This window comes from Microtus pennsylvanicus, chromosome 1 (genome assembly GCF_037038515.1).
Source record: "Microtus pennsylvanicus isolate mMicPen1 chromosome 1, mMicPen1.hap1, whole genome shotgun sequence".
In the NCBI taxonomy this organism is placed as follows: Eukaryota; Metazoa; Chordata; class Mammalia; order Rodentia; family Cricetidae; genus Microtus; species Microtus pennsylvanicus.
This window is the reverse complement of record NC_134579.1, coordinates 134,677,407-134,744,059: the sequence shown is the minus strand read 5'-3', so window position 1 is coordinate 134,744,059 and position 66,653 is coordinate 134,677,407. Positions and strand designations below refer to the sequence as shown.

Here is a 66,653-nt window from a genome sequence, read left to right as displayed (position 1 = left end):
TGTCAGCTCACCAGCGATGGCGCGCGCTCACACACACACACACACACACACACACACACACACACACACACACACACATGGATTAGCCTGTCCGCTGTCAGCTCACCACTTCACAATCATGAGTCTTTTCTTTTTATTCAGTTTTTAAATTTTTTGTTTGCTTTTTGAGAAGGGTTTTGTTCTCTGTGTGGCACTGGCTGTTCTGGAACTTACTCTGTAAACCAGGCTGGCCTCAAACTCACAGAGATCCACCTGCCTCTGTCTCCCGAATACTGGGGATGCACCACCACTGTCTGGTTAAAATTTTTATTTTTTTATTTTTTGACATTAAAAAATATCTGTGTGGGAGCTGAAGAGATGGCTCAGCAGTTAAGAGCACTGACTGCTCTTGCAGAGGACCAGGGTTCAGTTCCCAGCACCCACAGGGCAGCACGCAACTGTCCAGTTCCAGGGGACACCTTCACACAAATGCACATATAAATTATTCTTTTAAAATCTATGTGTTGTGCTGTATTTATGTCTGTGTACCACATGCATTGGCTTCCAGGTGTGTTCGACTAAGCCTGTGGCTGCTGGAAATTAAACCTGGGTCCTCCGGAAGAGCAGTCGGTGCTCTTAACCACTGAGCCATCTCTCCAGCCCTAACTGGGAGACTTTTGAAGCACTCCCGGAAATATTGTGCTGGAGCTTGGTAGATTTGTGTGTGGTAACTGTGGCTCTTACTGGGAGTGTACCGGCGGAGAGCACAAGCTCCTCCTCCCCCTCTAAGCCCCATCGCATGGAGTACATATGAGCTCGGGTCCTTGGTGCTCGAGGGTGAGCTCTCTTGCTGGACTCAGGCTGGCAGGTGTTATTTGGATCCTAAGTGTCCCCCAAAGACCCTTAGGCTGAAGATTGGTCACCAGCCAGTGTCACTATTGATTGTGGAACCTTTAAGTGGGGACTAGTTGAAGGAAGGGAAGACATGATGGTGCACACTTGCAGGGGCATCCTGGCCGCTCTCGGCTCTGCTTCCCCTGCTACTGAGAGATGAGCAGCGTTGCCACGGGCTCCTTGCTGTGACGCTGTCTTACCCCACGCAGAGATAATAACGAGGGTCAAGTAGTCACAGATGGAAATCTCTGCAGCCCTGCTTTTCATCGTCTTCCCTGTTTGGAAAGCTAGGAGTCGGATCCGGGACCTCGTGCATGCTTGGCCAGTGCCGGATCACTGAGCTATGGCCAGGCTCCTTCCTGTGTACATTATGTATTTGCAAGTCTGAGGACTGGAGTTTGCATGCCCCTGTAAATGTTAGTTGGGCATGGTGGGCCTGCTTGTCATTCTAGCCTTGGGGGGGGAAACGGGGTGGGGTTGGGGTCTCCAGAGCAAGACTAGCCACTATCAGTGAGCTCTGGGTTTGAATGAGAGACATGCTTTGAAGTATGAGGGGGAAGAGCAACAGAGGATTATTCCCAACATTAACCTCAGACCTCCATATGCATGCCCATATACACAGACGCACACATACCCACATGTATACTTACACACGTGCGTGCACACAGAGAAAAAACTCTCATCCAAATTTGTCACAGTCACAGCAAGCTGCCCAACAAGCTGGTCGGGAAGTTGGGCATACCTCTTGCTTGCTGACTTGGGGTGTGTGTCGGGGGGCAGCATAATCTATGGATCTATTTCTTGTGATGTCTGATGGCACTCGGTATGTGTGGTTGGTATGTGGCTTTTGCAAATCTGTAGGCAGTTTGTGCAAACCATGTCTTGTGTCTGTTTGGGGTTGGCCCTCTGGATTGAGTCTATCAGAGTAAGCCTACAAGCTCTGTGGTAGGGGTAGGTGCCACCTGCTGTGTGCCCATGCTCTGTGTGTGTGTGTGTGGGGGGGTAGGTGCCACCTGCTGTGTGCCCAAGCTCTGTGTGTGTGTGGGGGTGGGTGACACGGGCTGTGTGCCCATGCTGTGTGTGTGTGGGGGGGTAGGTGACACGGGCTGTGTGCCCATGCTCTGTGTGTGTGTGGGGGTGGGTGACACGGGCTGTGTGCCCAAGAACACCACAGCCCTCGGGTACATTTGTTTCCTCCCTACTGTATCTCCCCCCATTACGGCTAGCTCCTCCTTCAGGAGTTATAATTAAGCAATTAAACAATTAAGCCATCTTCCAAAAAGTTGTTCTACCCAGAATCCCTTGAAAGAGCTAATGAGGGTTAATATTTTACATGCAGGCCCAAGCCTAGTGACTCACCCTCCAGAATGCAGGGCTGCACACACATCATTAGCCTGAGGGCAGTGGTCTCTGCCAGGCTGCACAATGCTGCAGGGAATGGCTTCCTGCTACTTGCCTACTTCCAGTGCTTTCTTCCCTCTCTCTCTCCCTCCCTCCCTCCCTCCCTCCCTCCCTCCCTCCCTCCCTCCCTTCCTTCCTCTCTCCCTCCCTCCCTCCTTCCCTTCTCCTTCCTTCCTTCCTTCCTTCCCTCCCTCCCTTCCTCTCTCTCTTTTCTCTACTTGAGATGGGAACATATGCCAGCCAAATACTCTGCCCCTGAGCAATATTCCCAGCCCTCTTTTTATTTTAATTTTTAAAAAAATTGTGTTTATGAGTTTTTTGTGTGTTGGGGGGCATGTATGTATATGTGGCACATGTCTGCAGTGCCATCTGAGGCCAGAAGATGGCGTCTGATCCCCTGGAGTTGTAGATGGCTGTGAGCCACCAGGTGGGTGCTGGAATTGAAGCCGAAGCTTGCTAATTGTTCCTTTTCTTTTCTGATTTTTGGTTTTTTGAGACAGTGTTTCTCTGTGTAACCCTGGCTGTCCTGGAACTCACTCTGTAGACCAGGCTGGCCACCTGCTTCTGCCTCCTGGGTTCTGGGATTGAAGGCAGCCGTGCGCCACCACCGCCTAGTTTTCTTTGTGGGTTTTGAGGCCAGGTCTCACCGTTCCTTCAGGCAGGGCCTTCAGCTCACTGAGTAGCCCAGACCTGTCTGAGGAGGGAGGATGGCAGGCCTGTACCACAAACCTGGCCTGGCTTACTTCCTTAAAACACCAACCAGGGCTGGAGAAATGGCTAGGCAGTTCAGAGCCCCGGCTGCTCTCCCAGAGGACCTGGGTTCAATTCCCAGCACCTGCCTGGTGGCCCCCAATAGTAACTCCACTTCTAGGGAGCCTGATACCCTTTTCTGCCTTCGTGGGCAAAACATAAGAACAAGTCTTAGAATGCAAAGGTCCCTCGGGTGCGGGTCTGCAGCCCATCTCACCAGCACCCTCCCTCCTCCAGGGCTCTAGCACGGCTCCTTTCACAGCTGGCTGAGCTAACAGCCTGACTCCCAGGTTCTCCTAGTTTTACCAGGGGGTCACATGACAACACCCTGGCCAATGAGTTACGAGTAAGTTTTTTTTTAAGATTTATTTATTTATTAATCATACAATGTACTGCTGGCAAGGAAGGCACCAGGTATCATGACAGATGGTTGTGAGCCACCATGTGGTTGCTGGGAATTGAACTCAGGACCTCTGGAAGAGCAGCCAGTGCTCTTACCCTCTGAGCCATCTCTCCAGCCACGAGTAAGTTTTGAACTGTGCCTCTTCCAGGTTTGTACTCCAGCACAGGCAGGTTTGGAATTCCTCATAACCCGGACTGTCCTCCAAATCACCAAGGCTAACCTCCTGCCTCCGCCTCCTGAATGCTAGGACTTCAGTGACCTACCATGCCCGGCTCTGGTGCTCTTCCTTAAAGGCTGCTCCTGGATGTGAGGTAGGAGAGGATGGGCATACACCAAGGTGTACAGAGACAGCTGCTGACACGGAGATCGTCATACTGGGGAATATGTGAGCCCCTAAAGAAAGTGAGTCAAGCTGCAGGGAAGGCGTGGTCACACACGCCTTTATTCCTAGCACCTGGGAGAAAGGGCGTGGTTACGCTTGCCTTTATTCCTAGCACCTAGGAGAAAGCGGTTAAGAAGGATCTGAGTTTGAGGCCAGCCTGGCCTACACAGTAAGTCCAGGCCAGACTACGTCTCAAAAACAACAACAAAGGGCTGGAGAGATGGCTCAGAGGTTAAGAGCACTGGCTGCTCTTCCAGAGGTCCTGAGTTCAATTCCCAGCAACCACATGGTGGCTCACAACCATCTGTACTGAGATCTGGCGCCCTGCTCTGGCGTGCGGGCATACATCGAGGCAGAATGTTGTATACATAATAAATAAACAAACAAACAAACAAACAACAACAAAGCCGGGCCTGAGCTTTCATCTTCAGAAGCCCCGCTGTCTTGGCTGTTACAGCGGCAGAGTAATTAAGAGGAGTCTGTATGTAGACTGTGTTTGCAGGACGTTGACAGGAGCCTTCATGAGCTGCATGCTGGGATGGACGCTGGTCCTCTGCTACAGCGCAAGCACTTGTTTTTATTGGTATTTATTGGGCTCTACAGTTTTCTCTGCTCCCCTCCCTGTCTCTCCCCTCCCTTCTTCAACCCTCCCCCAAGGTCCCCATGCTCCCAATTTACTCAGGAGATCTTGTCTTTTTCTACTTTCTACTTCCCATGTAGATTAGATCTATGTGAGTCTCTCTTAGTGTCTTCATTGTTGTCTGAGTTCTCTGGGGTTGTGGTTTGTAGGCTGGCTTTCTTTGCTTTATGTTTAAAAACCACCTATGTGATAATTGTCTTTCTGTGTCTGGGTTACCTCACTCAAAATAATGTTTTCTAGCTCCATCCATTTTCCTGCATAATTCAAGATGTCGTTATTTTTTTCTGCTGTGTAGTACTCCATTGTGTAAATTACCATATTTTCCTTATCTATTCTTCGGTCGAGGGGCATTTAGGTTGTTTCCAGGTTCTAGCTATGACAAACAAAGCTGCTATAGTTGAGCACATGTCCTTGGGGCACGATTGAGCATCCTTTGGATATATACCCAAAAGTGGTATTACTGGGTCTTAAGGAAGACTGTTTCCTAATTTTCTGAGAAATCACCACACTGACATCCAAAGGGGTTGTACCAGCTTGCATTCCCACCAGCAATGAAGAAGTGTTCCCTTTTCTCCACAACCTCTCCAGCGTAAGTTGTCATCCGAGTTTTTGATCTTGGCCATTCTTTCAGGTGTAAAATGGAATCTCAGAGTTGTTTTGATTTGCATTTCTCTGATGACTAAGGATGTTGAACATTTCCTTAAGTGTCTTTCAGCCATTTTAGATTCCTCTGTTGAGGGTTCTCTGTTTAGGTCTGTACTCCATTTTATTAATGGATTATGTGTTCTTTTTGGTGTCCAATTTCTTGAGTTCTTTGTATATTTTTGAGATCAGACTTCTGTCTGATGTGGGGTTAGTGAAGATCTTTTCCCATTCTGTAGGCTGTGGTTTTGTCTTGTTGACCGTGTCCTTTGCTTTACAGAAGCTTTTCAGTTTCAGAAGGTCCCATTTATTAATTGTTTTTCTCAGTGTCTGTGCTGCTGGGGTTATATTTAGGAAGTGGTTCCTTGTGCCAACGCGTTCAAAGTGTGCTTCCCACTTTCTCTTCTATAAGGTTTGCACTTTTTTTTAAAGTTTATTTGCATGCATTGGTTTTTTGCCTGCATGGATGTCTGTGTGAGGGGGTCAGATTTTGGAATTATAGATAGTTGTGAGCTGCCATATGGGTGCTGGGAATTGAGCCCAGGTCCTCAGGAAGAACAGCAAGTGCTCTTAACCGCTGAGCTGTCTCCCCAGCCCCACAGCAAGCACTCTTAGCCAGGAGACGCCTCTCCAGCGCTCAGGATATTATGGTAAGTAAAAAGGTGTAAAGCCACTGGGTGGTGGCGGCACACGCCTTTAATCCCAGCACTCGGTCTATGGTCTACAAGAGATAGTTCCAGGATAGGCTCTAAACCTACAGAGAGACCCTGTCTCGAAAAACAAGCAAAACAAAACAAAAGGTGTAAAGCCATCTCTTGGGAGTCTAGGTGCCATCCCTTCATCCAGATTTTTTTTTTTTTGGAAGGGGTCTTTTTATGTACTTCTTGCTATTCTTGGAACCCATTCTGTAGATCATGCTGGCCTTGAACTCAGAGCTCTACCTGCCTCTGCTCCTAAGTGCTGGGATCAAAGGTGTGCCCACCACCACGGCCCACCATGAATCACTACCATGATCTTCCCGAATCAAGAGACTCACACATCTTCCTGGGTTCTGATTAATTTAATGCACAAATGTCAAAAGTCAACAGCAGACAGAAGTGAATATTAAACGGGGAGGAAAGGGCCACAGGCGGACAGACAGAGGGGCCCTGTCAGGGCCGCAGCAGGGGACCACATCCTTCCTTCAGTGTCACATCTCATCCAACCCGTAGTCTTCCTCGGGGAAGTCTCCCACGGTGACAAGAGCCGGCTTAACAAAGGCACCGTACTTGGGCTGGCATTCAAAGTAGCGTTTCCCATCCACACTGCAGGGCAGGACGAGAAGGCAGCAGTGAGGGGCTGAGGGGTGGCTGCTGGCTCCCACATACACGGACAAGCACACACAGCAGCGGCCACACGTTACCTGCCGTCATTCTTCCCCAAGGGCTCGTCGTACCGGACGCCAACCCAGTAGCCTGGCTTGAAATCTGTTAGTCCTGCCCAGGAGAGAAATCTTGGTGAAACCTCTAAATGGAGCTCGCTCCTGGCTCATGCTTCCTGGTGGAGCAGAAAGGCTGCCGTGGAGACAGACTCCTTCCTCCACTGCTTAATGGGCAGTGACTGACTGCACAGATTCCATAGGAGCTGGGCAAGGTGGTGCACACCTTTAATACCAGCACTTGGGAGGCTGAGGAAGCTCAGCCTCTGAGTTTGAGCCAGCCTGGTCTTCCATGATGCTGTGGCCAAGTGCGTGGATCCAAATGACCATGAGCTGAACCCTCTGAAACTACGAGCCAAAAGACATCTTTCCGAAAGTTCTGTCAAGTTTCCAGTCACAGTGACAGAAAGACACCTACCTACATACATGACAGTGCCTCGGCGACGGGACTGGCCAGGTGCCTGCACCTCACAACGGCTACCCACAGAGATGGCACTGGCTTGGGCCTTCTCCTCGCTGAGGCGCTGGGCGGATTCAGCCTCTCGCTGTGCCCGAAGTTCTTCATTGTATGGGCCTACCTTGCTGCGCTTCATGAAGGACCGAACTGTGTCTGCGGGCAGGGTGGGGACGGGGATGGGGGACAGGGTCAAACCTGACCTTCAGAGCACGTTCCTCCCACGAAGGGCTGACATACATGCAGAAGTTCTATTCGGGGTGTTTAAGAGCTGCCACCACCTCAAGCCTCTCCCCTACTTTCCTCTCCCTACCCCCATCTGCCTCCCGTCCCTCACCTGACCCTATTTCTCCACACACCCCTCTGGTCTGGTATTCTGTTCATCTTCACCTGGCTCCTGAAGTGCTCCCCTGTCTACCCACTCTGACCTTTCCTCAGACGCCTGCTCCAAATGCCACACCACCCTGTACATACCCCATGCCCTCTTTACCACCACTCCCTCAACCCAATCCCCAACCCACCTCGAGTCCCCGTCTTTCAGAGGCCCCTTTGCCTGCCTAACCCCATCCTGCCGGGCCATTCCACCCCAGCTGCCTGGACTCATCTCCCAGTGTCTGTCCCTGAGTCCCACCTCCCACTCTCCACGGCCCGCTCCTGCTGCCTAGCCTGTGATGGCCCCACTGTCTCTCCCAGCCTTCTGAACCCCACACGCCCCCTCCAGAACCGGCCCAAGCACTCTGTACTTTGCCTCCGGTCATAAGCTTCTGATGAGATCTCGAATTTCTCCACCTTGGACACATCCTCATATTCTCCAAGCCGGACACCACTGTGGTCAATGACCTTTGGTAAGAGGAGGGGGGTTAGTGGGGAGCAGGGTCGGAGAAGACCTGGGATGCTGGCATCAAGTCACACACTGGTACAGTCTGGAGACTAGCAGAAGCCACACTCCTCCCCTGCCCGCCACCAGCACAGCAGAACAGACACCGGCCACTCCCCTTCCTCATCCCCAGCTCAGCCCCTGGATACTGCATCTGCCCCCAGATGTCCTCCACACGCTGGCATCAACATCTCCTGAAACCAGCTGGAGATTTCAAGTCTGGCTTACAACCTTCCTCTCAGGGTGGTCCCCACCTCCAGAACCAGGATCATCTGGGTCTCTGGTTTCCCTGTTCTGCCTGTCCTCCATCTGGCTTCCCGCCTACAACCTGAGGTGCCATGAACACCCGAGGCACAGCAGACCCCTCATGCTCAGGCCCTCTTAACATCCACTGTCCTCCCCAATAGCTCCCGGAAGCTGCATGGCACCTGCTCCCAGAAATCCTCACAGATCTCACTGAAGGCCCAGCCTCCCCAGCACCCGAGATGCCAAGCTCTCCTGCACAGCCCTCATTCCCACAGATTTTCCTGTCTGGTTCTGTGATCATTCAGCCAATGCCACCATACCCCATGGGTAGAGCTAACACAGGCCTTCTGGGTTATTGTCTTGCAACTATGCCCAACCCAACACAGATGTTTGAAGAACCAGTAACAGGATACATGAACAGAAAAAAAATGACCAGTTCTCCAGGCTTAGTGGCTTCTGGAGTCAGGGCAGACCCAGGTCAAAATTCTACCAAGAGTTCACCCTCAAGAAGGTAAATTCCAGGGCTGGAGAGATGGCTCAGCAGTTGAGAAAACTGTCTGCTCTTCCAGAGGACCCAGGTTCAATTCCCAGCACCCACATGACAGCTCACAACTGTCAACTCCAATCTTTTTCAAAAAGTCAGAATCACCGAAAGTTTTGTTCTTGTTGTTTTTTTTTTTAAAAAAAAGAAAAAAAAAGGAAGAAAGAAAGAGTAAATTCCAATGTTGGGAGGGCGGCCCAGGCCTATAATCTCAGCACTCTGGAGGTAGAGGTAAGAGTTCAAGGACAAGTACAGTCTGGAGAACACACACACAGACACACTACAGTCTGGAGAACACATACACACACACACACAGACACACTACAGTCTGGAGAACACATACACACACACACACACAGACACACTACAGTCTGGAGAACACATACACACACACACACAGACACACTACAGTCTGGAGAACACATACACACACACAGACACACTACACTCTGGAGAACACATACACACACACAGACACACTACAGTCTGGAGAACACATACACACACCAGACACACTACAGTCTAGAGAACACATACACACACACACAGACACACTACAGTCTGGAGAACACACACACTACAGTCTGGAGAACACACACACAGACATACTACAGTCTGGAGAACACACACACTACAGTCTGGAGAACACACACACACACACACACTACAGTCTGGAGAACACATACACAGACATACTACAGTCTGGAGAACACACACACAGACACACTACAGTCTGGAGAACACATACACACACAGACACACTACAGTCTGGAGAACACATACACACACACACACACACACACACAGAAATCAAACTGCATAAGAACAATCAACCAACAAACAGAAAGAAACAACAGCAACAATTACTTCTCCCAAAAACGGAGATAAGGGAACCACAGTCCTGGCGTTATTCTGGGGGTCAACGAATCAGCAGAGACTTGGTGATTCATGGAGGACCCTGTCTGTGCTGGGACCTATTCCCATAGCTGGTGACACAGCACTGACCTACAGCGAGAGCAACTTCTGCCCTCCCAGAATTCTAATCAGGGACAAAAAGCCAGACCAGTGAGAAAGCCCCATGATATGCTAGAGTGTGGGAACAGCTAAGAGCAAAGAGAAAACCCAAAATACGCTTTAAAAAAAAGAGAAAGAGAGGTCAAATTTTTATACTAAGTTATAATTCCACCTGGCATGTGGAGACAAGCTCAGGAATAGAGGGCTAGCCATGGCTCCACAGGGAATTTGAGGCCAATCAGGGACAAAACTATCTCAAAAACACAAGAGGTGCTGGAGAGGTGGCTCAGCAGTTGAAAGCACTGGCTGCTCTTGCAGAACCCAGGTTCGGTTCTCAGCACCCACACAGCAGCCCATAACACCTGCAACTCCAGTTCCAGGGGATCCAATGTCCTCTTCTGGCCTCTACGCATAGACACTCATACAGGCAAAAGACTCACACACATAAAACAAAATGAATAAATCTAAAACCAAACCAAAACAGCGACAAGGGGAAAGAACAGGAGAGTTGCAGTGGGATGGCTCAGTGGGCAAAGGTGCTGCTGGCCAACCCGGTCCTCGGGGGGCAACTCAAGACTCACGCAGAGGAGAAAACCATACCCGTGTGCACCATGGCACAAGATAAATAAAGACAAACAAAACACATGAAACTGCTGACTCGTAAAGGTGCTATCTGGAAGGCCATTTTCTTGTCTGTGCTAACAACTGAGCTTAGGCCTTGTGGTTCCACCACACCTGGCCCTTCCATTTTTTGTGTGTGTGTGTGGAACTGGTTCTCTCCTTAATGAGGGTCCAGGAAATGATCTCGGGCTGACTGGCTCCTGCGATCAGCTCCTATTTTTTTTTGAGACAGGGTTTCACTGTGTAGTCCTGGTTATCCTGGAACTCACTATGTAGACCAGGCTGGCCTTGGATTTACAAAGATCCACCTGCCACTGTCTCCCAAGTGCTGGGATTAGAGGTGTGTGCCATCACTGCCTGCTTGTTTGTTTATTTTTTGGTTTTTTGAGACAGGGTTTCTCTGTAGCTTTGGAGCCTGTCCTGGAACTAGCTCTGTAGACCAGGGTGGTCTCGAACTCACAGAGATCAGCCTGCCTCTGCCTTCCGAGTGCTGGGATTAAAGGCGTGTGCCACCATCGCCCAGCTCCGGAACTAGCGCTTGTAGACCAGACTGGCCTCAAACTCACAGAGATCTGCCAGCCTCTGCCTCTCGAGTGCTGGGATTAAAGGCGTGTTGCACCACCACCTGGTGTTTATTTTGTTTTTTAACTGAGTACCACTGTTTCTTAGGCTTGCCTCCTAACTCCTCCTGAATGCTGCGATTACAGGTGTGCCCACTGTCTCCAGCGCTGGAGGAACTTAAGTAAAGATCAGAAGGCTCAGCCATGTGGGTTTATGGAAGTGAACTTTGTGGATAGAGAATACAACACAAGACAGGAAAGGGAATGGAGGCAGAGCTTAGAATCGGACTTCTAAGCATGACGCACACAGAGGTCTTTTGTGTTCTTGCTTCTCCCAGCCTGGCTAGCCTAACTGCTCACGGTGGTACACCACAATTCTTTAGCGCTCTGTACTTTCTACCCGCCCCCCACGTAAGTAGCCTCAGGATATAGCTCAAACACCCTTTCCTCCAGGAAGCCTTTTCTCACGCCCCCAAGTGAAGTCAAGTGCCTCCTGTGTTTGACCATTTCCCCGTGGTGTCTCTAACAGGGTCCAGACAACTCTGGTTTGTCACTGTCTACTGAACACTGCTTTTCACCAGGCTTAACTGGGGGTTCCATGAGGGCAGGGGCTATACTGGTTATCACACCGGGCAAAGCACAGCAAGTATTTGCTCAATAAATAAACAAACGAATGAACGTGGTGTGGGGTCCCAGGAAGGGGGGCCTCACATGGACGCGGCAGCCATCATCCACAGGATAGGAGCCCAGCAATGCATCCTCTTGATCCAACTTGCTGTAGAACTTGTCGTCGGCGCCATACAGCTCCAGTTCCATGCAGGAAGCAGGACTGCCCACCACCAGTTCGAGTTTACACTGCGGCAAGGCGGTAGGAGAGGAGAAAGGCTGTCAGAGGCCTCACTTTCGGGCTCGTGTCAACAACTACGATGGCATTCCTGCTGGGCCCCCTCTGGGTCCCGCCCCCTCGGCTCTCTAGAGAATCTGATTTTCCCGGGTCCCGCCCCTACCCTGTGGACTGTTTCTCTGGGGCTCCCACGCCCCGGAGGCTGGTTGCCATTCTCTGCAGCCGAGCCTCAAACTCCGCCCACTAGCCTCAGGCCCCGCCCCGGACCACGCCCCCAAGGCCACACCTTGAGCTCTGCGATGGTCAGGCTACGACTGTACCGCTTCTCCGAGCGGAAGCTGTTTAGAGAGCTGCTGATGAAAACCGTCACCGTGGGCGCCGAGATCCCCGTCACCTCCATCTCGCCGCGCTCTGTAGTGGCCCGCGATCCGGTTCAGCAGCCTCACACCGGCTCCGCAGTGGCCGCCGCTGCTTCTGGGATATCAGTCCCGCCCCTGGTCCCGAAGCTGACCAATACAAGCGCTCCAACAAACACGATCGGCCAATCGCTATCGTCTTTTCTCCACCTCCAGGCTGAGTCTCGGGCAGGTCCAGCCAATCCCGAGAGGGGGTCATGCCTCTCGGTTCTTCCAATAGCTGCACGGGAAGCCGCCCAGGAGGGCGGGAGGAGGAGGACGCCAAGAAGAAAGACTGGCTGGAGTTAGCCTGGTTCGCCATGAGTAAGCTCGGCGCATGTGCCTGACGCCAAGAAGGGAGCGACGGCTTCTTCCTTTTACGCTCAGTGCCTTGCGGGTGGCGTTGCGCATCGTAGTCTCACCCCTTGTTCTAGATCCGTGCTACTCTGTAAGTCGAGAAGCAAGGGTACCAGAGGATTGCGGCAAGCCGTCAGCCAGACCCCCACAAGAGCGAGAGCCCGCGTGCGCGCGCGCGCGCGCAGCCCCTGCCCGCGGTCTGACCCTTCCCGCGGTCGGTAGACCGGCCGCGCAAGCGCGGGAGATTCGACAATCCCGTCGCTATGGAACCGGACGGGACCTACGAGCCGGGCTTCGTGGGTATTAGATTCTGCCAGGAATGGTGAGTCCCGGGCAGCTGGTGTGACAAAGCAGTGAGGATTGGCTTCGGGGCTGACCTGTGACTTCCCTCTCCCCACAGTAATAACATGCTGTACCCCAAGGAGGACAAGGAGAACCGCATTCTGCTGTACGCGGTGAGTGCCGGCCGCCCTCTTCAGCCCTCCTCTCCGCTCCCTGCTGGGTCGCACGCTTTTGCCTCTTTACTGCCTCTCAATGCACCCTCTCTCCCTTCTTGTCCTTCCCCTCCGGGGATCATCCTGCCCTCCCTTCCTCTGATATGTTTGTGACACCCCTCCCGCCACTCTTCCCCCTCCTGTAGTGCCGCAATTGCGATTACCAGCAGGAAGCTGACAACAGCTGCATCTACGTCAACAAAATCACGCACGAAGTGGAGTGAGTGGCGGGACCCCGGCTTGGGACACAGGTATGCTGCTCTCGGGACAGCCAGTCTAACCGTAATTACTCGCTTCCCCATCCCTGCAGCGAGCTGACCCAGATCATCGCAGACGTGTCTCAGGACCCCACGCTACCTCGGACGGAGGACCACCCTTGCCAGAAGTGAGTGGCCTGGGGGAAAGAGAGTGGCAGTCCCCTGGGGATGACGAGGGTCTTTTCACACTTTTAGTAACTGAACCGTCCCCGTAGGTGTGGCCACAAGGAGGCAGTGTTCTTCCAGTCACACAGTGCCCGAGCTGAGGTGAGTGGGCCACCTTCCTGGGTGGCTGGGTGGCTACCCAGGGGGTGGGAACGCCAGTTTGCGGCTGATCCTATGCTTCCTCGAATCAAGATTGCAAAGTTCCTTTGACTGTTCTTTGGGGTACCCTATACTACTGTTCCCTGGTTTCAGACCCTTTCTAATTGAACGTTCTTCTTGCCAGGACGCCATGCGCCTGTACTACGTATGCACCGCCCCACACTGCGGCCACCGCTGGACTGAATGACCCTTCCCCACCTATAATAAATGCCAGTTTTTATACTAGCGTTTCCCGTTTATTCGTCTCGTGGATAGGAAGCGCCGGTATATCAGGGTGTGCGGTGGAGCGTGCGATGCTGTGCGTAAGCATCAGGCCGAGAGCTGGTGAAGCCACAGTCTTCACACACGTGCAGCTTCTCCCTGCGCTCCCGGTAAGCATAGCTGGCCGGCTGCCCGTGTACCTTGGCAAGATGAGCTTCAAGGGAGCAGCGCTGAGTGAAAGCTTTCCCACAGGCTCCACAGCGGAACGGCCGTATTCCTGTAAAGATGAGGGGCAGTGGGCAATGGCTGCCGACTCTAGGCTTGGGCTGTAAACTGTAGGTGGACTTCCCACCTTGCATTTCCTGTCCTTATTTCAGGCTGTGCAGACACTGATATTCACGGCCATCTGCTGTCCCTTCCCTAAGGCAACAGGAGCCAGACTTTGGGTGGGGAAGCTCTCCTGAGAAAGGCAGGGGCCCTTAGTAACTTGGGAAGTTCCCTTGACTGCCCTAAATCTGGATTCTGAAAGTTTATTGTTCTGTTGTGAGATGGTTTCTCTGTATAGCCCTGGTGGTTCTGGAACTTGCTCTGTAGACCAGGCTGGCCTTAAATTCACGTAAATCTGCCTGCCTCTGCCTCCCAAGTGCTAGGATTAAAGATGTGTGCCACCACCGCCCAGCTTTATTGATTGATTTATTTTTATTTTATGTGCATTGGGTATTTGCTTACGTGTTTGTCTGTGTAAAGGCATAGGGTCCTCCAGAACTGAAATAACAGACCCCTGGGAGCTGCCATGTAAAGGCATAGGGTCCTCCAGAACTGAAATAACAGACCCCTGGGAGCTGTCATGTAGGTGCTGGGAGCGGAACCGAGCTACTCTGGAAGAGCAGCTGATGCTCTTAACCACTGAGCCACACCTGCAGCCCCGTTGATTATTTGGAGTGTAGTCCTATTTGGTCTGGAACTCAGATCTGCTGGGATTAAAAGCAAATACTACCAAGCCTGGCATAGGTTTTTAACTATGTTTTGTTTAGTGTGTGTTTGTGTGTGCATACGAGTGAACCTGTGCACAAATGCCATGGCACAAGTCAGAAGGTAATAGGGGGAGTCTTCCTACGTCACCTGCGTCCTGGGGATTGAACTCAGGTTGTCAGGCTTGCCAGCGATTGCCTTTACTCACTGAGAAATCTTTCTGGCCCCAGAACCTGAGTTCTGTAGCCAGCACCCATCTCTACCCTCTGCCTGACCCCTTTCTTGATGCCATCTATTCCCACCCCCTCTGAGATACATCATGTCTCCAGTCTCTCGTGATGTGTCCCTGCTACTCATCCCCACGCCCTGGGGACCCCATACGCCATGCATCTCCCTCTGGTTCATTCTCTCGCCATCCCCATCTGGTGTCCAGAAGACCCTCATTGTCCCTGCTGTCGCTCACCCGTGTGCGTCCTCATGTGGCGCTTGAGATCGAAGGCATCGTGGAAGCCCTTGCCGCAGCAGTGGCACACGTGGCGCCGTGCTGGGCTATGGCACTTGAGGTGCCGAGTCAGCATGCGCTGCAGCGGGAAGGCCTTGGGGCAAAGCGGGCAGCCAAGTGTCCCCGGGGCCCTGGGAGCAGAGGTCAGGGTTCCCTGTGAGGACTGCCAGAGGGGTGCAGGAGTTAGCCGGGCCAGCTGGATCCTGCCCAGGCTTTGCTACTCCACAAACAAGAGTTAAGTGTGCCCACAGCTAAGGACCGCGAGAAGAGGGTCTGTGGGTAGAGGGGACAGGTGCCACCCTCTCCTCAAGACCTTCCTTAACCAATCCCATCACTGACCCTTCATGTCCCTCCATTGCCAGGAGCACACTTTGCTGATACAAGCTTTCCTAGTTTTATTGTCTGTGCTCCGTGAGGAAGTGGACGTCTGTCCCTTCTGCTGGATCCTCAGCACCTTGCTCAGTGTGGGCCTCTCAGATACCGAGCTGACCCCAAGCTCTCTCAAAGACAGCACAGCTGGCCTTCCTGGGAGGTTAAGGCAGCAGAGCCCCTGCCCCCATCTCTGTTACCTTACCCAGTGTTGATGTAAATCACGTTCCACCTAGTTTGCACCCACCGGACACAGCTCCCTAGAGCAGGGCCCTACAGCTGCCCCCCCCAACACACACACCCTGGGAGTGCGGGTATTAACTGAGACTGGACTGAGCTGGCTGCGGGGAAAGGAGAGGCATGCCAAGTGAAGAAGGTCCTGGGCCGGAAGTGTGTGCAACAGGGCCTGGACTAAGGGTCAGCCAGCTTCCCGAATGCGGGTGGAAATTTGTCCCCGTGCCAGCCGCAGACTCACCGCTGCCCAAGTGTCTCTCAGACCAGGAGATCTGTGCGCTGGTGGCACTGCCAGGCTGCAGCAGTCTGGGGAGAGAAGTCAGAGGGTGACCCCTTGTGTCTCCCTGGCCCGTCACCGCCAGGCCCAGGGAGGTGCATACCTGGGATATAGGCATCTCCCCGGAGCTGGTCAGGCAGACGGCTCCAGTTAGGTGGTTGTGGACGGCGGCTCCTCACAAGGAAGACCCTGGGCATTGCTGTCAGGATAGTGCAGTGGTTCCCCACAGGACTGTCTCCTCTGTCTGCTGCCTGTCAGACCTCAGCCCAGAACTATGCAGAGCTAGGTGAGGTCAGGAGACCCACGGAGGAGCCTCATTCTCTTTATGCAAATTTTGGGACAAGCCCAGGGAGCAGCCTTAACTGGCTCTCGTTACCTCTGCTCCGGGGCCTGCCATTATGGCTCCTTCCCTAGGCCAGGCTCCCAAGGAACACTGCAATCTCCAGGGGCTTAGACACTTAGATGACCCCCAGAGAGGCTTGAGTGAGGGAAGAGCCTAGGCTGCGCCTGAGGCTGGAGAGAAGAAAGATACATGGCCCCAGTCCTGGCACGGTGAAGGACTCCAGGGACGGTTTACCAGGCAAATCAGCCAGTGTCCGTTCCCCACCACACACATCAGTCTGCCTGGTTATTCAAATCACACAGCTGTCCAAGGATGCGGGTGGGCACAGCTGTGATTGTTCTGTGCCACGGGTGTAGGGTGACAGCCGAACCTCCTCAGGCAGGAAGATCTCTCTGATCTTCAGACTTCCGAAGATGACATGGCATCCATCTTTCTAGCTTAGGGCATTACAATGCTGGTTTGTCAACAGTCCAGTTCCTAGTGAGCTCACAGGACTCCTCGAATCCCTGGAGCTGCAAGGAACTTACTACACTCCAGGTAGGCTGTTCTAGATTGATCCTTATCTGATGTCTGAACTAGGAGTCAAGAATACTGGGCACTCTCCCCACAGTTATCTTCGCTGCTTTATTTATTTATTTGTTTCTTTGTTTGAGACAGGGCTTCTGCAAACACAGAGATCCTCCTGCCTCTGCCTCCCAAGTGCTGGGATTAAAGGTGTGTGCCACCCAGCCCAGTTGGTCTTGGTGTTTGTTTTACTCACACCAATAGAAGCCCTAAAACCTGGGTTCAAGGGATTGAACTCAGGTCACCAGGCTTGCATGGCAAATGCCTTCACCTGCTGAGCCATCTCACCACCACCACCCCTTGTAAAACAAAATAGAACAAAAACAGGGTCTTATGCATCCCAAGCTGGCTTCCAACTTACTATGTAGCCAAAGATGGTCTTTTTTTTTATTTTTTTTATTTTCGAGACAGGGTTTCTCCGTAGCTGTCCTGGAACTAGCTCTTGTAGACCAGGCTGGCCTCGAACTCACAGAGATCCACCTGCCTCGGCCTCCCGAGTGCTGGGATTAAAGGCGTGCGCCACCACCGCCTGGCCTGTTTGTTTTTTGAGACAGGGTTTCTCTGTAGCTTTGGAGGCTGTCCTGGAGCTAGCTCTTGTAGACCAGGCTGGTCTCGAACTCACAGAGATCTGCCTGCCTCTGCCTCCCCAATACTGGGATTAAAGGCGTGTGCCATCACTGCCAGGTGCCAGGATGGTCTTGAACTTGTGATCCTCCTACCTCTATCTCTCGAGTGCTGGGATTGTAGGCATATGCTACCATACTCATTCTCCGTGGTGCTGGGGATGGAGCCCAGAGCTTGGGGGTGCCAGGCCAGCTCTCTATTAAATTACATCCCACTCCAGGAAAGAGTCCTTTGCATTCCTTGTGTTAAGATTTGAGTAAGAAGTTTGAAGGCTCATGCGCTGGTGAATCAATTGAGAACTGATCAGGTCACGAGCCTTCCAAGCTCACCCGTGAATTAATCCACTGACTCGAAGTTTGATGGCATTCTTGAATTGGTACAACTAAGTGGTGAGGCCTGGCTGGAGGAAGTGGGGCACTGAATTATGTACCTATGAAGAGTGCATCCCGTCCCCAGACCTCTCTCTGGCTCTCTGCTGCTGGCCACCATGAGGTGAGCTGCCTTCTCTGCCACAGCCAGGAAGTTCTGCTCTGCCTGAGGCCCACAGCAACGCGGCAGCCAAGCATAGCTGGAAACCACAGCCTAAACAAACCTTTCCTGTTTCTCAGGTACTTTCATAAGGATGGGAAGGTGACTGGCACAGGAGTCGGTCTTGTGGATTCATCATGGCCTACAAGGGTAAAAGCTTGCTTCCTGCCTGCATGCTGAGCTTTGCCATACTGTCTCTGCACGTCCTACAGTGTAGGACCCGAACAAGTCGCCTCTCAAGGAGCCTTTTAAAAACATGACTTTTGTGTGCGTGTGTCTGTGTGAAGGTGCATGAGAGTGCAGGTGCCCGCAGTGGCCAGAGGCCTTGGGTCCCATGGAGCTGGAGTTATAGGTGGACGTGAACAGGTGTGGGTGTCGAGAGTGAGACTTGTGCCCATTGGAAAAGTCGTTTGTGCTGTTAACCGTGGAGCCAACTCTTCAACTTGTTTTTATTGTTGCTGTCTTTTTTTTTTTAAATGCTGAGATTGATGCAATCCAGGCTGGTCTCAAACTTATGTAGCTGAGGCTAGCCTTGAACTCCTGATCCTCCGGTCTCTACCTCCCATGTGCTAGAATAATAGAATTACAGGTGTGTGCTGTCCACACTCAGCTTCTCCATTCAGCAGTCGGGTGTAAAGTGTCTTCCTGCTATGGTGTGTGTTAGTCTCCAGAGCGCATGCTCAGTGTGACGTCAGCCAAGGGTGGACATACCCAGGCCTGAAGTGGCTGGGCAGGCTCTGAGTTTCGCTGACCTGGCTGAGCAATGGGGCTGAAGTGTCTTCATATTTCACCTGCTGGACTTCATACTATGATCAGTGCTTGTGCAGGTTGGTGTCTCAAGCCAAGTGTGGGTACAGGGCACAGATGGTGGTGGCAAAGGACGAGTGGGGAGAGCTATTTTCTTCTCAGGTGCCCTATGTCCACTACCATGCCTCCTGTAGCCGGCTTGTAAAGGTCAAGCTGCTGGACAGCGGACTTCAGGTCTAACAAGAGCTGGTTTTGGTTTTTGCTTTGCTTTTTTTTTTTTTTTTTTTTTTGAGACAAGGTTTCTCTATGTAGCCCTGGTTGTCCTGGAACTGACTCTGGAGACCAGGCTGGCCTCAAACTCACAGAGAACTAACTGTGTCTGCCACAAGTGCTGGGACTAAAGGTGCATGCCACCACTGCCTGGTTGTTCTCTTTTTTTACATAATAAATTGTTAATATTATTGGTTTTTCTTTTTTTTGTTAAAGATTTATTATGTATACAATGTTCTGCCTGCATGTATGCCTACAGGCCAGAAGAGGGCACCAGATCTCATTACAGATGGTTGTGAGCCACCATGTGGTTGCTGGGAATTGAACTCAGGACTTCTGGAAGAGCAGCCAGTGCTCTTAACCTGAGCCATCTCTCCAGCCCCTGTGGCTATTATCCTCTTAATCAGAGCTCCTGTGAGTACCCACAAAGGGACCTTCAACAAGATCAGGCTCATGGACCTTCCTTCCTAAGGGTGGATGGGATGAAGCTGGGTGATCGCCCTGTGCTTCAGGAGACCTCTCTGCTGGGTTCCTTTATACCCTGAGACAGGGTTTCTCTGTGTAGCTTTGGAGCCTGTTCTGGAATTTGCTCAGTAGACCAGGTCTTGAATTTACAGAGATCCGTCTGCCTCTGCGTCCCAAGTGCTGGGACTAAAGGCGTGTCATCACTCTCCGGCTGGCCTTCTTAGGGACATACTATGTGTCTGCATGCCTACTGCCTGAGGGAGCTGGTGGCTCACAGAATGAAGCTGGATACAGTCCCATTCCTGAGCACTGGGTGGCTTGGAGTTACTGCCGATTGTTCAGTGGTGTTTGTCTCCCACTTCCCCTGCTGCAGAAGTGAAGGCAGCAACCTAGACCATGCAGGCTCTGGTGTGGATTTAGCCCAGGACTGTCAGCCAGGAGTGTATGTACTGAGGACAGGGTCAGACCCATGATGACCAGTGGCTCCAGTGGGCTTGTAAGTACCTATAGGGTTAAGGCGGCTAGCTCCTCCTAGGTACAGCTGGGCTCCAATGGGCAAAGAACACACATGACCCCTGCAGTAGCTCAGTATGCTGGGGACAGGCTACACGGGAAAGCAGGCCAGGCATTCATCGTTACTGCTGGTCCCATTTCCCTGTCGGCGTCCACAGAACAGGCCTAGTGCTGAAGCCAAGCTGAGTGTCCAGGCTGCTTCGTTCATGCAGGGGACTCTGCATACAGCGAGGGTTTTGAGATAGCACAGGTTCCAGGAAACAACTTTATTTAGTGTAGTCAGTTTATTTGCATAAAAATCTATTTCTCCAGTGCAGCAGGGATTTGGTAGAGGGGTTGTGGTTCTCAGTCACCCCTTGCCTTCCTCCTCACAGCCTGCACCAGCAGCTCAGAGTAGTGCTCCAGCAGGGCCTGCAGGTTTGGGCTGGCCAGGGGACATAGCGTAGGTGGGGATGGCAGAGCTGGGCTAGGCAGTGTTTGGGGTGGAGCCGAGTTAGCTGCAGTCATCCAGTTGTTGGCTTCCAGCTGGCTGTGGATCCAGTGGAAGGTGGAGGCCAGCTCACTCTGTGCCTGCTGATGCTCAGCACCCAGCTGGTTGCTGGAGACCAACTGTAAGGAGACTAGCTTGTCAGGAGACATCCAGGTACTGTCAGGGAGCCCTTGCCAATCCTCCTACCCTGCCCTGGGTTCCTTAGCTTACCATTCGGTGAATGTCAAGGGCTTCTCGAAAGGCAGTCTGCAGCCTGTGCAAGACGGATCCTAGAGTGCCCAGCTCAGGGAGTGGTGGGGGCAGGACCTCAGCAGGTAGCCCAGGCTCCCCGCAGTGTCCAGGGCTTCCTGGGATCCCACTTGGTGTACCTGGGGTAGAGAAGAGTGAATGACCAACATAGCCTTACTTTCTAGATGGCCTGAGAGGCCAGGTGGCTGGGCTAACGACTCTTGGCCCTGGACCACTTTCTTCATTCAGTCCCTGAGGTTCCTCTTCCTCATAGGGTTCTAGGGTATAAACTCCTTAAATCCCTTTGTTGATACCCTAAAGTTGAAGCTACACTGCTAACCCCCTTCTCTTACTTCTCTAGGTAGCTATCACCTTGTGATGTGTTAGATTTTGATCTGGGTATCTCCCCTAGCATAGGAATCGACTCCCTGCCCTCTTGTTTGCCACCATCTCATGGCCCAGGACTGCCCCTAACTATGTCAATGAGTGAATGAACAGATGAGCAGCAGAGTCCCCACAGCTAGGGAGAGGAGTCCGGCAGCACAGGCTGGGCTAGGGCTCTACCGTACCCTGCGGCAGTACTCAAGCAGTACTCACCGGGGGTGGGCTCCAGGAGAGCAGTGGTGCTACCAGGCAGCATAGACCTGGTCTCTAGAAGTTGGAGGTTGTTGGGATGGCCAGGAGGGGTGAGGGGCCCAGAGGCAGAGGTCTTTGGGAGAAACACAGAGCTGTGGAGTCTCAGGGTGCTCACATCTACAGGGCTGGGTGCTTGGAAGCTGGCTACAGTGACTGCCATACCAGGCTGGACATCCACAGGTTCCTGAGACCTCACACATGTGGTGGGTGGCTCCAGCGGGGGTGAGGCGAGAAGCTGGCCACAGACGCTGGATAAGGACAGTTTCAGGCTGGCTCGGGCCTCATGGTTGCCCCAGGAAGGCACAGCAGGCTCTTGACCTCCGACGCTAGAAGTGAGTGTCACTGTGGTGGGGACAGCTTGGGGTTCCTGGTCCAAGGAAGCCAGTTCTCCCAAGGATAAGGGTTTGTGAAGTGACCTGGATAGCTCAGCTGCCACAGGGCCCTCACTGTCCCCAAGAGAGATGCGACGTGGTATCTCGGCATGTGAGCTAGTTGTCGTCTCCAGGTAAGAACATGTGGAGAGGGCACAGACACTCTGATCCAGGACTGGGGTAGGTACAGACGTGGGTGCTGGAGGCTTTCTGTCTGTGGGTGGCATGGAAGAAGGGACACAGGACGCCAGGCCTGTGAGGGAAGCAGATGGTTCACTTGCACACTCGTCTTCACAGTCTGAACGGATACTTCCCATGGCTCAGCTGGGCACCCAGGGCTGTTCATCTGGGATGGGACACTTACTTGGTAAACACGAGGCCTCTGGGGTCTCCTCAGCCTTCGGCCCAGAGAGGACCTGCAAGCGCAGTTCTGTGGTAAGAACAAGGCCTCCTGGCCTGCACCCCTGTGTCCCAAGAGAGTGACCCCAATACTCACACTGGTCCCATCTGCAGACATGTAGCCAGTACCTGCTCTCAGGGACCCTGCTCTGGGCTGGCTGCCCCCCTGGCCTGTAGGCTTGACTTCTGGAGACTTCATAAGGGGCAGCCGAGGAGGGAGCCTGGGAAGAAAGCAGGTGGGAAAGAGAAGCTCATGAAGCCTTACCAAGGGGTCACTGCAGGGCTGAGAGAGGGGAATATGAGGGTCGCTAGCTTCTACCTGGAGGTCTTCTGGAGGCGTGAGAGAAACTTGGTGGAGATACTCAGCCGGGGATTGAAGAAATGGTCATCAGTCTCTGAGATCTTTATGTCTGCCACTGACCCATGAAAGAGCTCTAGAAGACAGCCATGGAGCCTCAGGCCTGGCCACATCTCTCATATGCCTCAAGTGTGAAGTGAGAGGTCAAATTGTCTGCCTTCCCCACCCTACCAGGGGCCATCACAACAAGGATGCCCGCTTGCTCCCACTCACCCTCAGGTGGGCTCTGTCCTCTGAACTGATGGAGGAGACCCCGAGAGGAGTCGCCACACTATGCCCGGCACTGGACAGACACACACACAAGCTGGGTGCAGGGTCAGGTCCTACCTTCGGTAGGGCTGTCAGTAAGTGTCTCAAAGTGGTGGCGGAGGAACTTCTCCTGCTCAGGGGTCTGGGGTAAGGAGCCACTGGCCAGGCCCGGCACTTCAGGCTGGGAAAGCTCTTCTACACTTGGGTGCTCTGCATGGGAGGCAGGGTGCAGAGAGGCGCTGTCAGCACTGTGAGTCATGGCAGACGCCGCTGTTTAACAATGGAGAGATCCACACACCTAGTTACCACCAGGCTGAGAAGGACATGCCAGTTTTCCATTGACAAAACTAAAGCTCAGGGCTGCAGGGCGTTTCCACCTGACTTACCTGGTTCATGGAGCATTGTCATGAGGTGAGGACCAGAGTCAGTCTGTGAGGCTGAAAAGTGGGCATCGGCGAAGCTGCACTCCAATTCAGCCTCTGACTCCCCGGAGTCTGGAGGAATAGAGCGTGGGGAGAGGGGTTAGGAGCCTATCCTGGGTGAGCAGGGCACATAACCCAGCTGCTCTGGGCTTTGTTTCCCCATGTGGAGGATGGCGGAGACATGTACCGCTCCACACTTTCATGGCCTGAGTGGCAGAGCTGGGTGCTCAGCATCCTCAGGACAGCAGGAGACACATTGACCTTCTGTGGCATCATGAATGTTGGAGAACTGGGCCAAGGCTACTACCAGTGCCCAGAAGGCGCCATCGCAGACCACCAGGGCACCTGTGGCTCCCCACTCACCCTCAGGTGGGCTCTGATCCTTCGGGCTGACGGAGGAGACCCTGAGATAGGAGTCGCCTTGGGGCTCTTCAGGTCCTGCTTCGGCCTCCTTCTCGTAGTACTCACTGCACCATAGGGGTGGGATTAGACTGGTGTCAGCAGCTGGCCTGTGCCCAGAGCCCTGGCGCTCACGCCCAGCTCCTAGAGCACACCTCAGTTTCTCCTGCCCCTACAAGAACCCTCATCTATCCTGGGACCAAGGAAAGTGAGGCTGCAGCTGAGTCCGTCTGACCCATGTGCACCCATGCCCACTCCCACAGGCCACTGGAAGAGTAAAGGGTTTTTCCAGGCTGGGCCCATCACAAGGGGCTCCTTCTCTCCAGCTATGGCTTCCCTTGGTGCATAGGACATTCACCTGTGCATCCCTGTGACTGTCATTTCTGCCTCTGGGGAGCAGATGATGAGTTCTCTTGTCTCAGTGGATTCCCTCTGTAGAAGCAGGAAGGAGGGATGTCCTCGGCGGTCCTCCTGGGGACTCTCTGACTGAGAGTGAAGAACAGAGACATTCTGAGGGGGCCAGAACACCCATGCCCTCAAAGGCTGCCAGCTGTTATGTTACAACTAGCAGAGGAATGATCCCACAGGCCCCACTGCCAGACACCAGGTCAGGAAGAGTGTGTAGTGTGCTGCTCAACCAGATCTCCTCTAGCCAGGCATCAACAGTCCCTTTACAGATAAGGAGTAGGTACAGCCTGGGACCAGAAGAGGCCTACTCTGTTCACAGAGCAGCAGCCAAGAATAAGCAAAGCATTATTGGTGGATGCAGTGGCACACACATTCAATCCAGCACTCGGATGCAGAAGTAGATGGTCTCTGAGTTCCAGGACAGCCAGACATACATGATGAGACCCTGCCTCAAAACAACAACAAACACTGGCAAACCAGTTCATGGGGAGAGGTCAGAACATGGGCTCCCTCAGACTTGGGTCATAAGAGGTTTTCTAGGAGGTACAAAATGCTGTGTGTGGTGAGGGTGGCAAGAACCCTGGTGACGCAGGTAGCTGAGGACATGTATGTATTAGGACAGGGAAGGACTGCCCTCTAGAAAAGAAGATAAGAGCTGAGCCCTGCATCTGTGAGTCTTCTGAAGCGGGGAGCACAGTTTTCTTAGTTTTCTAAGAGAGAGGCAAGCCTGTTACCCCAGGTCACAGAGGCAGGGAGAGGCTAATCCAGGCTCTACCCACTTGGAATACTCCCCACTTAGAAGAAGGGCCTGTTCTGGGGATCCAAGCTCTTAACCTCTAAGTGATCCTCTACCAAAGACTGTTTGTTTGTCTTAAAAATCACACTGTATACTGGGCCTGGGCTCAGCCTCCTGCCTTCACCATCTCCTGGAACCCTCTCCTTAGGCCTGGAGTGGGACAGTCTTCCCTGAGTGGGCAGCCACAGTGCAGGGATGGCTGGTGGGCTTGGGGCAGGGGATGGGGGTGGGGGTGAGGCTGTACCTCACTCAGCAGGCCTGACAGGTTCTGTGGCTCCAATGAATCCAGAACCGAGTCCTCTGAATTCTCAGACTTCATAGGTGTAAAGTAGGAATCCAGGGCCCAGGTGTCCAGGATGGTCTTGAGGGGCTCCTGCTCAGCCCGCTCTGCCCAACGGCCATGTGGCTGGTAGCTGTGCTTGGCACTGGCACGGACAGCTGAGTTGTCTGCCACATCATCATCCCCTAGCTTGAGGGACAGAGACAGCAGTCAGGCGGCGAGCCATGTGTTCAGTATGCTCAACAAGGGCTACACAGATCTCTCATCCAGCCTCCAGCCTCACACCTCTAACAGCTTCCAGAATCCATGTACCTCCATCCTGAACCTATCTACCAAACCCCCAACCCTTCTCTTTTTCTCTTCCTCTCCCCTCCCTCTTTTCTTCCAGAGAAAGATTTCCCTGTATCCGAGGGTGGCTGGAACTTGCTCTGTAGTCAATCTTCCCGACTCTGCCCCTCAAGAGCTGGGGTTATATGTAAGCCACCAGGCTGGGCTCTAACCCTCCTACTGAGGCTGCACTACCTCTCCACATGAATGTCTCAAAGTTACCACGTGGAGGACTCTGCTCTGGATTCCCCTTAACTTGTCCCCCCCAAAGCCTTGCCAACCGCAACGATTCGCTGTAGTTTCTTAGGCCCCCAACGGTGGTATCATTCTCGTCCCCTTAGTTTGTCACTCACGCTTCACTTGTATTTCATCAACAAATTCTTTAGCTCCGCCACTCAAACCCAAACACAGCCCCATTCCTACTCTACCAACTGCGCCTCCTACCAAAGCTGTTGCTGGAGAGGGAGCATTACCTCACACATTCTAACACCCAGCTGTGAGATAGCTGACCAAGCACTTAGCCTCTCTGAGCCCATTTCCTGTCTGTGAAACAGGGATGGGAAAGCCCCTACTTCAGTGAAGATTTTTTTTTAAATAAAAAAATAACTTTATTATGGTTTCATAATGTAAAATAAAATTATTTTCCAGAAAAATTAAAATATAAGACAGCCCAATAACAGAACATAGTAGCTAATTATTTCCAGACAAGCGAAAATAAAAGGAGATTGCGGAAGGGCTTAGAATGGAGTAAGCATGCTCTCAAAGTTTGTTGAATAACCATAATGTGTGGGCAAGAAGTCTGGGGCCTGCATAAGCAGAGCCAAGGGCTAGCATAGCATTCAGGCCTTGACCTTAGGTGTGGCCTTGGGGATGAAGTAGACTAATAAGCTTTCTATAGTACTGAGGATTAACCCAAGGCCTCTCCAAGTTGTAACACCAGCTTCCTGGCTTTCTTTTTGTTATCACTTATTATAACTTTGATTTTGGGATAGGGTCTCATGTTCTCATGTTTCTCTGGCTGGCCTGGAACTTGCTGGGTAGCAGAGAATGACCCAATCCTGCCTCTATCCTCGGTACTGGGACTATAGATGTGTAGTACATACCTGGTTTAGATGGTGCTGAGGACTGGACCTAGGGCTGCATCAGTGCTACCAAGCACTGTACTAACTGAGCTATATCCCCAACCCTATTCTTTTGTAAGAGACAGAGCTCTAGCCCAGGTTGCCCTTAAACTCACAATCAGCTTTTTTTTTTGGTTTCTCGAGACAGGGTTTCTCTATAGCTTTAGAGCCTGTCCTGGAAGTAGTTCTGTAAATCAGGCTGGCTTCAAACTCGCAGACATCTGCCTGCCTCTGCCTCTCGAGTGCTGGGATAAAAGGTGGGCGCCACCACCACTCGGCTCAGATCAGCTCTTAAACTTAAGATCAGATCCTCATCCTGATCCTCCCGCCTCCCAGACACTGGGTGCATGAGGTACCCACCTTACTTTTTTGACTTAGTGTCTTACTAAGTTGCCTGGGATAGTCTTTGCAGGCTTTGACCTTGTGATCCTCCTGCCTCAATTTCCTGAGTAGCTGGGATCACAGGTCTACACCACCAAGTTGGATCTGGCTAGAGGTTAGGGTCCTGCTTCCAGCCCCTACTTACCAGTTCCTAGCCTGTCCCTCATCCATGTCAACAACGATCCTTTCCCTTTAACACTATGCCGGTAGCTTTCTGTCCCTCATATCCAACTGAATGGTCCCACCTTTGCAATCCCTCTACTTCACCATTTCCTTCAGACCCAGACCCAGCCTCTCTTCTAGGCCTCTTGCCCGCTCACCCTGGCTTAGTTCCTTGTCACTCTACCTTCTTAGGCTCTGAGAGACGTCACGAGATGGCACTTGGCACTAAATTGACGCCCCAAACAGTCTTTTATTTTGCTCGCTAGCATATCTCTGCTCCCACATGTAACATGGCGTATCTGTTTAATGTGGCTACTCTTCTCCCACTTCCCCTCACAGGTGAACAGGCCTGGAAGGCCTAGACTATCTGCTCTGCTCCTTGCCCCACCTCCAATGGCCAGGACAGCAGCAGGCATGGCGCAGATGACGGGGTTCTCCAAGGAAAGGAGACATGGGAAGAAAAAAGAACTTCCGGGAGGGGGAGGAGTTGGTGGGCTCCTTCTCTGCCAGTCACTAAGTCTCCCATTCTTCCAGCAGACTCACCAGCCGCTTTGCCCAGAGTGGCAGCTTGCCATTGGTCAGCAGGCACTGAGGATCTGCAGACACATGAAGAGAGGTCAAGCAACCCCAGAGAGGAATGGACCACACTGACAACTGGGCATTCTCCAAAAGGGGTAGCACAGGAACCCATGGATGAAAAGATGCTCAACCTCACTAACTGTCAGAGACATGCACATTTAGATAATATACTGTTTAACTCGTAAGACTGACCAAGTCTAACTATTGGGGCGGGGATGCTGGGTGTAGTGGTGTGTGATCATAATCTTAGGAGGCTGTGGCAGAAGTGAGAGCTCCAGGCCAGTCCAGGCTACAGAAGATCCAGCCCAAGAATGATGGGGCTCAGCTGTGAGTTCGATGCCTAGGGAATTCTAGGATGGCTGGGGCTACACATAGAAGCCCTGTTTTGAAACAAACAAACAAAAATCTGCCTTTCCAGCTGAACTCTCAGACTGCTATTATGTATCAAGAAGCCCCTTCTTGTCCCTTAGGGAGAGAGAGCCCCCTACAGGCACCCAGTTCTGTCACTGTTTGCAGCCTCTCTCATAGCTGCCAGTGAGATTTATGGGAAGCCTGCAATTGACTTCTGAGAAAAAGCTTCCTCTTTATTTGTGTGTGGTACTGAGGGCTGAACCCAGGGTCTCACATTCACCAGGCAAGTGCTTGACCACTGAGCTACTTCCTCAGATTTTTTTTACGACAGGGCCCCACTAAGTCCCCAGGCTGGCCTTGAACTCACTCTGTAAACCAGGCTGGTCTTATAATCCTCCTGCCTCAACCTCCCGAGCATCTATCTGTGGTTACAGATCTGTACCATAGGCTCTGTGGGAGCATCTTTTAAGGGAGAATCTTAGGCACGGCTCTCTCCTCTTCAGCCAGCTGTGGTGCCTGGAACTTGAGCAGCCACTTTGCAACCATGAGGGCAGATGCAGGGGGCAGGCATCCAGCCAGCCTTTCATCAGATGAACTAATGCTTGCCCTTCCTTTCCCTGGAAAATGCTCTGGAGAAAACTCCCTTAGCCCTCCACTACTTCCCACCTTGGCCAGGTACTAAGTGGAGTTGACTAAGCCTTAGCCCGCAGGAAGTGGCCAATCACAGTGACTGATTCTGAACTGGGCCATAGTTTATGTCAGAACACGAGTCACAGCTCCAGAACTCTGCTTGAGCATTCGGAGGGAGTGCTCATGTCTCTGCAGCTTTATCCGCCACAACTGACAGAGGGGAGAGTCTGCCTGAGCCCAGAGTCAACGTGAAGAAAAGCAGAGCCAGAGGACGGAGAAAAAGGTCTTCCCTTTCTTTCTGGTTTTGAGATAAGCTCTTCTACTAAGTAGTTCAGGCTGGTCTGGAACTTGCATCTTCCTTCATCCTCCTAAATTCTGGGGTTATAGGTGTGAGCAACCACACTCAGAAAAGTCTCTTTCTTTCTTTCTTTCTTTCTTTCTTTCTTTCTTTCTTTCTTTCTTTCTTTCTTTCTTTTCGAGACACAGTTTCTCTATGTAGTGCAAACTGTCATGGAACTTGCTATGTAGAGAACTTGCTATGTAGACCATGCTAGCCTTGAACTTACAGAGATCCTCAGGCTTTGGGGATTAAAAGAATACACCACCACACCCTACCTGATATCTTTTTTTTAAAGTCTCCTGTTGAGCAGGCTAGCCTCACCTTGCTATGGAGCGGAATGCTGGGGTGACAGGTGAGTGCACAACATTCAGTGGGAAGTACCTTCCCCTTGATATCACCTGACCCCGGGCCCAGCAAAGCTCAAAACTAGTGTTCTTGATTTTTTAGTTACATCAACCAAATCATTTCTGGTTGGCTCATCTGTTACACTCCCAGTGTTGACCCCAGGCTAACCTGGGTCCAAGCTCTCTTTGGATGGTGTTTTCAGTGACTCTTCCGGGTCACACTCCTCTTCCGTCTCATCCTCTGTCTGCTCTCCAGGGCTCAGGGAGCAGATCTCGCTCGGTGTAGATACATATGTCTCCTGGCTTCGGGAAGGAAAACAGAAAGGAGAGAAGCATAGGTGAATGGGGTGAGATGGGAGCCTGTCTGAGGCTCCAGCCATGACTCTGTTGAGAGCCACATGGTGGAGTATTAGCCTCAAAACTAAGTACGAGCTGAGGTACATTCCTTTGGTGCCTGAGCCCATGACACCTCCACTTCAGGGCCAGTGGTTGTGGTCAGGGCCCAGTCCTCACAGGCACCTTGGAGCCTACATGGAGGCCAGAGCAAAAACTCAGAGTGAGGGGCAGAGGGGACAGACCAGAGTAGAGAAGAAACTTCCCTACACCTTCAATCTCAAGCCAGAACCTGAGACAGGCATTGTGGTTCATTCTGATATCTAAATACTTGGAGACTGAGGCAGGAGGACTGGCCAGCCTGGGCCAGACAGCAAGACTATCTAGAAAACTGTGCAAGTTCACTCCAAATAGTGGGAGAGAAGTATAAAGATTGAAGAAATGTTCTTAGGGAACTCGAGTAAGCAGAGGACCAGCTCTGTGCTGAAGGGTAAGAGGACATTCAGCGCCACCGGAGTCCCTACTGGTTCCCCTTCTGAGCACCCTTCTGCGCTGCTGGGTGGGTAGGTCCTTCTGGTCCCCTGGCCCCCCAGGGCTTCCCCATCACTGGGCTCACTAAGTACGAGGATTCAGCACTTTAAAACATTTCTTAGACAGGGTTTCTCTGTAGCTTTGGAGTCTGTCCTGGAACTCAGAGAGATCCGCCTGTCTTTGCTTCCCAAGTGCTGAGATTAAAGGCGTGGGCCACCAGAGCCCACCACTTTCTACCACTTCCTCCGGTTAAAACTTTTCTTAAATTGTAGTTTGGAACTTTGTTTCCAAAGCCTGACATTTCCCCCAGGCTAAGACTACTGGAGGGCTCAGCTCAGGGCTTTCTTGACCTAGGCCACTTCACCAGTCTTGGGGTTGGCAGGACCTGGGTGGAACGCTCCACTTCTGGAGCTTGGGCTGCCGCTGCTGCTCCTGGTGATTGATCTCCAGCAAGTGCTGCTTCATACAGTTGGTGATCTCCGGGCCCAGGTGCCAGATGAACACGCAGCTGCAAACAGTGGGGTGTAAAGCAGAGGAAAGTGCACCTGAGAGCCACTGCCATGTCTGAGCCTGGAGCCCCTACAACATCACGGCCAAGATCCCACTCCCCAGATGCCCTGTCAGCTGAGCTCGTGGGCTTTGAACCTGGGCTCAAGGTCCAGACATCCCAGAAAACTAGGGGCCTCCAGACTCAAGACAAATAGCTCTGGGGCAGAACTGTGATAATCAAAGGGACCCGAAGGACAGGTCATGTATTGTCCTCTCAGTTGTCACCCTGTTCAGGACAGACTGAACGTCTTTACAGAGCAAACAGGCTGGGGGATGGGGGGGTGGGATATGAGTAAGCGTGAGCTCTGAAGCACTCTCCTCAGGCTGAAGCACAGCAAGCTGGGCTGTGTCTCTCTGCCAAGCTGTGCGCCCACCTACTCTTAGAGGGAGGCCCACCAGGGGCAGCCTCCCCACATGTCCCACCTGTCTCCAGACACTGTGATCAAGTGACGGCAGTCATAGGTGAACTTCATGCCCGTGATGATTTCTGCAAGCAAGGAGAGAGGCCATCCTTACTCTGAGTCAGGCTGTGGGCGCAGGGAAGGTGGCTCAGGCAGGTACCTACCTGAATGGCCGAACATCTTGGCAACACACTCTCCCGAGTAAAAGTCAATCACCGAGATGCTTTTATCAGAGCAGCTGGTAGCCAGGAAGGTGCCTGAGGGGTCCACATGGACCTGAGGGAAGAGACATGTCACCTCAGGCTGCCTGCTTTATTCCTATTGGGAGGCCCGGGCCAAACATCTCAGTACCACCCCCTGAATGATCACCTCTTTTGTGCTGGACACTTGGTCCAGGGAATTAACTCAGGGCACTCTCATGACACCCGGCAGGGCAGGAATTCCTGCTGCCATTTTGCAGGTGAAGAATTTACAGCCACTAGTGTAGAATGATGGTGGCCAGGCCCTAGGCTAAATGCTCAATGCCTGCAAGTTTAGCCCTCTACACAACAACCCGAGGGTGGAAGCGGCTTCCATTGGCGTTGACAGAGACTCTCAGCCTGAGGCACAGCTGGGGTCTGTCAGGGAGCCTGAATTCAGAACAACTCCCCTGACCCAGAGTCTCTGGAAAGTGTCCACCTGAGCTGTGTCCCGTGGGAGGACAAGCCAAGACAAGAGTGAAGTCTGTCTGTTTCCTCCAACCACACCCTGTTGCCATTTAACTAGAGACCACTCAGCGGTACAGGTCTGAGGAGGCAAGGTGGGGTTCTGTGCTGGGGTACATGGTGTCTCACACTCACCTTCAGCAGGGACCCGTCATCTCCCTGGGAGCCCTTGTAGCACTTCTTCTGTTTCCCACTCACTGTGTTGTAGACCCTGGGGAAGTGGGGATGCCATGTGGGAGCGAAAGACACCTTTGCTGCCCTCTGCTCCTGGGTGGGAGCCCGCACCTCAAGCTGAGGTTATGTTCTGGGTACTGATAAGCTGGCATCTCTTCTTTCACCCAGCAAGCATAGGGCTTAGTCCCAGGTAGAAGTAGAGAACACAATCCTCAGGCCAACCCTGCTAGCTCCTGACCTTCCTACAGGTCACACTGGCTCCCAAGGCTTCCTTCACCCCAGCCTGGACCACCATGCACTGTCCTTTTGTGGGCTTCCTGAAGGACTGGGCTACCTTGGCCACTACTGTGACAGCCGAGTTCTCCAGCCCAAACAGGCACCCAAGCAAGATAGGTGAATGAGTTATGAGTCCCAGGAGATAGGTGAGTTATGAGTCCCAGGAGATAGGTGAATGAGTTATGAGTCCCAGGAGCCACAGGTCTTCTTTCTGTAGGGCTGGTGGCTAAACCTGGTGGAGCAGCTCCTCTTCCCCCTTTTTGAGATGGGTCTCATGTAGGCCATAGTGACTTCTAATTTGCTATGGCTAGGGCTGGCCGTGAGCTGCTGATGCTCCTCCTGAATGCGGGGATTGCAGGCATGCGCTGCTGTGATGAGGATCACGGACCCCAAGTGACCCTCTCTTCCCCTGAAATCAGGCCACATCTGTTTGCAGTCTCTGTCCCAGCCACAGAGAGCTGCTGTGACCTTGCAACTGTCACACAGCTGAGTTCTTTCCCTCCTCCACACAGTTGGGAAACAACCTTGAATTATTACTGTTATCAGTGCCTGTGACTTCTAGGTCACACGAAACCTCCCACCCTGAGCCCCTGTGGAAACCTCTCAGAGCCAGAAACTTACTTTGTCTTACAGAACTGAAAGGCCTGCTTCTCCCTTTGGGGCCCCTCAATGCTTCCTCAATGCTACTACAGATACTATACAATGCCCTGCTGGAAGTCAGACTTCTAAGAAATACATGCTGGGTCCATCAGTCTCACCAGCTTTTTGGGGACCAGATAAACAGGGAGAAGAAGTAGCCAGGGAGAAGACAGTCCAGCAAGTAAGTATGTCCTTACTCAGCCAGGCTGGAGACAAGCTGGGGCCAGGCCAACAGAGGCACAAGGAACTCCTCACCTCACATTGCGGTCCTGGCAGGCCACAGCCACATACTTCTGTGTGATGTCAATATCCATGTCATACAAGGTGGTCTTCTCTGCTACATGGTGGGTACGGACAAAGTGCAGCCCATCCGAGGTCTGGCAGGGCAGGCAAGACCTTCAGAGGATACCCCTGACAAGTTGCTGACCTTAGCTCCCAAGGAGGCCAGCCCACTTACCTGCTGAGCACTGCGAAAGTAGATGCTCTTGTCGGCCCCACAGCTGATCATCTGGACATCCCTGGTGCCTGGAGGAGGAGGAGGCAGGGGTTTTTGGACAGTGCCACCCTATGCTACACAGGAGGGAAAATCCCACCTCAGGGCAAACCACCAACTCTGCTAGCATCAGAAAGGTTCCGAGCTGAGGGGAGGCCTTTTAAGACACAAACTGTACATAAGGCAGGTCTGGGCAAAATAGGGGTACTCAGGAAAACAAAGAGAAGGGGTACAGAGAGGACAGCATTTTGAGAGCTGGGGGTGGTGATACATTCAGTATGTGGGAATCTGAGGCAGGAAGAACTCAAATTCTAGGCCAGTGTGGCTATAGGAAATCTTGTTTCAAAAAGCAAAGACAAACAGCTAAGGGCCAGAAATGGATGGATATACATATACATCTTGTTTAGTATGTTTAAGGAAGGCCTCAGCACCGCAAGACGAAACAACAACAAATGAAGGCCGTGTGTGTAACCCCAGCACTTGGGAGATGACGGCAGGAAGATCAGCTCAAGGTCATCCTTAGCTCCACAGTAAGTTTGAGGTCATAGTAAGGAACTCAAGAGCCTTGCTGAGGACAGTCTTAAATGATACACCCAGTCCCACTCCCCAGTCACTGGGATTACAGGCTCATGCTACCACACCTGACTGGATATATATTTCACAGAAGGTCAAAAGACTGCATCAGGTATCATTCTTGGTCACCTTTACTAATTTATTGTGTTCACAGTGTATGGTGTGAACGTGGAGGTCCGAGAACAGCTTGCAGGAACTGGTTCTCTACTCCCACTGTGTGGGTCCCAGAGATTAAACTCAGGTCGTCAGGCTTGGTGGCAAGGACCTTTTCCAGCTAAGCCATCTTGCCTGCCTCTTCCACCTTAATTTCTGAGACTAGTCTTTCATCTTTCACTAAGCTGGAACTCACTGCTCAGCTAGAGAGCCGTGTGTCTCCAACACCGTCCAGCCCAACCCTAGGCTTATAGATGGCTTTCTATATGGTGTCAGAGATCAGAACTCAGGTCAGCAGCTTACATGAAAGCATTTGCCCACTGAGCCATGTCCTCAGCCTCTGTAATGGTGCATCTGCACCCCTGGACACGTCTGTGAGGAGATCTGTAGAGGTGTAACTGAGGGATGACCCACCCTGAATGTGGGGAGCACCATTCAGACTAGGGCCCTGGACAAGCCCCAGCATGCACCTTTCTCTGTCCCTGACTTTGGATGCTGTCTCCTACTGCAGTCTTGTCTTCCTGCTAAGAACTGTATCTTCTCCTAAACCAGGAGCCAAAACAAATCCTTCATAAGTTGCTTCTGCCAGGTATTTTGTCAAAGCAACAAGGAAAGTAAGCTGCTAGGTTGGTTGTGGGTTCCTGAGCCCAACAATCCTCTTGCCTCTGGAGCAGCTGAGACTACAGGTATATGACACTGCATTGGCCTACCCACTTTTCATCCATCCATCCATCCATCCATCCATCCATCCATTTTTATTTATTTTTTTAATTTTTTTTTTTGGTTTTTCGAGACAGGGTTTCTCTGTGGCTTTGGAGCCTGTCCTGGAACTAGCTCTGTAGACCAGGCTGGTCTCGAACTCACAGAGATCTGCCTGCCTCTGCCTCCCGAGTGTTGGGATTAAAGGCGTGTGCCACCATTGCCCGGCCATCCATTTTTATAAACCAAAAAGCCCAATCTTCAGATCCACGGTCGCCACTCCTGTCTCTGCATGCCACAGGACACGCTGTGGTTACTTACAAACAAAGAGATGTCTGCTGAGGCCCAGCAAGCGGGAGGGAAGGCACTCACCAGCAAACTTAATGGCTGTGATGGAGGAGGAGTGGTCATCCAGGGTCTGCTCCAGGGTGTAGTTCTTCTCCACATTTAATACATGGATAAGCCGGTCCCGACTAGCTGAAGCCAGCAAAGTTACTCCTGTGAGTGGAGAGGACAGATGGGTTGCAAAAGGCTGCACAGATGCTCTGCCTCTCATGTAAGCAGGTAGACTGAGATGTCCAATCCTTGACGAAGGGGGTCTTTGGGTTCAGAGCTGTAGCTAGAGTGCCCCAAACCAAGAAAGGGCAAGTCCTTGGCTCTGGGTGGCCTTTTCCCTGAGCCCCTACGCCCTTACCACCAGTTGAGTAGAGGCAAATCTTGGCATGTGTATGGGCCACACTTACCTGTAGTGGACCCTTTGGCACACCACGGCACTCCTTCCTGCTAAGTCTATTCTGAGGGATGAATGGGAGGCCTAGGCGTTCGCTGAGCCCCACTTACAACCATGCCCAGCTCTAAGTCTTGGCTCCTTAGGCCTCAGTCAGGCCTCGCTGTCTGCTCTCTGCCACCATCCTCCTCTCCCTGGGCCTTTCTTACATTGGCCCTTGGACTAGGCCTGCTCTGTCACTATAGAGCTGAGTTTTTCACACAGCCTGAGGCCAGGAGAGTTCAGAGAAGTTGTAAGGGTGGAGAAACACAGAAAGAAACTCTGATGAGCAGAAGGTATGGAGGATGGAAGGAAAAATGGCATGGCAAACCATCATTTGTACCTCAGGGGGGATAAGTCCACCCAGATTGAATAGTGTAATGGTTTGAATAAGAAATGCTCCACACAGGTCCCTAGGATTTCATTATAGCAGCACAGCAGCAACTAATACAGATAGGGTATTCCAAACGTGTATGTCTGAACTAATACAGATAGGGTATTCCAAACGTGTATGTCTGAACTAATACAGATAGGGTATTCCAAACGTGTATGTCTGAACCAAATGACAGATCAGACAAGCTCAAAATGGGAAATCCTACATGACTGGCTTGTACTCTGCAGAAAGCCGAAGTCCAAAGGCCAAGTTAAGACTGTAGGAGTGCTCCAGAGTAAAAATGATAACATAGCCGAGACGTTGGGAAATGTGAGCCTAGGTTAGGAACAAAGGTTCTAGGAAAGACAATACTGGGGAACTAACCAAATTTCAGTAAGGAATTGGATAAATGACATCATGGTATCAAAATGGAATACACAGACTTGGTAAGTGTAGTGGTGTTTTATATGTGTGTACATATAGATAGATATATACGTGTGTTTATGTGTACACACATATGTATATATATATACACATATATATACATACACATACACACATGGATGAATGAATAAATATGACCAAGATGGGACAGGGCATCTATAATGTACAATGCTAGGTAATGCTCCACCCCTGAGTTCCACCCTAGCATGCTATAGTCATGTAAATGTAGATGCTCTTAGGGTACTGGAGGGTCAGAGGACATCATTCCTGAACTCTCACATCACCCAGCAAAAAAGCAAAGTGTGAATGTTCTTATTCTATCCCGTATGTGACACACACACACACACACACACACACACACACACACACACACAGAGCAATGGAAAGAAGAAAGCAGAGCAACTCATGTATGTAGTCAAAGGGTTAGACTGGATTTAAAAGAAAATCTGGATCTAGAAAGTTTGCAAGTACTTGCTATCACATTCTTGCAATTTTTCTGTAGACATTTAGCTTTTTAAACGGCATACCCATCAGCCTGTCCAGCAGATGAGCTTTTATTCATATCCTCACTCACATGCCTGCAGCTTGGGTCTTGATGAGGTACCGGGACCAGCATGAGCCTGCAGCTGTCTTGTTTTGTGAAATCCATACAACCTGGCCCAGTCAAACCACAGGGCCCTTACTGAAGACTCCACTCCCGTCAGTTGCTGCTTTCCGTAGCTCGGCCCACCTGACCTCAGCCTGCTGTAGGCTCACCTGTCTCAGGCTTGGAGTACTCCAGGCTCAGCACCTCAGCATCATGGGCCTCCACCTTGATCAGCTCGTCCATGAAGTGCAGCTCGTGGACCCTGGGAAACACACACTGCCAACTGTACCCTGCCCACTGCCCCAAGCCCGGCTCCAGGCCAGCACTGAAGTCTTACTGTGTCAATTGGTCTGAGATGTCCAACCACACCTTCCCATCCAGACATGGCTGTGGTAAAGGCAGCAGTGCAGAAACAAGGAGACCACAGGTATGACCCTCCTGTAGTTCACAAGCCAAAACAACCCCAGGGACTGAAGACAGTACTCTGTAGCAAGGCAGTTTGCAGAGCTAAATATCACAGGCAGTCTCTGATGGAAAGGCAAAGGGTCAGAGACCATATTCATGGATTTACCTCTCCTTTGTTTTCTTTCTTTTTTTTTTTAAAGATTTATTTATTTATTAAGCATACAATGCTGGCAAGGAAGGCACCAGGTCTCATTACAGATGGTTGTGAGCCACCATGTGGTTGCTGGGAATTGAACTCGGGACCTCCTGAAGAACAGCTAGTGCTCTTCCCCTCTGAGCCATCTCTCCAGCCCGTTTTCTTTCTTTTTTAAAAAAAGATTATTTATCCCCCTTTTTTTTCATGGGAGAGGCATCCTCAGTATTTATCCCTAGCTGGCCTGGTACTGGCTATGTAGACCAGGCTGCTCTCAGGCTCCCAGAGACCTACCTGTCCCTGACTCCAAGTGATGCGATTAAAGGCATGTGCCTATTTTTTAAAAAATGTTTTCACTGTGTGTGTGTGTGCGCACGCGCGTGCATATGTGTGTGGCATGTGTGTGTCTGCCGAGGCCAGAAGAAGGCATTAAATCCTCTAGAGCTATAGTTAAAGCCCTGTAGTTCTGAGTGGTCTATCATTGCTACTAGGGACCAAACTGTGGTCCTCTGTGAGAAAAGTAAACACCTGAACTCCTGGGCCATCTCTTCAGCTCTTTGTTGTCTCCTAGGTGGTGGGGTTAAAGGCATGCGCCCCCACATGTGCTCATGCCCCATTCATAAACATTCTCAAATGTAGACTTCTCTCATTTCTGCCACAACTCCTCTGCTGTCTAGTGTGTGAGTTTTAGCCCAGCCTTTTCTGGTTTTACTCATCTCAATTAATCCAAGTATATAAAAGATAGATAAAACAGGGTTTTAAATTAAATTTAAAGGGGATTAAATCACTAGATAAAAGCCAGGCAGTGGTGGCGCACGCCTTTAATCCCAACACTCGGGAGGCAGAGGCAGATGGATCTCTGAGTTTGAGGCCAGCCTGGTCTGCAAAGAGAGTTCCAGGACACACAGAAGACTATTTCACAGAGAAACCCTGTCTCAAAAAACCAAAAAAAGGAAAAAGAAAAAGAAAGAAAAAAAGAAAGAGAGGGAGGGAGGGAGGGAGGGAGGGAGGGAGGGAGGGAGGGAGGGAGACTCAGTGGGTGAAGCACCAGCTGTGTAAGTGCAAGAATCTAAGTCTGGTGCAGAGTGTGCCTCTAACCCCAGTGCTGTGGCCCTAACAAGGATCCCTGTGGCTTGCTAGCCAGCCAGTCTAGCCAAGCTGGTGAGCTTCTACGTCAGTGAGAGACTGTCTCAGAAAATAAGTGTAATGGGGTGACTGAAGCAGACATCCAGTCTTGACCTCTAGCCTCCATACAGGAATGCACACCCACATACACATATATACTACAGGCACACACACACACAGAGACAATAAATGAAAATAAAAGCAAATCTGGACATGGTAGTACACACCTGGGACCCCAGAACTTAGGAGGTGGAAACAAGAGAATTGCTATGTAAGATGTGTCTGAAAATCACACCAGGGCTGAAGAGACGGCTCAGCAGTTAGTACTGGCTGCTCTCCAGAGGGCCTGAGTTTGGTTCCTAATACCCACGTTGGATGGCTCACAACTACTTGTAACTTCAGCTCCAGGGGACCTGACATCCCTTTAGTCTCTTCTGAGGGGACACACATACACAAAACACACACACACAAACAAAAACTAAAACCTAAAACCAAAACCAACAAAATAAAAGCAATGAACAACTTTGGTGGGTGGGTAGCCCACCCGGGCCTTCTCTGCTCTACCCCACTGAACCTGCTCAGTGCACCCATCCCCTGCAGCTGGCCCCTCCCACTGACATTTCAGCGTCAGTGCCCATGGCTGTGAGAGTGTTTCATAAATCTCCCTGGCCAGGGAGGAGGCCATTCCATATGGCTGCTGAGGTCCTGGTAGTTACTGTGACCTCAGGCCTTCAGGAAGCCCCTCCCAGCTGAAGTCTTGGGGTGCTACTGGTCCCCTATTCCCAGTAAGCAGCTGAGGTGCCAAGACCAGGACTCCTCCCCAGTGCCCTGAGACCCCCAGCTGGGGCCAGGAGGTGAACACTAGCCACCACCAGGGCCACTTGCCTCAGATTTCCACTGCGGTCGCCTGAAGCCAAGTGCTGGCCATCAGGACTGACCTGCATGACTCGGACCCCAGCTTTCACATCCATGGGTGTCCCATTCTCATTGCCCCGGTCTGGGAAGTGAGACATGTCCTGCAGGTGCTGAATGTCATTATCCACATATACCACCTTCAGCAGGGTCTGTGGGAAGAGAGGCTAAGGTCAGCATTGCAAGGAGCTCACAGCACCTCTGAGTTCAGTGCATCCCGTGGCATGGACCTTACTGAGGAACAACCCAAGCACTGGGATTACAGGCATGTGACACCACACCTGGCAAGCTTTATTTTTCAATCATGCAGAAGACAGTGCTATTGGCTGGCGAGGGAAAGTAACAAAGGAGCAGTTTCCATGCTCCTCCTGCACCACAGGCCTGCAATACTGCTGCCATACTGACCTTTGACGGTTTTACCAATCACCAAGTTTGGCGTTACCCCGGGGCCTTTGCACAGGTTATTCCAGGTATGGCATCTGTCCCCTCCTTTGTTTACCCCATCCCTCCATACTAGGGCTGATGTGCTCCTTCCAGAGGAAGCTGCTGCTGCCGATCACGCTCTTGGGACAGTATGGGCAGGGTCATGTGCTGACAGCATCCTGTGGTTTTCTTTCACAGTGCTTCTTGCACTTGTGTTTGCACAGACTGGAAGTTACTGCACCCCTGTCTGCCTCCCACTAGACTTGGAGGTGCCACAGAAGCAGAAGGGGGTTTTAGCATGAAGTACAATAAACAGAGTGATTCAGCTCTCAGCAACCCAGAAAAGCTCCCTTGCTGGCCTAGCAGCACTGACCAAAATGTCTTCAGCAAACTGTTTCTCCTGAGCCTCCAGCAGGCCTCTCCCTGGGCTCCTGCTAGCATATCAGCCGAGGTTCCCCGTGTGACAGCTACTGAGGTGAGGCATGCCACTGCCTGGCTCTGTCTACTGTACTCTCCCCGAGTTGTGACTCAAGGCTTGGAGACAAGGTCATCTCCAGTGAAGGTGCTGGACTGCCTGAAGTGGACATGCACGCACACAGCAGAAGTTAGGTGGAAAAGAGAGAAGACGGCTCATGCCACCCACCACAGAAAGGGAGGGAGGAACAGAGAGAAACAAGAAAGAGTGCCCCGTCTCAGTTCCTGGTTCCTGCCCCCAGGGAAACCTAACATCTTGTTCCATGAGGAAGGCTTTTCACTGCTCCTAGAAACCGGATTACAATGGAACAACTCACATCGCTGAAGATGTTTTTCTGCCACTGAGCATCAGAGCTGCTACCCATATTCCAGAAGCGGATGGTGTTGTCTGAGGAACAAGTCAGAAAAGACCCGGACGGCAGACAAGCTCTCTGATCTTCAAACTCAGGATACACCTACAGTCCCAGAGAATAAAGCAACAGTGAACGATGGATGATGATGATGGTGATGATGTACTGCTGCATGTGGGCAAAAAAACTAAGATAAAGCTTGAAATGGTGGTGGACTATGCCTGTAATCCCAGCAGTTGGGAGTTGAGGCAAGAGGATTAAAAATTCATTTCAGACTTAGCTACATACTTGGTTCAAAACTAGCCTGGGCTACATGAGACGTTGTCTCAAAAGAAAGAAAGAAAAACTGGGCAGGCATAATGGCACACACTTCTAATCCCTTCTAATCCCAGCATTTGGGAGGTAGAGGCAGGCAAATCTGAGTTTAAGGCCAGCCTGGTCTACAGAGTGAAGTGCAGAACAACAAGGGCTACACAGAGGAACCTTGTTTTGGGGGGAAAATACCAAGAAAAAAAAAAGAGAAAAAACATTTTGAGGACTACTTAACAAGACCTTGCCTCAAAAGAACAAGCCAGGAGCAATGGTGAAAGGCAGCACCTGGGAGGCAGAAGCAGATGTCTCTCCCTGAGTTCAAGACCAGCTAATGCTACCCAGTGGACCCTGTCCAAAAAATGTGTGTGTTTCCCAGACAGAAACAAAAAGTAGAAAAAAACAAAAAACAAAAAATGTGACCAGTTTCAGAATTGAATAATTGCTGCCCTCCAACTCTGGTATACATGATGTGGAAAAAACATAACCAATAGGACATTCTCATCTGTAACTTCCTGTTCCTCTGACAACCAGGAGCCACCTTGGCGCCCTGAATAAGTTAGCAATTAGCAGGACAGGGTCCCTCAGTGGTAGGGTACCGAGTGGTAGGGATAAAGCTCTGGGGTCCCTCAGTGGTAGGGTACCGAGTGGTAGGGATAAAGCTCTGGGGTCCCTCAGTGGTAGGGTACCGAGTGGTAGGGATAAAGCTCTGGGGTCCCTCAGTGGTAGGGTACCGAGTAGTAGGGATAAAGCTCTGGGGTCCCACAGTGGTAGGGTACTGGGTGGTAGGGATAAAGCTCTGGGGTCCCTCAGTGGTAGGGTACTGAGTGGTAGGGATAAAGCTCTGGGGTCCCTCAGTGGTAGGGTACTGAGTGGTAGGGATAAAGCTCTGGGGTCCCTCAGTGGTAGGGTACTGAGCAGTAGGGATAAAGTTCTGGGGTCCCTCAGTGGTAGGGTACTGAGCAGTAGGGATAAAGCTCTGGGGTCCCTCAGTGATAGGGTACTGAGTGGTAGGGATAAAGCTCTGGGGTCCCTCAGTGGTAGGGTACTGAGCAGTAGGGATAAAGCTCTGGGTTCAGTCCTCAGTAGCAAAAATGAAAGCAAAATCTACACAACAACAGAAATACCCGTGCCAGTTCCCACTAGAAAAATGAACACGGGTTTCAAAAAAATGGCTGGGTCCAGGTCTGGACAATAAATGTACAAGATGAAGATGAAGCATTTGGTATCCACCAGCAAGGTGCTACCAAAGACTACCAGGGCTGTTTCCAACCCCAGAGGCCAACTTAAAGAAACTCCTATTGGCCCGGAATAAACAAGCTGAACTGCAACAATGTTAATGGTGGTGGACAAAAGCATATCTTATATTCTAAAACATATGAGTTTATGTAAGGCTATGAACCAAAGCTACCAGGTATGTTCAGCAGGCAGAGAACCGATTGGTTGTCTAGGAAAAGGGCAAGCAGAGGGAAAGATCAAGCATCATTTAGCCATCACTGGATGAAGTGTACCCAGTGCCCAAATGGTACAGAAAGAGAAGGGACTTATTAATGTGAGTGGGCCAACTAATAAGGAGAACTGACAGCATAATATTATCCCATAGTGAACCCCTCAAACACAAATGGATTTGAGGGCTGGAGAGATGGCTCAGAGGCTAAGAGCACTGGCTGCTCTTCCAGAGGTCTTGAGAGTTCAATTTCCAGCAACCATATGGTGGCTCACAACTGTCTATGAGAGCTGGTGTTGTCTTCTGGCCTGCAGGCATACATGTAGGCAGAACACTGTATGAATAATAAGTCTTAAAAAAAAGAGTCGCTGGGTGGTGGTGGCGCACGCCTTTAATGCCAGCATTTGGGAGGCAGAGGCAGGAGGATTTCTGTGAGTTCGAGACCAGCCTGGTCTACAAGAGCTAGTTCCAGGACAGGCTCCAAACCACAGAGAAACCCTGTCTTGAAAAACCAAAGGAAAAAAAAAAAAGAGTCAGGCGGTGTTGACACACACCTTTAATCCCAGCACTTGGGAGGCAGAGGCAGGCGGATCTCTGTGAGTTCGAGGCCAGCCTGGTCTAGACGAGCTAGTTCCAGGACAGGAACCAGAAAAGCTACGGAGAAACCCTGTCTCGAAAATAAAAAAAAATAAAAATAAAAGCACTGGCTCCTCTTACAGAGGATTAGGGTTCAATTCCCAGACCCACATGGCAGCTCACAACTGTCTGTAACTCCAGTCCCAGGGAATCTGACACCTTCATACCAATGCACATGAAATAAATAAATTATATATATATAAAAAGTATGCTTGGGTCATCAATCCTGTCCAAATTTTTCTTTTTTTTCTTTGCGACAGGTTCTCATGTACCCCAGGTTGGCCATGACTATTCTGTGCAGCCAAGGATGACCTCCTGCTCTGCCTGCATCTCAAGTGCTGGGATTACAGGTGTGTACCAAACCCAGCTCAATTTGTGTCTTTTCACCCAATGGTCAAATGAGTTCTCTAGGCTCTATGGGGGATACATGAGCTGAGCCCCAGTGGAGACACAGCTGGACAAAGGGAAGGAGGGAAAGATGGTCTCACCTCCACATTCCAGACGAAGGAACTATGGAAGAGCTCTGACCACATTTTGTTGACATCATTGATGTCCTTGACATCCCAAATATAGATGCTGTGGTCCTTATAGACACATGAGAGCCACTCGTGGACGGGGTCAAAGGTCAGTGCCACGGTATCTGGGTAGACTGCTTCTGCTTTTCTGTGGAAGAGGAAGCTACCAAAGCCATATGGGTCAGTCACCATCAATGCCAGCGAGCCATTCCTGTCTCTGGTCTGGCCATGACAGCACATCCTTTGTCATGATAGTGACTGCATTTATTACTTATTGCTAGATCAGAAAAGAAAATAAGGCTGTGAGAAGTTACAGAAGCATGCAGCTCCATCAAGATCGCGAAACAGTGGTGGTGCCCGTTGCAGGTTAGCTAAAACTGGCTTGCCCTGTAGGTGGTGCAAGGACCACACACATCAGTGGTGAGATGATCAACAGATCTTTCATCTGGAATTTACATACCAATAAGCACACGAAAATAAATCCAAAGTCAAGTATAGTGGCAAACACCTTTTATTGGGGCTGGAGAGATGGCTCAGTAGTTAAGAGCACTGACTGCTCTTCCAAAGGACCTGGGTTCAATTCCCAGCACCCACATGGCAGCTCACAACTGTCTGAAGATCCAGATCCAGGGGATCTGACACCTTTACACCAATGCACATTAAATAAACCACAAAAAAAAATTTTTGAAAAAAAAAAAAGAGTTAGAAAGACTAAGAAAAAAAAAACACCTTTTATCTTAGCACTGGGAGGTGGAGGATTTTGGATCTCTGAGTTTGAGGCTAACCTGGTCTACAGTGCAAGTTCAAGAAGAGCCAGGGCTACGTAGAGAAGCCCTGGGGTGGGTACAGAGAAAATAAGAAATTCAAGGCAAAATTGGCTACTACTATATAGCCAGGAGTAGAAGCCATCACTGGTGCCCCATGTCTCTATAGACACAGGTGTACAAAATGAAATCTAAAAAGGGAAGAGTCCTGTGAAAGCAATCCGAGGTGCTCTTTTTTTAAATTCTGGGGGAGGTGGGGTTATTGTTATTTTATGTGCAGGGATGCTTTGGCTTAATGCATGTCTGTATCATGTTTGTGCTTGGTATCCCTAGAGGTCAGAAGAGGTACCAGACTCTCTGCAAGTTAGACTATTATGAGTCTCCATGTGGGTGCTGGGAATAGAACTAGGTCTTCTGGAAGAGCAGCCAGTGCTCTTAATCACTGAGTCATCTCACCAGTTCCTTGCTGTTGTTTTGTTTCTGTTTTTTAAAATTTATTTATTTATTATGTATACAGAATTCTGTCTGCATGCCAGAAGAGGGAACCTGATCAAATTACAGATGGTTGTGAGCCACCATGTGGTTGCTGGGAATTGAACTCAGGACCTCTGGAAGAGCAGTCAGTGCTCTTAATCTCTGAACCATCTCTCCAGTCCCTTGTTTCTGTTTTGAGATAGGATCTTACTATATAGCTGGTCTGGAACTTACTGTGTAGACCAGGATGGCCTTGAACTTACAAAGATCTGCTATAGGTGTGTGCCACAATGACCAGTTGAGTTATTGACCAATTATCACGTTTATTCCCATTCCTTCAACCCAAGATTCTGTCCATTTCTGTACAGAGAGAAAATAAACATATACCTCAGGCCTCTTCTCTTCTGTCTGGCTCACTAATAACTGATCCAAAACTGCTGTGCAAGGGGCAGCCCCTAGGCCTTGAGTTTCCTATGAAGACTGTAGCTCACCAAGTACCTGCTGTGGACTATTCAATTCTTCACTACTACCAGGAAAAGCAATTTTGTTTTTCAGATGAGAGATGAGGAAGCAAACTCAGAGGGCACACTGACTACCTGAGACCACACAGCACACTACAGTAGGTAGAGGAGCTAGGCAGTCTGGCTAGTGCAATATGCCATGATCTGTAGCTTGTTCAACTTTCTCTTTCCTTTATACATCCAGTCACCCCATCCAGCTTCCTCTTGGAGAGTTGCTAGCCCAGGATTTAACAATCTACAGAGAGGGAGCCCACCATGGTTAGACACCATGCCACACTCCACAAGTGACTTACAGCAAGGAACAGGCACAGCTTGGCCCTTCCCTCCACTCTGGATACGGCAAATGATTCTGCATTCAAGGGCTTATCATGCAACCCCCTATGGCCAGCCCACAAACCTCAGAAGAGACACGGGCGAGGCCAGCTGGTCTCCGTCAGTGTTCTAGCCACCCAGTCAGTCTCACAGCCCTTTGCTAGTCCCGCAGCACCCAGTGTGCTGTCCTTTTATGGCATTTAACTTGCTATCCACACAGCCGGCCTCTTCTATGGGACACTAAGGGGTCACGGCCACCCAGCAAGCTTCTGAGTCACTGCTCTCTTTTAGCACGAGACATGTCTCATCTGCACCTTCATGGAGCTCCCTCCTTTTACTGAGGTTTCTTGGCACAGAAGTTTAGTTGGCAGAGATTCTTTTTTGTTTTTTTTTCTTTTCTTTCTTTCTTTCTTTCTTTCTTTCTTTCTTTCTTTCTTTCTTTCTTTTTTTTTTTTGAGACAGGCTTTCTCTGTGTAGTCTTGGCTGTCCTGGAACTAACTCTGTAGACCAGGCCGGCCTCAATTCAGAGATCCACCTGCCTCTGCCTCCCGAGTGCTGGGGTTGAAGGTGTGTGGCACAACACAGTGCTAAGAGCAATCGTTAGTATTTACAGTATGAACACTCAAGCAGATGGACGCCAGTGAACAGACTCTGAACACCCTCCCTCTCCCACGGCAGGGCAGGGAAGTACCTGGAGTCCAGGCCCTGTGCCACGTCGACTCCCAGGTAGTGTGGCTTGGGCAGGTTGGCAAGGTACTGCAGGCTGTGGGCCTGGAAGATGCGGACTATTCCGTCTGTGCATCCACAGAAGATCAGCTCCTCACTGACACACAGGCAGGAAGACAAGGAGACCTGCGGGACATACCCAAGTGGACTTGGTGTTTTATATTATTTTGAAATCAGAATATAGGATAGTCACGACTGAAGATGTGCCAACATGCAGGCACATGACTTGGAGCAGAGTTGTCACCGCTGTTCACAGGCGACTTAACAGTGGGCAAAAAAATCGGTGAGGATGGAGAGATGGCTCAGCAGTGAAGAACACTTGTTCTTGCAGAGGATCCAAGTTCAAAACACACCCACACAGTGCCCTCACAACTATCTATAACTCCAGTTTCAGGGGATCCAATGACCTCATCTGACCTCCACAGGCAGCAAGCCACAGAGGTACACAGACAGACATGCAGGCAGAGCACTCATACACATAAAAATAAATAAATCTGAAAAGAGTACATTTACAGCAGTGACTTTGACAAAAGGGATCATAAGCGCCAGATTCTCAACAGATTTCAGTTTTCTATGGGACTTAATTTGTGAGTCATTTAGTGCTCTATCAAAAGCTCTCTCTCAGCCGGGCAGTGGTGCTTTTAATCCCAGCACTTGGGAGGCAGAGGCAAGCGGATTTGTGAGTTCAAGGCCAGCATGGTCTACAAAGCAGTTCTAGGACAGGCTACAAAGCTAAAAAGAAACCCCATCTCAAACAAACAAACAAACAAAAACAAAAAATCCTCTCTCTCTGTATTGTTTTGGTTTTGTTTGTCTTTTGAGAAAGGCTCTCACTATGGGGCCTGAACTATACTGGAATTTCTGGCAATCTTCTGGCTTCAGTTTTCCAAGCGCAACACCACACTTTACCAAACAAAAGGGGTTTCCTTGCACCATTGGTGATGGTGTATAACTGTAATCCAGCACTAGAGAAACTGAAGTAAGATTACAAGTTTGAGGCCGGCCTGGGCTCTATAATGAGTTCTTTTCTAAATTAAAACAAACAGCCGGGCGGTGGTGGCGCACGCCTTTAATCCCAGTACTTGGGAGGCAGAGGCAGGAGGATCTCTGTGAGTTCGAGGCCAGCCTGGTCTACAAAGGGAGTTCCAGGACAGGCTCCAAAGCTACAGAGAAACCCTGTCTCGAAAAACCAAAAATAAATAAATTAATTAAAACAAACAAACTAGCTTTTAGCTTGCTTTAAAGTTGCTTAAGTTCTAAAAAGATTAAAAGGAAAATCGGAAAACAAAGGGCTGAAAGTGAAGGCTCATCAGTTCCAAGTGTTTATTGCCCTGGAATAGGGCTCCGAGCTTCCCATAGCATGGGTCAGGCAGCTCACACCCCCTGTACTCCAGGGCCAGTGCATCCTACACCATCTCCTGACTTCCATGAGCACCTGCACTCGTGTGTAAAAACAGACACACGCAGACATGCCACACTCAGATTCAGCATTATAACACTGTAACAAAAAAATGCATATTTTATTTTCAATGATGTTTAGGAGTTAGAGAGATGGCTCGGTGGTTGAGTGCCTACTGCTCCTTTAGGGACCTTTGGAACATGGTCCAAGATTGGAGCTGTGTGAGGAGATTTCTGAGCACTTGTGAGGACACTCCAAGAAACCAAGACAAGAGTCTTGTCATTTTTTTTCTTCAAAAACATGGATTTGAGCAGGGCTGTGGTGGCACACACCTTTAATCCCAGCACTCGGGAGGAGGCAGAGGCAGGTGGATCTCTGTGAGTTTGAGACCAGCCTGCTCTACAGAGTGAGTTCCAGGACAGCCAAGACTACTGAGAGAAACCCTGTCTCAAAAAGTCAAAAACTAAAACCAACTAACCAAACAAAAACAAGGAACTGTTCTTGGACTATGCTCTTGTGTCCCTCCCAGATGTAGCGGACAGGAGTGAGCTTACTTCAGATCATTCATTACACCTGGCTATTGTTATTAGTTTCTATGCCTCTGGAAAAACATGTTTCGGCCACTTGAGGCTTGCCCTTGTGCTCAGGTGACCTTGCTGAGGCCTCAGAGTACACACTGCCTGATGCTCTGGATTAAGTTGGCTATTGTATGAGATGCTAGTCTGCCGCATTCATCGGCTCCATTCTCCCAGGTCCCACTGCCTCTAGAGTGGTGACAGAGGTCCAGAGTCTGGGTTCCAGCACCATACTGGCCACTTCACAGCTGTCTGTAACTCGAGCTCCAGGAAATCTGACGTCCTTTTCTGGCTTCTGTGGGCACTGCACTCATTTACACAAATACACTACACACAAGTAAAAATAAAATAATCTTTTCCTTTTTCCTCTTTTTTTAAAAAAAATGATGCTTAAAAATTCCTAGAAAACATAAAATTTGGAAGTCTTCCACATGCTATAAGCCCTGAAGGCAAGTTCTGGGGCAGTCACAGAGGCCAGTCAGGGAAAGGAACAAAAAGCATATCTCTCTCACCCACTGTCAATGGGTAACTGAGCTTGGAGCAGGTTGACAGTGTGGACTCAAACTCAGGTTCTGGGAGAAAAAAAAAAAACCACTCTAACTTTTATTACATTTTATTACATTTATTATGTATACCGTGTTCGGCCTGCATGTATGCCTGCAGGCCAGAAGAGGGCACCAGATCTCATTACAGATGGTTGTGAGCCACCATATGGTTGCTAGGAATTGAACTCAGAACTTTTGCAAGAGCAGCCAGTGCTCTTAACCTCTGAGCCATCTCTCCAGCCCCAGCTTTTCTTTCTTGACCGAAAAAATAGTAGGCTCAAGAAACTATAAGAAAAAAATCTGCATATTATCTCACGTGACTTCCTTGTCAACTTTGAGGAAGATGGTATGGTTTCTCTGTGTAGTCCTGGCTGTCCTGGAACTTACTCTGTAGACCAAGCTGGCCTTGAACTCTGCCTCTGCCTCCCAAGTGCTGGGATTAAAGGCTTACGCCATTGCTACCTGGCTCCATTTAAAATTTTTACTGATTTCTTTGTTCAGGGAGAAGGGACGTTCTGGTGCCACAGTCACACGTGATAGTGAGAGGACAATCTGTGGCGTCAGTTCTTCCCTCAATGAGGACCTCAGGTCCAGGCACTTTTCCTTGCTCAGCTATCTCACTGGCCTAGTATTTACTTTAACGGATGAGGAGATGAGGAAACTCAGAAAGGGAGACTCTCATGTGGAGCCTGTGTGGCTTTTTTTGCGGGGGGGGGGGAGGTGTTCGGTTTTTTGAGACTGAGTTTCACTATGTAGCCCTGGCTGTCCTGAACCAACAGAGATCAACCTGCCTCTGCCTCCTGAGTGCTGGGATTAAAGGTGTGCTTCACCACCACCCGACTGGCTCACACAGAACCTGGACAGTCAGACACAACGATACCAGGCACGAGGTGTGCACCTGCAACTGCAGCACTCAGGAGGCTAAGCAGGGGATCATGGGCCTGAGGACAGACTCAGCCTCACAATGAGGGGGAGACCCTGTCTGTGACAAAACACAAACGCCTCAGCCCCTCCCAAAGCACCAGCAGGTCAGTGCACAGTAGAGCACCCCTGGATCTTCTTCCCAACTGACTGCTGGCAGAGAAGGAGTAGGGTACCTTCAGGTTGATCCACTTCTCCAACATCCTCTTCTCATTGAACTGGCAGAGGAGGCCAGAGTAGGATACACAGAAGGTATTGCCTGCCATCCGGCCTCGGCCGCAGGCCACACCACAGAAGATGTTGTTGTGCAGCTCGCCCAGGATGCCTGAGCGCCCCACCAGGGGCACTGTGCCAGTCACCTGGAAGCACAGAAGGACATGTTAGTGACTACCCCCTTGCCTAGTGCTCAGCTGTGCTCACTGGACCCCTTCCTGACATAGAGAAGGGAAAAAAGAAGAGCCCGCACTGGGGCAGAGAGGCCAAGAGGCAGTGGTCCTCTAGTGAGCTCTGGCCTGGGGCAGAGTCCAGCAGCGCTTACTAGTGAGCACCTGGACGCCTGAGAACCTGATGACCTGTGTGACGAGTCCTCCAAGTCCTGGGTGGTCACAGGAGCCTACACTGCTGCTGCAAGTGACTCTCTGAGACCTGGCTGGAGTGGGGACACAAGCTCACCTTTGCCTCAGTGGAGACTTCCAAGAACCAAAACCTCACATGTCGATTCCCAACGGTGACAAAATAGCTGCTGTCCTCAGAGAAGGACAGGGCGATGACTCTACATGACACCTTGTTGGAAGCCACCACAATGTCTTTCTGAAAGAGTGGGAGCAGGCTTAGGACACTGGAGACTCCCTGCTGGCCCATGTGCCCACAGGACCTCTGGGCTCTTACCTTCCAGTCCCAAACGTTGAGGACCATGTCATGCTGGTAGCCCATGGACACGATGTGCTTCATATTGGGTGAGAAAGCCACGCAGGCCACACCATACTTGTGGCCCAGCATCTCCGCCACCTGAGTTTTTTCCTCCACATCCCAGATGCGCACAGCTGGCCTGTGCCCGTTCTGGGGGTGGGGTGGCAGGGTAAGGTGGTTTTTACTGCTGAACGGTGTGCCAGGCAGGGTTTGAGGGACTGTTTAGGCTGAAGTTGAGATTGCCATGACTTGATCACCTCCCCTATCGGCCACAGGCCTTTTCTGAAATTAGTCAATTGGGGATCCCCAGGCCTGCTGGCAGTAGAAAGAATGGCTCCAAGGCCTGTCCCAGATGCTGAGGCCAGACTTACCTCTCCTGTCACTATGTATTTCCCATCTGGGGAGAAGGCCAGAGCACTCAGGGACTTCCTGAAGACAAGAAAAGAACTGTCACTGGTCCCACCAAGGGTGACTGTGCTCTCAGCATTCTGCCCACTCTTGATCCCCAAGGAACAAGTGCCAATAGCTCCTACACAGCCAGTATAGCCTGTGTGCCCAGCGTGGCACTGGGGGAAACGGAACAGAAGCAAAGGGCTTTTCCTCCCTCAACACCAAACACTGCAGACCCAGGATGGAGATTCCGCTTTCTTCCCCAGTGAGCTTCCCAAGACCCTCCCCCTGTAACAGAGCCCTCAAACTCAGACAAGGAGCTGGTACAGCCTTGGCCTAACTAGAGAAGTGATGCCCACAGGAGGACACCGGTACACATGCAGATGTGCTTATTGAGTGCTCTAGGAACTCCAACGCCAAATGCTTCCAGTACTGTGTGCACATGTGCACGTGAAGGCCAGAGGTCAGCTTTCAGCGCTGTGGCTCCTCAGGCGCTACCTACCTCATTTTCTAGTGACAGGATTTCTTGGTGGTGCCTAGCTTACCAATTAAGCTAGGCTAGCTGGCCAGTGAGCCCACAGGGATCCCCAATTCTACATCCCCAACACTGGGAATATAAGCACGTATCACCACACCTAACTTTGGGGAGGGGGTTGATACAGGGTTTTTCTGAGTAGCCCTAGCTGTTCTGGAACTTGCTCTGTTGATCAGGCTGGTCTCAAACTCAGATTCGCTTGCCTCATGAGTGCTTCACCTAACTGTTTATGTGGATCCCGGGGACTGGATTGGGTCCTCACGCTTGCACAGCAAGCAATGTATAGACTGAGCTGTCTCCAGCTCCTGTCTCTTTACTCTTAACTAGCCTGAACGTGGGCTGAAGGGCAGATTAGCTGTCATGCCTTTTAGAAGCAAGGCCATGCCCGGACTCTACAGCTCTAGCTCCTCCTTTGTTTCAATCCTGGTTTTAGGTACTTTGTTTTCATTTTCTTAGACAAGATCTCATGAAGTAGCCTCTTGCCTCAGCATCCTAAGTGCTGAGATTATAGGCTCACGTGCCACCCACCTCGCTTCTATGTGACTCTGCCACCTCCACAGATGATTTACCATCCTCCCTGGCCTGTGTATGCCATCCAGTGGCATCTCTTGGCACTCAGTATGACATACAGCTCCTTCTCCAAGATGCAAAGTGGTGGTCAGCTTCTGCTTCGGCTTTCTCTTTCCTCTCTTGCTCCGGTGCCCAGCACTTGGGCCCATGGCTATTCTGCCGGTCACCTGACTCTTCACCTTTGTAGCACTTCTTGCTAGTTTTCCGACATATCTTTAGGTCTCAAACTCAGGGAGGCCGCCGAGATAGCTTTCCCCATTCTCTTCCCAACGCCCCACCCCTGCAAGCATTTCCTCTGTGACACTGATGGCAATCAGCTGGTAATCTGCTGGTGGGTCGACGTCTGTCTCCCGCACTGTCAGCTCTAGAGGGCAGATGCTTGTCCCTGCTCACAGCTAGGTTGCCAATACCCAGATAGTACCTAGCACAGAGCAGTCCCTGGGACCATTGCTGAGTAAATGAGTCACCACCCACGAATAACTCCGGGCTCTGTGGGGAAAGGGATGAGGACAGCAGCCTGGTTCCCCAACCCCACCACATGCCCAGGCCCCGCCTACCTGGTCATGTTGAAGATATGCTGCTGCTTGTTCTCTTTGGGGTTCAAGATCACCACCACACAGCTGGGGAAAGAGGAAAGCACGTCGGAACTGGGGGTTGGGAGAAGCACCGGGCCCAGGCATGACTCTCTCCCCAAAGAAAAAGTCATTTGTCAACATGGCTCCCTCTGATTTTGTTTGTTTTTCTCATTATGTAGCCTAGGCTGGCTTTGAACTCCTCCTGCCTCAGGCTCCTGTGCCAAGGAGCTTTTGGTTTTGGTGGTACTGGGGATGGAACCCAGGGTCTTAAATATGCTAGGCAAGCCGCCTACTCCTGAGATACCTCTCCAGCTTTTATAAGCTCCCTCCCTCTAGGCAGAAGATTCTCTTTCTGGTTCCCCCTTTCTCCAGATATTAACACTGAGAAATATTGGGCACTTGTTATTAATATATGTATGTATATATGCATGTATATGTATAGGTTTTTTGAGACAGGGTTTCTCAGTTTTGGAACCTGTCCTGAAACTTGCTGTGTAGACCAGGCTGGCCTCGAACTCACAGCAATCTACCTGCCTCTGCCTCCCAAAAGCTGGGATTAAAGGTGTGCACCACCACCACCCAGCTATTTCTATATATTCTTAAATAGAACCAAACACTTTCTTTGTAGGGACTATTCCAGGAGGCCCTAGGCTTACACAGGCCTTATGGCTTTAACAGCCTTAAACCCTCACGACTGCCTGCTGAGGCCAAGGGCTCTTTAGATTTGACATAGAGGAATGAAGCCCAGAGGGGGAAAGTCCTTTACACAAGCCACCCAGGTCAGAAATGCAGTGGGGATGTGAATATACCCCAGCTGGATTTAACAGATCAGCCTGTCCAGTCCTGGACTATTTCCCAAGGTCTCATTAATAGATACTGTTTGTTACTAAGTCTACTCGGCCCTATCTTTCTGCAGGGTGGAGGAGAAGGCTCTTTCATTGCCTAAGCAGGGCCAAGCTAGACCAGAATCTCTGGACTAAACACAATCTCCTCCAGTTCTGTCAACTACCAGAATGGAGGGCTACTAGCTAGGAGCAGAGGCTATAAGAGGGTCTATGTAGTCGAGCTGGACGTGGGTTTGGGTTTTAGCCACTTGAGTTTCCTATAATTGCTACCACCTCACATTTGCAATCATGAGTAAAGGGCTTTCCGAGCATTGACTTGCCAGGTACTGCTCTAGACACAGATGGGGCTGTGGTGAGAACGGAGTCCTGGCCACAGCCCTCAGAGGAAGCAGCATTGTCTGTATCCTACAGACAGGAAGCCAAGGCCCAGGGAGATGTACCAATGACTTCAACTCCAAATTTCTCAACAGCAACCAGCTGCTGAAGCCCACCCATGTGCTTACCCTGCCAGGTAGGCTACATGACCTGTGCCAGGGTCACAGGTTAGCCCACTGCTGTTCTGAGCTGTGATGCCAAGCACCTTCTCAAGCGTCACCTGCAAAGAGAAGGGCTGTCAGAAATACATGATCTGGCAGGCCCCACATGGCATAGCTGCCTCGGTCATGAGTCTCAGGGCACTCCCCACACTCCTGAGCGTCTGAAGCCATGCTGCTTACCAGCAACTAGCACTTGACTCTTGACACCATTCCCTTGCCTGCTGCAAGAGGAACAAGGGCTAGCAGGGAAGAAACGGGCCTGCAGGGGAGGAGGACCGCCCAGCGACAAAGTGACCTCTGACTGCGGGTCAAAGGGTGTTGGTAGATAAATGACTTATTGCCTGACGACCTGTAAGGAATAAGATCACAACCACCCTTGTTTACAGATAAGCCACAGATCCTGCAGCTTCAGAGGGGCACGGGTAGAGGGCAAACAAAGGCGCTTTGGTTCCAATGCCAGCACTTCAGGATATACAGGGAAGACACAACACTAAGCAAAAAGCAGATAGTATCCCCTCATCAAATTTAGTCTAGCGTTTTCAACAGGTAGAGAAACAAGTCACACTGAAACAGATTTTTTTTTTTTTGAGACAGGGTTTCTCTGTAGCTTTAGAGCCAGTTCTGGAACTAATACTTATAGACCAGGCTGGCCTCGAACTCACAGAGATCCGACTGCCTCTGTCTCTCGAGTGCTGGGATTAATGGCATGCGCCACTACCCGGCTAAACAGATTTTTTTTTTTTTTGAACAGGTTGAAAGATAGAGCCCAATATCAGAATGTTTCCCTAGCATATATAAGGCCTTAGGTTTGAGGCCCAGCACTGAAAAAAAAAAAACCTTTTATTTTTTTGAGACGGGGGTCTATTTATGGAGCCCTGGCTGGCCAGGAAATCACTATGGGGATCAGGCTGGCCTGAAGCTCGCAGAGATCCACTTGCCTTTGCCTCCCGAGTGCTAAGATGTAAAGGAACGTGCTATCATGCCTAGGAAAAAAGAATTTCTTTTATCTCATACATGTGCCAGAATTTCATCAGGGTTGCTAAAATGATAAAAAAGAAACTACAGACTAACAGAATTGTGGCGCCTTCATATCTTAGATACACAAGCTTCTAATGGCAAAGCCCAGCCACAGGCCTCCGAATTGACAAGCAAACATGGGGGTGTAAGGGCTGATGCTTCTGAGTTCTTATCACAGTCAGGCACTGTTCTCACACCTCTGGGCAGAGCTCCTGAACACATGACAACCAGAGCCCCAGGGCAGCTACCCGTGCAGCAGGAGTGACTGCCAGGACCCTGGCGCGGTCAGTCTAGCAACGGCACTCGTGGGATTTACACGCTCATTAGCTTTATGGGGCTTTAGTGTAACTGGACATTTTTAGAGTATGGCTTTTGCAAGCCAGATGATCTCTGTGATGTGCTGTCAAATGAGAAAAAATAGATGACATCACCCCAAACACAATAACAACAGTATTGACTAACACTGACAGAGTACCTGCAGTGTGCCTGCCCTTAAGATGAGGCTTAAGATGCGAACCCTCAGAATTTCACATGGACCGTATGAGGAGGCTGCGTATGGAGGCGCACATTTGGGGCCTGGTACTTGGAAAACAGGAGGAGTATAAGTTTGAGGCCAGTCTGGGCTACATAATATCAGCAACAAAACAGAACAAATTAAAGCATAAAAGCTAGTACGGTGTGAGAGATTCTACACCATTCTTCTTGTTTTATAGCTGGGGTAACTGAGGCATGGCAAAGTTCCTAACTTGATACAAGGAACAGAATATTTAAGCTCAGGCAGTCGAGTCCAGAGGCTGAGCAGACCACCTTATGTACCCCTTTCTGTACTTGCTTCTGTTATTCTCCTACACGCAGTTTAAGAACACACAAGGCACTTTCGGGAGTGTGTAAGGGCCCCGAGGGAGTGTCTCTAGGCTGGGATTCCAGAACACTTCTCCAGACAAGAATATTCAGGCTGAGACTTGAAGAATGGGAAGAAGCCAGAGAAAGAGACTACAGCAAAATACCCAGCAAAGAATCAACCAGTGCAAAGTCCAGGAGGCAGAAAAGAACTAGCAACTTCAGAAAAACAAAAAGCAGGCTGGTATGGCTGAACCTCAGTGAAAGGGAGGACGGAGAAGGTACAGGCAGCCAGTGGTGGTGGTAGTGACGGTGCACGCTTTTAATACCAGCCCTCAGGAGGCAGAGGCAGGTGGATCTCTGAATTCGAGGCCAGCCTGGTCAACAGAGTGAGTTCCAGGACAGCTGGGGCTACACAGGAAAATTCTGACTTGAAAAACAAAACAAAACAGAAAAAAAGGTACAGCCACTATGGTGAGCAAGGGTCAGATGTGGTCGTGCCCTAGAGAGATAGAGGCAAGTGGATCTCTGCATTCGGGGCTGGCCTGGTCTATATAGAGTTCCAGGATAATCAGAGTTACACAATAGAAAGGCCTGTAGGCAGGAACCACTTGCCTATAATCTGGCACTCTGGGGGGATTCTCTAAGAGATCCAAAGCCCATCAGAGAGGAAAAAGAGTCAGCAGCAGCTGCCATGGATCCATCCTTTATCTGGACACTGTGTGTGCCAAGGAGACAGTCACCATTTCCTCTCCCTTCAATCCCATTGTGTGGCTGTCATCGCAATGTTATAAAAAGATTATGTGCCCAGCAATGACTAGAGAACCACTCTTAGTGTTGCTGGTGGGGTGGAAAGGAGGCTCGGCAGTGAAGAGTACACTGTTGCTCTCCCAAAAGACCCACAGCCATCTGTAACTCCAGGTCCAGAGGATCCGACACCCTCTTCTGGCCTCCTGACTCACCAGGCACCCACAGAATGCACATATATACATGTAGGCAGAACACCCACATAAGAATAAATAAACCCTAAAACAACAACAATAACAAAAAAAAAACTCCAAAAAACAAAAAACTATTGCTCTGGGGCCAGAGAGGTGGCTCAGTGTCAGAACATGGCCCAGGAATGGAGTCATGTGAGCGGGAATTCTGAGTGTTGGTAAGGAAACTCCAAGAAACCAAGACTAGAGTCTTGCAACCTCAGTTTCTTCAAAAACACAGAACTGTTCTTGGACTATGCTTTTGTGCCCCTCCCAGGTGTAGCAGACAGGAGTGAGTTTACTTCGAATTACTCATTACAACTCGCTATTGTTATTTGTTTCTTTTTTTTTTTTTTTTTTTTGGTTTTTCGAGACAGGGTTTCTCTGTGGTTTTGGAGCCTGTCCTGGAACTAGCTCTGTAGACCAGGCTGGTCTCGAACTCACAGAGATCCGCCTGCCTCTGCCTCCCGAGTGCTGGGATTAAAGGCGTGCGCCACCATCGCCCGGCTTTGTTATTTGTTTCTATGCCTCTACAGAAAAACATGTTTATGCCACATGGGGCGTGCCCTTGTGACGGACACTTTACTCATGTGACTCCTCTTAACCCTCGGAGTGCAAACTGTCTATGCTCTGAATAAAGCTGGCTATTGCACGGGACTTTAGTCTGACTCATTTATTGGCTCCATGCTCCCAGGTCCCTCCACCTCTAGAGCAGAAAACAGCTTAGCAGGGAAAGATTCTTGGGACCAAAGCTAACAACTTGAGTTCAGATCCCCAAAACCTACTAGGAGAGTTTAATTTCAAAAGTTGACCTCACACACTTATACCTATACCATGGTACAAAATCCATCTCCCCCAATAAATAAATGTAATATAAAAAATGTTTTGTGCCAGGCGATGGTGGTGCATGCCTTTAATTCCAGCACTCAGGAGGCAGAGGCCAGCCTGGTCTACAAAGTAAGTTCCATGACAGCTAGGGCTGTTACACAGAGAAACAGAGAAACCCTGTCTCGAAAAAACAAACAACAACAAAATGTTCTGCAGGGGCTGGAGACATGGCTCAAAGGGTAAGAGCACTGGCTGCTCTTCCCGAGGATCCAGGTTCAATTCTCAGCATCCACATGGCAGCTCATAACAATCTGTAACTCCAGTCCCAGGGGACCTGGGACCCTCACCACAGACATATACATGCAGGCAAAACACTAGTGCACATAAAAATAAATAAAAATCTTTATTAAAAAATGTCTTGCTTATAGCATTCCTTCTACCTAAAATCATTTCTGGGTCTCAAAATCTGTGGAATTGTTCTGTAACCCTCATCCCCGAGCAGCACCACTAAGATTTTACAAGTCATTCCTCCCATTCTCCATGATTGCGAGCCATAAATACGGAGCAGGAATCCCTTCTAGTGAAGGAAAGGAAGGTAGATCGGAAAGGTTAAGCAAGTAAGGAAAGCGAGTAGAGGTCTTAAAGACCCAGGAGACTGATGTCAACAAAATAGGGGCCAGAAGGCCAGGCCTTATCCTGGGGCGTCAGAGAAGAGGCAGGTCAAGAGCCAAGCCGCCCTCTTCCTCATACCCGGGAATGGCACTGTCTTGTTGCTGTTGTGGATAGCCAGAGCTATGTAATAGAAGCATGGTGGCAAGGGACACCCAGCCCTATTCCACAAAAAATTAAAAAAAAAAAGGAAATCAGCAACAAGAAAACACTGGAATGGAATAGATAAGTATCTTAGATTACTCAGTGAGAAAGTGAGACTAGGGAAGATTTGTAAATGCAAAATATTTTCCCAAGAGTTGGAACTAAACGCAATTTGCCAACGCTCTAGGTGGAGCCAGAATGATGGGCGGCACCCAACGCCCAAGCCAGCAGAAAAGTGGGAGGAGCCTTTGCGAAGGGGGCGGGTCTTCCGGGCCAGGCGGGCCTGGCAGGCAGCCTGCGGCAACACGTAAAGAGTGATAGGAGGACCCAAGGGCCTCGGGCGGGACCAAGGTGGCACCGAGAAGCCCGGAGCTGGGTCATCGGAAGGAGCGGACTCTCACCCGGTTCTGCACAGTGTCCTCAGGAGCCGCCGCGAGTCGTGTCCGGCGCCGGAGGCAGAGCGGTGGGGCAGGAGGCGGGGAGGACTGGTTTCTCCGCGCCGGAACTCCCGCCATAACAGAGGGCAGCTTCTCTACCGTGTCACTCCGCGCGTAGCCTCCGGCCGCTAGGGCCGCCATCATCCTGGCAGAGACCAGCGTCCGTTACGCCCTCAACAGCCGCCTGTCGCCAGCACCCACTCGAAGAGCGAATGGCCGCGGGAAAGCCGGCGCCGCCGCCCATTGGACGCAGCCGGCAGCCCTTCTGGCCAATCTCGGGGCTGCTTGGCGGACTCTTTGGCCAATGGGAGATAAGGGGCGGAGCTGAGGGTGGAGCCACGGCCGGTCTAGTGCACTGCTCGCAGGAGCCTCCCTGCTCATCTCCAGCTGGCGTTTCCTTCGTCCACCGAGACCTGGGGCTTTCACTTCTGCGAGGCTAAGCCCTCGGCTCGTCCTTTGCCACAGTCCAGGGCCACTACTCAAGCCGCAGCAGTCTCCTGGATGTAGGTCTAGGGCGGGGCCGGGGAGCCGTGGACTTGGCGCAGGCTCAGGAACACCACCGCCCTACTCTTGCCTCTGCAAGTGGTGAGGGGCAGGCTTTGCGCGCGTGATAGGGGCGTAGTCGTGGTAGCGCGAGCAACATCGTGTACGTCTGCGTCCTCAGTTTCCCCGTCACGTGTTACGACATTTCCCCCACCCCACTGCCCCTAGGATGACGTGAGGCTGGCTGATTGCACGCGGGCGGGGTTCGGCCAAAGTGGTACCGCTGACTGGGCAGGACTCGACGGGGTCGGACAGCTATTCCTAAGTACCGCAGGGCTCCAAACTGCTCCAGCTCGGCGCAGACTACCTGCCCCTGAGCTTCTACAAGTGAGCGCAAGCGCGGGGCGTGGCTCCGGGAGGGGTGGGGCTCATGGGGGGTGGGGAAGCAGCTGGCTAGACCCTTGGTCCAGCTTACCTGAATCCTGGGAGACGCTATTAGGAAGATGCAGGTGTAGATAATGTAGTTCCTTCGCTGCCACAATGCGAGCGAAAAGGTGACAGGGATGTGTAGACACATAGTTCTCCCTGCCCATCTCCTGTTTTGTTTTGTATTTTTTCCCTATAACTCATTATGTGGAGAGTCACGTTTGAGGTATTCAGCACTGTTAGTCAGCTCTCTGAAACCAACATATTTTATTTTTAAAGGTTTATTTATTTATTATGTAGTATACAGTGTTCTGCCTGCATATGTGCCTGCAGGCCAGAAGAGGGCACCAGATCTCATGACAGATAGTTGTGAGCCACGATGTGGTTGCTGGGGATTGAACTCGGGACCTTTGGAAGGTCAGCCAGTGCTCTTAACAGCAGAGCCATCTCTGCAGCCCAAGCCAACGGATTTTTGTCTCCTGTTTCCTCTTAGTCCTAGGTTTCTAGTGCCTGGTATGTAATAGTAATGAGGACAGTGACAACAAGCTGTGTGCAGCAGCCAGATAGCTTCATAAAAACCAGGGTATTTTGTTTTGCTTGTATGTTTTCAGAGAAGATCTCACAAAGCTCAGGCTGACCTTGAACTCATTAAAAATAATTTAAAATAACTTTAAACTCTTTTAAAATATTTATTTATTTATGGACCGGCGGTGATGGTGCATTCCTTGAATCCCAGCAGAGGCAGAGGATATCTGTGAGTTCAAGACCTGCCTGGTCTACAAAGCGAGTTACAGGACAGCCAGGACAGCACAGAGAAACCCTGTCTCAAGAAAAAAGTATTTATTTATGAATGCATGGCAGGGGCTTGCATATGAGTATTGATGTTGGCAAAGGCCAGAAGGAGGAACTGGGTGTCCTAGACTAGCTACAGTTACAGGTAGTTTTGAGCTGCCCCAGTGAGTTCTGGGAACTGAACTCTGGTCCTCTGCAAGAGCAGTACATGCTTTTAACCACTGAGCCATTTCTCCAGCCCAGCTTTGAACTCCTGATACTCCTGCTTCCACCTCCCAGGCATGAGGATTTCAAGCACGCACTGCCATGCTTGGATTAAAAATTACTTCTCATCTTTGTTGGTGCCTACCAATGACTGGCAGGCTATTCCTCCATTTCCATCTTAGAGCTTTCAGTAAGTTGGTCTAGCAAAAGAAACCACTTACTTAAAGGTTAAATGAAGACCAGCAAGAGGGTTCAGTAGATAAAAGTGTTTCCTATACAAGCCTAATGACCTGAGTTCAATCCTTGGGATTCACAGAGGAAGAAAAGAACTGACTCCTGAAAGTTGCCCTCTGACCTCTACACATTGGACTTGTGTAGCATGTGCCTTTCCACCTACATTCCTTTCCCCCAATATTAAATTTTTAAAAAGTGACCTGGGCAGTAGGGGCACACATCTTCGGTCACAGCGCTTCAGAGGCAGGTGGATCTCTGAGTTTGAGGACAGCCTGGTTAACAGAGCTAGTTCCAGGACAGCCAGGGCTACATGTAGGCAGAGACTGCTCCTTCATTTCCCGGCTGCCCTGACCTAAAATAATCACACAGAAACTAAATTAACACTGCTTGGCCTATTAGCTCAGGCTTCTTATTAACTAACTTTTTTTAAAGATTTATTTATTTATTTATTATGTATACAACATTCTGCCTTGATGTATGCCCACACGCCAGAGGAGGGCACCAGATCTCAGTACAGATGGTTGTGAGCCACCATGTTGTTTCTGGGAATTGAACTCAGGACCTCTGGAGGAGCAGCCAGTGCTCTTAACCTCTGAGCCATCTCTCCAGCCCTTAACTAACTTTTATATCTTAAGTTAATCCATTTCTTTTTTTTCTTTTTTCTTTTTTTCTCTTTTTGGTTCTTCGAGACAGGGTTTCTCTGTAGCTTTGGAGTCTGTTTTGGAGCTAGCTCTTACAGACCAGGCTGGCCTCGAACTCACAGACAGAGATCCGCCTGCCTCTGCCTCCTGAGTGCTGGGATTAAAGGCGTGCGCCACCACTGCCTGGCAAGTTAACCCATTTCTATTCTTTTATATTTTACCATGAGGCTCATGGTTTAGCGGTAAGAGTCTGGGGTAGGCATCTGTCTCCTTCAGCAGCTACATGGCGTCTCCCTGACTCCACCTTCTTTTCTTCTCTATCTCTGCTTGGAATTCCTGCCTTGCTCTATTCTATGCTGCTGCAGATTCTTTATTAAGAATAGTAATAAAACATATTCATAGCATACAGAAGGCAATCCCATATCACCTCCCCTTTTCTGTCTAAATAAAAAGGAAGGTTTTAACTTTAACATAGCAAGATTACATACAGCAAAACAGTTATCAAGCAAAAATTACAGTTACAATATTTAGTCCATTTACATTTGGCAAATTAAGGAAAATACTCTTAGATATCTTTGTGAGACTAAAGTTTTATACCTAATCTGTCTTTTATAGTTATAAAACTGTCTTTCTTCAATTCCATCAAAGATTCCAGAAGGATATAATATTACCTAGGAAAACAGGAACTGCATTGTAAACAACTTTCAAAACTCTATAATTGACAGACATCTCACTGCTTGGACAGTCACCCAAAGTTCTTCTGTAACATTGGGGTATCCATCTTCAGCCTATAGGCCCATAGTATCCGGAAGACTTTTTCATGAAGCAGGAGATTTCAAAGACAGCTCTGCCTATATTGGCTGTTTGTCAGTCACTTTCCCCTGTGTTCTGCAGAAAGCCCAGCAGACTCTTTCATGAAGCAGGAACCCTGAAATATTGTCTCGCCTTCTTTAGATAATTTTAGCAGTGATTTTTCTGTGGGTGCTGCATGTCCAGTTTATACAGCATAACATCAAGCAGTCCAGGCAAGAGCAATCTCTTGTCCAAATGGCTAACAAACTCCATAAAAAGCCCCTTCAGTGCCCATCATCCTCTTGAAGAAGTGCTGCCAGGAGCAGATGAATCTCATCATGAGAAATCCTAAGTTCTTAAAACATTTTAAATGCCTTATTCTGTTAGTCTTTGTAAGGTTTGAAGAATACCTACCCATTTGAAATATATCTCTATATATCTAGAAAACCGAACTTAAAAAGATTACAAGCTTGACTATTATAGATGACTATTGACCTGTATTTCGTAGTTATACATTACATTTTTAAACGAGTTGCAAAAACACAGTACCTTAATCAAGAGCAGAAATATGTATAACAAAATTGACTTTAAATTTGTATTAATAGACCAAGATCCATACCAATGCAAAGTATTCATCTCTATAGCATATCCCCCTTTAAATGTAAAGAAACATTTATAAGCAATCATTTAGGGAATTTGTCCCACAGTACTTTCCCTTTTTTTCTTTTGAAAACAAGAACTCTAAATCTAATCTCCTTTGTTTAGCTTTTTTTCCTGACCATTATCCATAACAACTCGTAACCAACACTATAAACAAAGACAAACATCCATAATCCATTTTATGGGAATATGGACATAGTTTTCTAGGCTACTTCCTGTTGATTGGGGGTGCTGGTAATCTTATGGGGACCTAAAGAAAATTTAGGATTATAGTTAAGTCCTGACTGGAATATTCTGTGAGGCTGGATCATTTCAGCCAATAATCTTGAGAGGCTGTTCTGGATGTAGAACTCGGAGGAAAACTCTAACAGAGGTGCTCTGAAATGTTGAATCATCTGGGCCATCTGTTCCTATTGGAGAATTTTCAGGGGGGTCCTCCTTGATCAAACCTGATTTTTCTTAACCCAGAATGAATCCACAGCCTCTCATTTCCTGTGGAAACAAAAGCAAAAATCTCTTCTCCAAAGTAATATTTTTTAATCAAATTTTGAAGTCAAAGCATTTTCAAAATATATAGGTTGGATTAATCCAGCAACATTTATAATCCAATGTCTTTTAGCAGCTGTTGCTCCTTCCTCAGCCATCAAACCATTCAAAGACAACACAAAAACATACAGTATTGGGCTGGAGAGACAGCTCAGAGGTTAAGAGCATTGCCTGCTCTTCCAAAGGTCCTGAGTTCAATTCCCAGCAACCACATGGTGGCTTACAACCATCTATAATGGGGTCTGGTGCCCTCTTCTGGCCTGCAGGCATACACACAGACAGAATATTGTATACATAATAAATAATTTTAAAAAATGATCTCTTTCATTAAAAAAACAAAAAAAATACAGTATTCAGATTCTCTTTGTATTTTCCATCTTTACATGGCTTTATTTTAAACTCCATTTCTTTTATTTTTATTTTTAATTTTTGTTTTTTTGAGACAGGGTTCCTCTATGTATCTTTGGCTGTCCTGGAACGCATTCTGTAGACCAGGCTGTCCTTCTCCTTTAGTAGCTACATGGTTTCTCCATGACTTTGCCTTCTTTTCTCCTCTATCTCTGCTTGGAATTCTTGCCTTGCTCTGTTCTGCCCTGCTGTAGGCCCAAAGCTGCTTCTTTATTAACAAATAGTAATAAAACCTATTCACAGCATACAGAGGGGAATCCCACATCAGCTATACAGAGAAACACTGTCTTAAAAAACAAAGAATAGCCGGGCGATGGTGGCGCACGCCTTTAATCCCAGCACTCGGGAGGCAGAGGCAGGCGGATCTCTGTGAGTTCGAGACCAGCCTGGTCTACAGAGCTAGTTCCAGGACAGGCTCCAAAACCACAGAGAAACCCTGTCTCGAAAAACCAAAAAAAAAAAAAAAAAAAAACCAAAAAAAAACCAAAGAATAAAGAAAAAAAGAGACAGGTGGTGGCAAATGTTTTCAATCCAGCACTTAGGAAGCAGAGGCAGGGGAATCTCTAAGTTCAAGGCCAGCCTGGTCTACAAGAGCAAGTCCTGATGTGGGAGTGTCATATATCAATCTGTTGATTTCATTGGCTAAGCAATAAAGAAACTGCTAGGCCCATTGGATAGGCCCACCCTTAGGTGGGTGGAGTAAACAGAACAGAACGCTGGGAGGAAGAGGAAGTGAGGTCAGACTCCACAGCTCTCCTCTCCGGAGCAGACGCAAGAGAGACGCCATGCCCAGCTCCCAGGCAGACGCACGTGATGAAGCTCCGACCCAGGATGGACTTAGGCTAGAATCTTCCCGGTAAGCGCACCTAGGGGCGCTACACAGATGATTAGAAATGGGCTAAATTAATATGTGAGAATTAGCCTAGAAGAGGCTAGATAGGAATGGGCCAGAGCAGTGTTTAAATGAATACAGTGTCTGTGTAATTATTTCGGGGCATAAGCTAGCCGAGCCGGCGGCTGGGGTGTTGGGGGACGCAGCCCCGCCGCTGCGCCCATATTACTACAAAGTCCCAGGACAGCCAGGGCTACACAGAGAAACCCAGAGAAATTAAAAAGGGGAGAGAACCCAGGCATGGTGGTATACTCCTTTAATTTCTGAACAAAGGAGCTAGAGGCCAGCTTGGTCTACACAGAGTTTCAGGACAGCCAGGGCTACATAGACTGCATTTCAACCACCACCCCACAAAAAATGAAAGAAAAAGAATGTTTTCTAAAGAGATTCAAGAGTAGGCCTGGTGTCAAGAAGGAAATGAAGTAAAGCACATGAGGAATGGCTCCTAGGGCGCAAGTTGAACGTTTGCCTGGGAGGCAGAGAGAACATTCAGTAGTCCTTTGGGGCTTTGTTATAGGGAGTTATATCTTCTTAACAGTCACAAAGTTCTGAACTAACGGTGGCTTGAGCAAGTTACGAAGTCTACGGAACCAGCACCATTAAGTTACAGTGTAGTCACAAATATCCCAATCTCAGTGGCTTACTGCGGCCCAGGTATGGTCCTTGCTCAGGCGCTCCACTGCAGGTCAGTGGTAACCCAGTTCCACAGCTGGGCACTCAGCCTGGAGGAGCTGTCCCTGCTTGGAACATCGCGTCTTATGAGGAGGAAAAGCGAAATGCAGAGATCTACCCAGTATCTCCTGGGAAATTTTGTGTTTAGGAGTGTCCCATAAAACTGGCACATTCTTCAGGCATAGCAATTATATACAGTTAAGCAGCTTGTCAATGGAGTAGAGCAAAGGTTTTGAACGGTACAGCTCTGCACGGGGTTTTGTTTCTCTTTAAGGTTTGTTTTAATTCTTTGTGTGGGGCATAGGCATGTGAGTGCCATTGTCTGGGGAGACAAGAAACACTGGATCCTCCTGGAACTGGAGTTGCACCCAATGTGGGTGCTCGGAACCAAACTTGAACTTGGATCCTCTGTAAGAACAATATGCACTCCTGGACAGGCTCCAAAGCTACAGAGAAACCCTGTTTCGAAAAACAAAAACAAACAAACAAACAAACAAAAAAGAACAATATGCGCTCTTGACCATTGAGCCACGTCTCCA

General features: G+C 50.0%; 4 protein-coding genes across 7 annotated transcripts; 1 reads left to right on the top strand and 3 right to left on the bottom strand.

The window, feature by feature from the left end:
- Window positions 1-6,132: 6,132 nt before the first annotated feature.
- Tbcb (tubulin folding cofactor B) lies at window positions 6,133-12,333 on the bottom strand. The gene is made up of 6 exons (XM_075985638.1): window positions 11,952-12,333; window positions 11,533-11,676; window positions 7,706-7,802; window positions 6,927-7,118; window positions 6,494-6,566; window positions 6,133-6,395 (listed from the first exon to the last, which is right to left on the bottom strand). Exons 1-6 carry the CDS (start codon window positions 12,063-12,065, stop codon window positions 6,281-6,283), a joined length of 735 nt encoding a protein of 244 aa, XP_075841753.1. The 5' UTR covers window positions 12,066-12,333; the 3' UTR covers window positions 6,133-6,280.
- A 41-nt stretch (window positions 12,334-12,374) lies between these two features.
- Polr2i (RNA polymerase II subunit I) lies at window positions 12,375-13,714 on the top strand. The gene is made up of 6 exons (XM_075985649.1): window positions 12,375-12,739; window positions 12,818-12,872; window positions 13,058-13,131; window positions 13,222-13,296; window positions 13,384-13,435; window positions 13,617-13,714. Exons 1-6 carry the CDS (start codon window positions 12,681-12,683, stop codon window positions 13,677-13,679), a joined length of 378 nt encoding a protein of 125 aa, XP_075841764.1. The 5' UTR covers window positions 12,375-12,680; the 3' UTR covers window positions 13,680-13,714.
- Window positions 13,715-13,761: 47 nt separating this feature from the next.
- Window positions 13,762-16,244, bottom strand: Ovol3 (ovo like zinc finger 3). The gene is made up of 4 exons (XM_075978430.1): window positions 16,151-16,244; window positions 16,012-16,076; window positions 15,129-15,330; window positions 13,762-13,970 (listed from the first exon to the last, which is right to left on the bottom strand). Exons 1-4 carry the CDS (start codon window positions 16,242-16,244, stop codon window positions 13,762-13,764), a joined length of 570 nt encoding a protein of 189 aa, XP_075834545.1.
- Window positions 16,245-20,339: 4,095 nt separating this feature from the next.
- Window positions 20,340-60,047, bottom strand: Wdr62 (WD repeat domain 62). Of its 4 annotated transcripts, none has more exons than XM_075985614.1 (32): window positions 59,329-60,047; window positions 54,420-54,511; window positions 53,054-53,116; window positions 51,373-51,430; window positions 50,981-51,151; window positions 50,765-50,902; window positions 50,269-50,451; window positions 46,618-46,778; window positions 43,829-44,018; window positions 40,916-41,053; window positions 39,675-39,853; window positions 37,237-37,328; window positions 35,270-35,395; window positions 33,437-33,504; window positions 33,235-33,356; window positions 32,026-32,101; window positions 31,351-31,462; window positions 31,209-31,272; window positions 30,622-30,744; window positions 29,542-29,675; window positions 27,672-27,724; window positions 25,102-25,326; window positions 24,012-24,139; window positions 23,618-23,721; window positions 23,219-23,326; window positions 22,911-23,042; window positions 22,545-22,659; window positions 22,323-22,446; window positions 22,191-22,242; window positions 21,417-22,079; window positions 20,802-20,959; window positions 20,340-20,710 (listed from the first exon to the last, which is right to left on the bottom strand). In XM_075985614.1, the coding sequence occupies exons 1-32, from the start codon at window positions 59,506-59,508 to the stop codon at window positions 20,447-20,449; spliced, it is 4,596 nt and encodes a 1,531-aa protein (XP_075841729.1). In that variant the 5' UTR covers window positions 59,509-60,047; the 3' UTR covers window positions 20,340-20,446. The 4 variants fall into 4 exon arrangements, with proteins under 4 accessions (XP_075841729.1, XP_075841712.1, XP_075841721.1 ...); XM_075985597.1 differs by having other exon boundaries at window positions 20,386-20,710; window positions 22,911-23,102; window positions 59,329-59,572; XM_075985606.1 differs by having other exon boundaries at window positions 20,386-20,710; window positions 21,417-22,040; window positions 22,911-23,102; window positions 59,329-59,572.
- Window positions 60,048-66,653: the final 6,606 nt, after the last annotated feature.

Coding starts and splice junctions, on each gene's coding strand:
- Tbcb (XM_075985638.1), bottom strand. CDS start 12,065: ATGGAGGTGACGGGGATCTCGGCGCCCACGGTGACGGTTTTCATCAGC. Junction 11,677..11,951: donor TGACCATCGCAGAGCTCAAG/GTGTGGCCTTGG, acceptor GCCTTGCCGCAG/TGTAAACTCGAACTGGTGGT. Junction 6,396..6,493: donor TTGGGGAAGAATGACGGCAG/GTAACGTGTGGC, acceptor CCTGCCCTGCAG/TGTGGATGGGAAACGCTACT.
- Polr2i (XM_075985649.1), top strand. CDS start 12,681: ATGGAACCGGACGGGACCTACGAGCCGGGCTTCGTGGGTATTAGATTC. Junction 12,740..12,817: donor ATTAGATTCTGCCAGGAATG/GTGAGTCCCGGG, acceptor CTCTCCCCACAG/TAATAACATGCTGTACCCCA. Junction 13,132..13,221: donor AAAATCACGCACGAAGTGGA/GTGAGTGGCGGG, acceptor CCATCCCTGCAG/CGAGCTGACCCAGATCATCG.
- Ovol3 (XM_075978430.1), bottom strand. CDS start 16,244: ATGCCCAGGGTCTTCCTTGTGAGGAGCCGCCGTCCACAACCACCTAAC. Junction 15,331..16,011: donor TGAGAGACACTTGGGCAGCG/GTGAGTCTGCGG, acceptor CCCCTCTGGCAG/TCCTCACAGGGAACCCTGAC. Junction 13,971..15,128: donor CCACATGAGGACGCACACGG/GTGAGCGACAGC, acceptor TCATCTTTACAG/GAATACGGCCGTTCCGCTGT.
- Wdr62 (XM_075985597.1), bottom strand. CDS start 59,508: ATGATGGCGGCCCTAGCGGCCGGAGGCTACGCGCGGAGTGACACGGTA. Junction 51,152..51,372: donor AATACATAGTGACAGGAGAG/GTAAGTCTGGCC, acceptor CCCCACCCCCAG/AACGGGCACAGGCCAGCTGT. Junction 39,854..40,915: donor AGAAAAACATCTTCAGCGAT/GTGAGTTGTTCC, acceptor CTCTTCCCACAG/ACCCTGCTGAAGGTGGTATA.